Source organism: Tachypleus tridentatus, chromosome 4, assembly GCF_004210375.1.
Source record: "Tachypleus tridentatus isolate NWPU-2018 chromosome 4, ASM421037v1, whole genome shotgun sequence".
Taxonomy (NCBI): Eukaryota; Metazoa; Arthropoda; class Merostomata; order Xiphosura; family Limulidae; genus Tachypleus; species Tachypleus tridentatus.
Window position 1 is genome coordinate 13,905,363 of NC_134828.1, and position 52,862 is coordinate 13,958,224.

Consider the following 52,862-nt stretch of genomic DNA (forward strand, 5'->3'; position numbering starts at 1 on the left):
CAAACATTTATATTTAAACAACAAGCAATTGCTAATTTATAAATTATGAACACTTAAAAAAAGATTTTGTGGTAGTAACTTGTGGTTAAAAACAAGACAAGTGTATCAAGTGTATTTATCAACTCAAGAATTATTTCTCACAAGTAAAGAAAATATAAATATGAAATTTTTTAAATGCCAAACACTTGTTTTCATTCTTTCAACTAATATGTTAATGTTATCCTCTTCTTTTCAAATCTGACACTTTATTGGAATTGTAAAAGAAGTAAAAACTCACTGCCTATTCAGTATACACCTTAACTTATAATTAAAGTAGATGCTGGAATTGCAATGATAATGGGATAATATTACATCAAACTCTGATACTCACCCTAGGAAAATTGCATTGTAATTTAAACCTAGGCTTGGCATAGATGATCTAATACAGATAATGGAAAAGATGCCCTCCTCATAGCATGGATTTAAGTGCTACACAAAATTTGAGGTAGCATCTGGTTCATCAATGACCTTATTTTTTCAGGTAGTGCAGAAAGTATATCTTTTCAACATAGAACACTTGTAGTCTCTAAAACCTAATGATATAATTCTGAGTCATACCAGGTCCTGCAGTAACTTTTTTGTTAGCTTGTTGAATTAATAGTACGTTAACAACGAACACATACACTACATATACAGTCAACAAATGTTGAGAAATCACACAAGGAGAAATGTGTTCAGTTCATACTGCATAGCTACTTACAGACATGTACACACAGGCTAGCCAATGACATTTGATAGTAACATCTGACATTTATTGGTGCAAGGTTCCCACATCTTGCACAGAATGGCGAGGTCCATGATGTGTGAAAAAAGCAATCCATTATTACCATTGATTTCTGTGATACACAAAAGCACTAGAATGTACTTTCAGTGTCTACTGGATGGGCATCTGGGCAAGTCTTGTGCAGTACTTTAAATGATGATGGTAAGCTGCTGAGTTCTGGACTATAACTTTGTTCATCTTTAACTTTGGTAACCCTTACAATGAGATTGTAAGAGTCTGCTGGAACATGTTTAAAGACTTGTGTGTACTTTGGAGATTATGCCAACACTGCATGGCATGTCCATACTGATCATTTGGAAAGGTTGGTTGTGGGAAAATACAGCAATGCACTTTTTCTAGTTGGATTGTCAATAAGTCATTGAAGTTGTAAATTGTAATGGGTAGGTTTTAAAGTAACGTTGCAAGCCATTTTGTCCACGTTCCATATTGCATGACTTGAGTCTATAACTGTCTAATAATGAACACATTATCATGTAATTAGTACAAAAGTCAGCAGGTTCATTCAAATAATACATACATGTATTGTGTAAAATAGTAGCAAATTCAATGAAGTAGCAATACAGGAAATACTGTAAGTATTTATAGATAAGTGTTAGCAAATCAATGAGAATAATAGATTCATACATCGTTATTATTTAGTAAAAGTCAGCAGGTTAATTCTAATTATACTTGTTAAACATGTGTCAACTATTTAATAAAGGAAGATAGTAAAAAAAAACAAAAAATCAACTATTTAATAAAGGAAGATAGTATGGGTAAAACAAAACATGTGTCAACTATTTAATAAAGGAAGATTGTATGGGTAAAACAGAACATGTGTCAACTATTTAATAAAGGAAGATAGTATGGGTAAAACAAAACATGTGTCAACTATTTAATAAAGGAAGATAGTATGGGTAAAACAGAACATGTGTCAACTATTTAATAAAGGAAGATAATATAGGTAAAACAAAACATGTGTCAACTATTTAATAAAGGAAGATAATATGGGTAAAACAAAACATGTGTCAACTATTTAATAAAGGAAGATAGTATGGTAAAACAGAACATGTGTCAACTATTTAATAAAGGAAGATAGTATGGGTAAAACAAAACATGTGTCAACTATTTAATAAAGGAAGATAATATGGGTAAAACAAAACATGTGTCAACTATTTAATAAAAGGAAGATAGTATGGGTAAAACAAAACATGTGTCAACTATTTAATAAAGGAAGATAGTATGGGTAAAACAAAACATGTGTCAACTATTTAATAAAGGAAGATAGTATGGGTAAAACAAAACATGTGTCAACTATTTAATAAAGGAAGATAGTATGGGTAAAAACAGAACATGTGTCAACTATTTAATAAAGGAAGATAGTATGGGTAAAACAAAACATGTGTCAACTATTTAATAAAGGAAGATAGTATGGGTAAAACAGAACATGTGTCAACTATTTAATAAAGGAAGATAGTATGGGTAAAACAAAACATGTGTCAACTATTTAATAAAGGAAGATAGTATGGGTAAAACAGAACATGTGTCAACCTATTTAATAAAGGAAGATAGTAGTATGGTAAAACAAAACATGTGTCAACTATTTAATAAAGGAAGATAGTATATGGTAAAACAAAACATGTGTCAACTATTTAATAAAGGAAGATAGTATGGGTAAAACAAAACATGTGTCAACTACTTAATAAAGGAAGATAGTATGGGTAAAACAAAACATGTGTCAACTATTTAATAAAGGAAGATAGTATGGGTAAAACAAAACATGTGTCAACTCATTTAATAAAGGAAGATAGTATGGGTAAAACAAAACATGTGTCAACTACTTAATAAAGGGAAGATAGTATGGGTAAAACAAAAAACATGTGTCAACTATTTAATAAAGGAAGATAGTATGGGTAAAACAAAACATGTGTCAACTACTTTATAAAGGAAGATAGTATGGGTAAAACAAAACATGTGTCAACTATTTAATAAAGGAAGATAGTATGGGTAAAACAAAACATGTGTCAACTATTTAATAAAGGAAGATAGTATAAGTAAAACAAAACATGTGTCAACTATTTAATAAAGGAAGATAGTATGGGTAAAACAGAACATGTGTCAACTATTTAATAAAGGAAGATAGTATGGGTAAAACAAAACATGTGTCAACTATTTAATAAAGGAAGATAGTATGGGTAAAACAGAACATGTGTCAACTATTTAATAAAGGAAGATAGTATGGGTAAAACAGAACATGTGTCAACTACTTAATAAAGGAAGATAGTATGGGTAAAACAAAACATGTGTCAACTATTTAATAAAGGAAGATAGTATGGGTAAAACAAAACATGTGTCAACTATTTAATAAAGGAAGATAGTATGGGTAAAACAAAACATGTGTCAACTACTTAATAAAGGAAGATAGTATGGGTAAAACAAAACATGTGTCAACTATTTAATAAAGGAAGATAGTATGGGTAAAACAAAACATGTGTCAACTATTTAAATGGGAAGATAGTATGGGTAAAACAAAACATGTGTCAACTATTTAATAAAGGAAGATAGTATGGGTAAAACAGAACATGTGTCAACTATTTAATAAAGGAAGATAGTATGGGTAAAACAAAACATGTGTCAACTATTTAATAAAGGAAGATAGTATGGGTAAAACAGAACATGTGTCAACTATTTAATAAAGGAAGATAGTATGGGTAAAACAGAACATGTGTCAACTACTTAATAAAGGAAGATAGTATGGGTAAAACAAAACATGTGTCAACTATTTAATAAAGGAAGATAGTATGGGTAAAACAAAACATGTGTCAACTATTTAATAAAGGAAGATAGTATGGGTAAAACAAAACATGTGTCAACTATTTAATAAAGGAAGATAATATGGGTAAAACAAAACATGTGTCAACTATTTAATAAAGGAAGATAGTATGGGTAAAACAGAACATGTGTCAACTATTTAATAAAGGAAGATAGTATGGGTAAAACAAAACATGTGTCAACTATTTAATAAAAGGAAGATAGTATGGGTAAAACAGAACATGTGTCAACTATTTAATAAAGGAAGATAATATGGGTAAAACAAAACATGTGTCAACTATTTAATAAAGGAAGATAGTATGGTAAAAACAGAATATGTGTCAACTATTTAATAAAGGAAGATAGTATGGGTAAAACAGAACATGTGTCAACTATTTAATAAAGGAAGATAGTATGGGTAAAACAGAACATGTGTCAACTATTTAATAAAGGAAGATAGTATGGGTAAAACAGAACATGTGTCAACTATTTAATAAAGGAAGATAGTATGGGTAAAACAGAACATGTGTCAACTATTTAATAAAGGAAGATAGTATGGGTAAAACAAAAAAACATAGTATGTCAAAACACTATTTAATAAAGGAAGATAGTATGGGTAAAACAGAACATGTGTCAACTATTTAATAAAGGAAGATAGTATGGGTAAAACAGAACATGTGTCAACTATTTAATAAAGGAAGATAATATGGGTAAAACAAAACATGTGTCAACTATTTAATAAAGGAAGATAGTATGGGTAAAACAGAACATGTGTCAACTATTTAATAAAGGAAGATAGTATGGGTAAAACAAAACATGTGTCAACTATTTAATAAAGGAAGATAGTATGGGTAAAACAGAACATGTGTCAACTATTTAATAAAGGAAGATAATATGGGTAAAACAAAAACATGTGTCAACTATTTAATAAAGGAAGATAGTATGGGTAAAACAGAAGAAACTAACTTATCTGTCATCACCATGTCACAAAATTTTTAACTTTCAAGAATACATTTAAAGTTACATTTTTAGCTTTTCCAACATCACAATGGCTTACAACAAATACAATATGACACACTCAATATTATGTATTATTTCAATATATAAAACATTTCTGCCTTTCATTATTTGTATAGTATAGGATGTTGGATAAGTTCAGGAGCATTGTGAAATTTATCGACATGTAAATAACTGCTTGTGTTCAACAAGCAGAAAGAAGAGTATTACAGAAAGAAAGCAGTATTACAGAGCAGAACATATTTGTAGATGTTATTAAAACATTAGAATCAACAGAAAGCTAACTACTTAGATAAGAACTAAGTAGTTAGCTTAAAATAAATATTTAAATTGACAAACTGATTAAAAATATTTACTGTTACAATACATTACATGCCAGAAACATATAACAAGTAATGAATATGTGGGCCTTAAATCATTAGTTTAGGGTCATCACATTTAACACTGTTTACTATGCACAAAAACAACACTGCAAAATTACTCTTACATATTTAAAACTAAGAGGGTTGGGTAAAGGTTTACACATATAATCAACGAGAGAATACTACCCTCACCTTTAATTCATAATATTTCAACACTAGATCCCACAAATGCATCATTCTGGATACTGCTGTTCCTGATCGTATAGGAAAACAGCCGACTGGAACAAGACTAGTGCTCTGTCCTATCTGAAATTGTATAATCCACAAGATCAGCTACGAATTAACAGTACATTTATTTTCTTATGATCAAAATACATAAACGACTGTTTATTGTATCTTTGTTATTATACCAGAGTCAGTCAGTTTGACAAATTGTTTAGGTACTTAAGACTTCAAGAACTAAATGTGATCATTAGCAGTTGCTTTCTATTACCATTGGAGCCAAACCAAACTTTACAGAATCAAAAAACAAAGACAGAAAATTATATTAACATAAATCAATGACACTGCCATCCACTCCAATAAAGAACTTGTAAATAAACAAAACCATTTAAAAGTCACGCAAAACTGTTTCACCAACTACACAATAAACACGTATAATCTAGATTTCTCCTTCACAAAGTGTACTGCTTGGACTGATTCTTCAACATTTTATTTTGTACATTACATACAAGAAAATTCAAATGATTCTCACTTACAGGCATTAACCCATGTTGTAATAAATCCCTTATGGCACAGGCCAGATCTTTTCTTACAGCTGCTGTTAACTTTTCATTACAGAAAATTGCTGGAGTCTAAATGAAAGAGAATACTAAACTTGTATGATAAAAACCTGTGACCACCAGTACTCAGAGTTTAATTAATGTGATAAAAACTTGTGACCACCAGTACTCGGAGTTTAATTAATGTGATAAAAACTTGTGACCACCAGTACTCAGAGTTTAATTAATGTGATAAAAACTTGTGACCACCAGTACTCAGAGTTTAATTAATGTGATAAAAACTTGTGACCACCAGTACTAAGAGTTTAATTAATGTGATAAAAACCTGTGACCACCAGTACTCAGAGTTTAATTAATGTGATAAAAACTTGTGACCACCAGTACTCAGAGTTTAATTAATGTGATAAAAACTTGTGACCACCAGTACTCAGAGTTTAATTAATGTGATAAAAACTTGTGACCACCAGTACTCGGAGTTTAATTAATGTGATAAAAACATGTGACCACCAGTACTCAGAGTTTAATTAATGTGATAAAAACTTGTGACCACCAGTACTCAGAGTTTAATTAATGAATGAGCGATTACTATAGATAGAACAATGATACCTACATCTTCAGAATCACTCGTGTAATCACTATCAATGTTCTGTGGTTCTTGCTGAGCTGCTAAATCAGCAACTTTGGTGATAGCAACTTCTAAGTTCGCTCGCAGGTCTCTGTTGAAAAGAAATTTATGTAATCAAGCATTAATAGGTACATACTTAATATTTTCTTTTGTATTATAGTAAGTACGTCAAACTATTTAATGATGTGGTATGTGATGGTGGATATAGAAAAAAATTATATGCATTGAAAAACAAAGGGGGGGGGGTAAAAGGCCCTTTTACACAAAAATTTAAAATTAGCATATGATTAATCTGATACAAAAATATTAAGTGATAAAGGTGTTGTATTGACACATCATGATATGATATTAATAGTAAAATTCTGCCTGCAAGCTTAACCCTATAGACTCTACATCCATTTTTAAACTTCTTCCTCCATGGTACTGCATTATATTCGAAATGTAATTGAACCACTTGAGAATCAATGTATTTTAACAAAATTACATCAAAACCAGAAATTAAAACTGCAGTTTTTGCTGTCCCATGATCTGCTCGTGGTTATAATTCTCAGCTTTCAAGAGCTCATGTCCAAGAAATTGAGTATCTAATATAGACTACTGTTTGAAGAAGACTGAAATCCAACATACAGTGGTATTTTAATACCATACGGGAATCCTTCAAGAGTTTTACCTAGAGGTAACAATTGTAAGTTTTCATGCAAAGTTGAAGCTATGTTGCTAAGTGAGTTTGAACTTCAATAGCATGCTTATAATCAACACAAAGAGAAGATTTTCTGCTAATTTTCTACTTAGGTAAAGAGACATTACCAGTGTATGGTCTTGTATGTATGAAATACTAAAGCTTAGTCCATTGTCAAGAATGGGTTCCCCTAGCATTTGGCCATACTTTATTGTTTTATACATATTAGACTGACAAGAAGTTAAACTGTATTTAGGTTTCACTTTTACATTTTTATTAGTTATGTATTATTTGAAATTTAGAATGCATATTTGAATTTTTTTTTATTTATTTAAAGTTTGACTTCTTGTCTCTTGGATCGTGAAAGCTCATGAACACAATATGTATATAAACACAATTTTGTTTTTCAATGAGTCTGTGAATGAAGTCTATCTGTTTTGAATTTTGCACAAAGCTACTCGAGAGCTATCTGTGCTAGCAGTCCCTAATTTAGCAGTGTAAGACTAGAGGGAAGGCAGCTAGTCATCACCACCCATTGCCAAGTCTTGGGCTGCTCTTTTACCAATGAATAGCAGGATTGACCATCACATTATAATGTCCCCACGGCTAAGAGGACGAGCACGTTTGCGCGACGGGCATTCAAAGCTGCGACTCTCAGATTATGAGTCGAATGCCTTAACCCGCCCGGCCATGTCAGGTGAGGAATGAAGTCTGCCAAAATAAGTTCGTAAAGCCTTGAAGGCATCAGATGATGTACTGTTAGAAACAGTGAAAGATGAAGAATATGAAAGGCAAATTAAAAACAGACTATAAGTGAAAAAAAATAAAACAAGATTAGCACATAACAAGACAGTGTTTAAAAATCCTTTTACAAAGAATTGAAAGGTATGTATATATTTGTTTGCTACTTTTAAACATTTTATTACATAGTAAGTTGTTGATAACAGAGTTAGTGATATAGTAGAGAAAATATAAACATTTACTTTAAAACGTTTAATAATAATTCTACGAGGTTCTAAATATTATATAAATGAAATGTGAAAACTATAAAATAAAAAACAGTACTTTTATACTTTATATAAAAATCACCTTGCAGGTGAACTATTGAGAGTGCAGGGAAAAAACTAGGTTAATAAAATAAAGTTTAATATTGTATTTTTCTAAAACTACACTTTTAAAGATGTTCTTGGGAAACTTCAAATACATTTCACCCACTAGTTTTATTTTTGAAACGAAATATAAAGATAGCAATGTTAGGTGCTATTGGTCACGTCACTTAGTGCATGCATAGTTAATTCATGTTGTTTATCAGTTAGTTTATGTGTTTACTTGTGTGATGGAAGTAACATGCAGCAAATTTTATCATGTACAGCACACAAACAGTCTTTAGTTAACGTCAGTTTATAAAATATTGTTTTAGGGTTATTTTAATTTAGATCTTTGTTTGCCAGAGCGCCTGTTATGATGTGATGATGGTGACAATATTTCAAGATTTTATATAAAGAACCAAGTACATAATAAAAAAGACTAAACAGAGTTAACCCGTTTAGTGTTGGTTACTGTATCTGTTTGTCAATAATCAATTTAATCAGTATGTTTGTTATCTATCAATTAGAGATGAAATTTTGTAAGTTTATAAATAAGTTAGGCATAAGGTAGTTTCAGGTTTTCTGTTGTTTGTGAAGTTAGGCCTACCAGTGAATGTAGCAACTGTTTATGAAGTAGTAAATTTAACTTGTTACATGGATTTTGTGTTTTTCTGAAGCATTATCAAACTTAACATTTTTTAAAAAGGATCCAGTTCCTGGGACCAACATCATAACCATTTTGTATTTGTTACAGTTTTCACGCTACAGTTTTTTAAATTAATATGCTCACAAAGTTTGACAGATTATCAGTAAATATTAAAAAGTTTTCATATGCACTATATCAGAATTTTTTTTATTAAGTCTTAAGGTTTGTTAAACAACGTTTTTCTTGTGCTTTTTATATTTTTGCTCATTGCCCATTCAACACGTAAAATAAGTTTCATTTTAATATTAAAAATAGTTTTATGCATAAGCAAATTTTCAAATTTCATTTGCAAAATCCTTATAATGTCCAGGTAGTTTTATCAAATGTTTCTTAAGAAAAAAAACTTCATTTCAATTATTACAAATTGTATACATTTACAGATTATTACTGTTCACAAACAAGTTCTAAAACTTGTTTTTCTGACAACATAGAATAGTAAATATAGAAACAAAACAGACAATTATCTCTTCTAGTAGTTACAATCTTTGTACTTGATTGTAAGCCACTTGTAGCTTGCTAGGCCTAAAGACATTTTGCATATGAAGGATGCAAAACAAGATTTGTTAAGGTTTTAAACATGCATTTGAATAACTGAAAATTCAAAAATTACTTCATTGATACCACAGAATTTCATTTGTAATTTATCATGTTCAATAGCTAAGCTGAATTGTTATCTAAAGAAATATTAAATATTGACCACACACTATAGAATCAACTTACTAACAAAAAGTCTGTCTGAAAAGAGAGAACACTGTTGCATTTAAAAATAGCTGAGAAAAGTTAGAGCATCTGACTGGTTATTCATGTCATATATTAAAGTGCATGTATATAAAGGACTGTTTCCAAAAAATGGAAAGAAATGAGTGGGGCCACTGCACTTCATTCATTATGTAAGCCGTATCTCAGCAAATTGAAAATATACATTTATTTCCTATTCTAGCATTGTATATTATACAGGGTGTTCAAAAAGTCACTGTGCAGTTTTGTAATCATATGTCTATTCAGTCTATTTCAAGCCAGCAACTGATTGCGGTGTTTAGAAACAAAATAAGAAGGATCCAAGCCTGTATTGATGCCAACGGGAGTAACTTTCAACATTGTTTATAATTGTCATTCATATTTACCTCCTGTATTCTATATTGAAACATGTCTGTTAATAAATATGTAAGTGTACAGTGACTTTCCAAAAACCTTGTAGCTTGTCAATATTTGTTATTTGAGTTCCTAATTCACAAAAAACTACAGACTTTGTATTCTGAAACTGGACATATTTAAATTTAACCAGTACTGAATTCGACATATCATGTAACACATAAAAATCAATGTTTGTGTATTTGTTCATTTAATATTTACTTTTAAATTAATAAATTAAATGATGTATAATAAGAAAATCTGAAGTACAATCTGTAGTTTGATACCAAAAGTAAGGATATAATTTCATAAAATAACAGTTCAATAAAATTTTGAATGCAAGTCAACAAACATAATAACACGGCCTCTGACTCATGACTCATTGAGACAGGTTTAATACAACAGTATATTTTATAAATTTATAATTTAAAGATATATTGAGAATGATAATTTAACATTTCATGGGTTACCTAATAATGTTAATAATTTCTCTGCCTATGACAGTACACTGATTAACAAAATGATTTCCTAAACATGTAGACACAATGACATACCCCAATGGTTTCCTTCTCTGTCTTTTTTTCAGCATGTTCTTATGGAAATTCTTATCTCCACAACCAAACTGAGCTAATGTGAACATGTGCAACAACATCAAGGCTCTCCTAATGATTTTTACACCTCTGTTATTCATATCCTAGAAACAAAATTCCTCTTTGAATTGAACGAACATGTTTGGTACACAATTTGATCTTCAAGTATTATAATGCAAAACCATTAGGCATGTTACTTATAATATGAGCAGATAATATGATTTTAGTATTAACAATCATAAAACAGAGATGTCAGTATAAGCTATCACAGTATCAGAATATTCCAGATTTAAACATCATGGTACAAAGAGATTTTAGTTTTAACTATCACGTTACGGTGATATATCACTTTTGACTTAATGGCACAAAAGACACAAGTGTCAACTGTCATGGTATAAAAATAATTAAATACTAACTCTTTCGATAAAGATTTCGACAATGTGACCAACCTTTTAACCATAAAGTAACCATCATAATTTTCATACAATAACTTTTAATATAGTAAATGTATCTTCATAAAAGTTGGTAACCTTTCAAACAAACGTAAAATCTTTTAAACACAAAAAATCAAATTCTTTAAGTATTTTTATTAAAGATTTGTCTGTGAATATACAGAGTCAATTTATTTGTCATATGTCAGTTTATGACATAACACACATACCACTATGTGTAGCTAGTGTAACCATATTTAATGACATAACACACATACCACTATGTGTAGCTAGTGTAACCATATTTAATGACATAACACACATACCACTATGTGTAGCTAGTGTAACTATATTTAATGACATAACACACATACCACTATATGTCGCTAGTGTAACTATATTTAATGACATAACACACATACCACTATGTGTAGCTAGTGTAACTATATTTAATGACATAACACACATACCACAATGTGTAGCTAGTTTAACCATATTTAATGACATAACACACATACCACTATGTGTAGCTAGTGTAACTGTATTTAATGAAATAACACACATACCACAATGTGTAGCTAGTGTAACTATATTTAATGACATAACACACATACCACTATGTGTAGCTAGTGTAACTATATTTAATGACACAACACACATACCACTATATGTAGCTAGTGTATCTGTATTTAATGACACAACACACATACCACTATGTGTAGCTAGTGTAACCATATTTAATGACATAAACACACATACCACTATGTGTAGCTAGTGTAACCATATTTAATGACATAACACACATACCACTATGTGTAGCTAGTGTAACTGTATTTAATGACATAACACACATACCACTATGTGTAGCTAGTGTAACTGTATTTAATGACATAACACACATACCACAATGTGTAGCTAGTGTAACTATATTTAATGACACAACACACATACCACTATGTGTAGCTAGTGTAACTATATTTAATGACATAAACACACATACCACAATGTGTAGCTAGTGTAACTATATTTAATGACACAACACACATACCACAATGTAGCTAGTGTAACTATATTTAATGACATAACACACATACCACAATGTGTAGCTAGTGTAACTATATTTAATGACATAACACACATACCACAATGTGTAGCTAGTGTAACTATATTTAATGACATAACACACATACCACAATGTGTAGCTAGTGTAACTATATTTAATGACATAACACACATACCACTATATGTAGCTAGTGTAACCATATTTAATGACATAACACACATACCACTATGTGTAGCTAGTGTAACCATATTTAATGACATAACACACATACCACTATGTGTAGCTAGTGTAACCATATTTAATGACATAACACACATACCACTATGTGTAGCTAGTGTAACCATATTTAATGACATAACACACATACCACTATGTGTAGCTAGTGTAACTGTATTTAATGACATAACACACATACCACTATGTGTAGCTAGTGTAACTGTATTTAATGACATAACACACATACCACAATGTGTAGCTAGTGTAACTATATTTAATGACACAACACACATACCACTATGTGTAGCTAGTGTAACTGTATTTAATGACATAACACACATACCACAATGTGTAGCTAGTGTAACTATATTTAATGACACAACACACATACCACAATGTGTAGCTAGTGTAACTACATTTAATGACATAACACACATACCACAATGTGTAGCTAGTGTAACTACATTTAATGACATAACACACATACCACAATGTGTAGCTAGTGTAACTATATTTAATGACATAACACACATACCACAATGTGTAGCTAGTGTAACTATATTTAATGACATAACACACATACCACAATGTGTAGCTAGTGTAACTATATTTAATGACATAACACACATACCACTATATGTGTAGCCAGTGTAACTGTATTTAATGACATAACACACATACCACTATATGTAGCCAGTGTAACTGTATTTAATGACATAACACACATACCACTATGTGTAGCCAGTGTAACTGTATTTAATGACATAACACACATACCACTATGTGTAGCTAGTGTAACCATATTTAATGACATAACACACATACCACAATGTGTAGCTAGTGTAACTATATTTAATGACATAACACACATACCACAATGTGTAGCTAGTGTAACTATATTTAATGACATAACACACATACCACTATGTGTAGCCAGTGTAACTGTATTTAATGACATAACACACATACCACTATGTGTAGCCAATGTAACTGTATTTAATGACATAACACACATACCACTATGTGTAGCTAGTGTAACCATATTTAATGACATAACACACATACCACTATGTGTAGCTAGTGTAACCATATTTAATGACACAACACATACCACTATGTGTAGCTAGTGTAACCATATTTAATGACATAACATACATACCACTATGTGTAGCTAGTGTAACCATATTTAATGACATAACACACATACCACTATGTGTAGCTAGTGTAACCATATTTAATGACATAACACACATACCACAATGTGTAGCTAGTGTAACTGTATTTAATGACATAACACACATACCACTATGTGTAGCTAGTGTAACTGTATTTAATGACATAACACACATACCACAATGTGTAGCTAGTGTAACTATATTTAATGACAAAAACACATACCACTATATGTAGCTAGTGTATCTGTATTTAATGACAACACACATACCACAATGTGTAGCTAGTGTAACTACATTTAATGACATAACACACATACCACAATGTGTAGCTAGTGTAACTATATTTAATGACATAACACACATACCACAATGTGTAGCTAGTGTAACTATATTTAATGACATAACACACATACCACAATGTGTAGCTAGTGTAACTATATTTAATGACATAACACACATACCACTATATGTAGCTAGTGTAACCATATTTAATGACATAACACACATACCACTATGTGTAGCTAGTGTAACCATATTTAATGACATAACACACATACCACTAATGTGTAGCCAGTGTAACTGTATTTAATGACATAACACACACCACTATGTGTAGCTAGTGTAACCATATTTAATGACACAACACACATACCACTATGTGTAGCTAGTGTAACCATATTTAATGACATAACACACATACCACTATGTGTAGCTAGTGTAACCATATTTAATGACACAATACACATACCACTATGTGTAGCTAGTGTAACCATATTTAATGACATAACATACATACCACTATGTGTAGCTAGTGTAACCATATTTAATGACATAACACACATACCACTATGTGTAGCTAGTGTAACCATATTTAATGACATAACACACATACCACTATGTGTAGCTAGTGTAACTATATTTAATGACATAACACACACATACCACAATGTGTAGCTAGTGTAACTATATTTAATGACATAATACACATACCACAATGTGTAGCTAGTGTAACTGTATTTAATGACATAACATAACACACACCACTATGTGTAACCAGTGTAACTGTATTTAATGACATAACACACATACCACTATATGTAGCCAGTGTAACTGTATTTAATGACATAACACACATACCACTATGTGTAGCTAGTGTAATCATATTTAATGACATACCACACATACCACTATGTGTAGCTAGTGTAACTGTATTTAATGACATAACACACACACCACTATGTGTAGCTAGTGTAACCATATTTAATGACACAACATACATACCACAATGTGTAGCTAGTGTAACCATATTTAATGACATAACACACATACCACTATGTGTAGCTAGTGTAACTATATTTAATGACATAACACACATACCACTATGTGTAGCTAGTGTAACCATATTTAATGACACAACACACATACCACTATGTGTAGCTAGTGTAACCATATTTAATGACACAACATACATACCACAATGTGTAGCTAGTGTAACCATATTTAATGACATAACACACATACCACTATGTGTAGCTAGTGTAACTGTATTTAATGACATAACACACACATACCTATGTGTAGCTAGTGTAACCATATTTAATGACACAACACACATACCACTATGTGTAGCTAGTGTAACCATATTTAATGACATAACACACATACCACTATGTGTAGCTAGTGTAACCATATTTAATGACACAACACACATACCACTATGTGTAGCTAGTGTAACTATATTTAATGACATAACACACATACCACTATGTGTAGCCAGTGTAACTGTATTTAATGACATAACACACATACCACAATGTGTAGCTAGTGTAACTATATTTAATGACATAACACACATACCACTATGTGTAGCTAGTGTAACCATATTTAATGACATAACACACATACCACTATGTGTAGCTAGTGTAACTATATTTAATGACATAACACACATACCACTATGTGTAGCTAGTGTAACTGTATTTAATGACATAACACACATACCACAATGTGTAGCTAGTGTAACTATATTTAATGACATAACACACATACCACTATGTGTAGCTAGTGTAACCATATTTAATGACATAACACACATACCACTATATGTGTAGCTAGTGTAACTATATTTAATGACATAACACACATACCACTATGTGTAGCTAGTGTAACCATATTTAATGACACAACACACATACCACTATGTGTAGCTAGTGTAACCATATTTAATGACACAACATACATACCACAATGTGTAGCTAGTGTAACCATATTTAATGACATAACACACATACCACTATGTGTAGCTAGTGTAACTGTATTTAATGACATAACACACATACCACTATGTGTAGCTAGTGTAACCATATTTAATGACACAACACACATACCACTATGTGTAGCTAGTGTAACTATATTTAATGACATAACACACATACCACTATGTGTAGCTAGTGTAACCATATTTAATGACATAACACTTAAGACTATAACACAAGAATACTTTCATCAACATTTTATCTTTCCCAAGTTAACCTGATGCTTTCCTAATTTTCACATTTCAGTTACTTTTATAACAATAAATAAAGTGAGACATGAAAAACAAGAAGTCTACTGTCATTTGTCAGTCTACTATCTTTGCCATCGTTTGTCACAGAAATTTAAACACAGTTTTTCTGTACTAATGGCACCAGTGGACTAAACTAATTCATTCAAATTATGCAATTATGAACACAAAACAACAAAAACATCCTATAATTATTGATGGTTTTCTAAGTAAGACAAAATAAGTTTAAAATAACTTCCTTAGCTACTCCATCTGTAGTACATGAGAACCTTCAAAACTGAAGACAAATGTGACAATACTATATACTGAAAACAATGAACCATTATATGCCTCAAAACCTTGCCTTTTTATTTATGATAAATAATAATATAAAATGTCCAAGTAAATTGTTGGCAATTGTGTAAGAAAGGATGCAATGGGTAAAAGCAGCTGTGACAGACGTAATCAGTAGATGTTGAATTTCACAATGTGACTTAAGAATCAAGTTTCTTGAACATAATTTAAGGATGAATATCTTCTGTAACAAATATTGGTCTAAAACATCATATATAGCTGTATAATTGAAAATTCATGTGTGTGAATATTTATTTTCTTTAAATATTCTTCGTATAATGGACATAGCAAGTATATCGGTACCTGTGTATGTTTGTTTTGATTTCGTGCAGAGCTACAAGCTTCTCTACATTAGCCGCCTATAACTTAGTAGTGTAAAATTAGAGGGAAGGCAGCTAGTCATCACCACCCACCGCCATCTCTTGGGCTATTCTTTTACCAAAAAATAGTGGGATTTACTGTAACATTATAACACCCCCACGGCTGAAAGGATGAACACGTTTGGTGCAACAGGGATTCGAACCCGTACCCCTTGGATTACGAAGTCGAGTGCCTTAACCATCTGGCCATGCTGTGACCATCTGTGTATGTAACCAAAAATTTTACACCATCTACTGAATAATAGTACAAACAGAAATCCATAAACAATTTCACACTTTGGGTATTCACGATTCAGACAATGAAAAAAACAAAACAACCTTGGTGTGTGAAACAACCATTTCTTTATAATATAACACAATTTTAAATGAAAGTATCCTCCTGACAAGAAGAATACGACTTGCACTAGGACTGTACGTGAGTATTTGGTTTTCATCTTTATTAATGTAATATTTTATGCAGTACTGAGAAACTGAAGTTCTTAAACAATTTTTTTTTCAATAAATGGTAGAACTTTTAATACATAAAAATATTATGGTTTATATCAGCAGAATTTACAAAAAGTTTGAGATCTTTATATTGAATCGTATTCATGAAATGAATTGCACGTGTTCAAAGAACACAATACTTTACCTATGCAGTACCTCCTAGAAAAAACAAAACAATTAGAAAATGCTCACTTTTTTCCAAAATTATTCTCAAAGAAGTATGAATAATATGATTGGTAATTACAAGCACAAATAGCCACCCACATGGCACCATATTTGTAAGTAAAATTGAATGTTCTGACTTGAATAAAAAATATGTTATGACCCTACCTTGGGGAAACTCTGCTGATTTCTCAGATTATGTCTGTACTGCTGGGTTGGTGAACAACAACCACTACCTATGTCAGAAGTATCAATGGAGATGGTCTGCCAGAAATATAAAATTTTAAGAAATGAAAACTGTCTACTTATAACAATAACTTAGAAGTTTTTGAAACTGTAGCCACCTAGACAAAACATTTACTAATAGCAATCTTCCATTTCATAGACAACTACTGTGGTACTTGTCTCTTATCCTGAATTAAACATTAAAATTAAAAAATGTCACAAAATACAGCCTTATCACAACTTTAATATCACTTGGGAATTTTTTACCAAGTGAACAATTCAGCAACTGTTTTCTTTGAAACATTTTTTGTTTGCACTTTGTACTGAATACCTAATAATACAAAGATAGTTAAATATGTCTATCTATGGTACATCCTGTTCCTTTCATAGTTTGTAATGATTAGAATAATGTCACCATTAACAAAACATTAGCTTATGGACAGTAAATTGATAAATCTTACAAAAGATTTGATGAGACAGTATTCATATTGTATGATAATTGGACTTATTGGGACTTAAGCTATATAATGTCATCTTAGCTGAAAACTTTTCAGCCAACTTCTATGTGGATTCTTCAAGCCCAGAAGAAGACTTATAAAAGAATACCAAGATATGTGACAAGGTACGTTGTCTTCACAAATGTTCATTCACTAACCTAAATACCGACAGGTAAAAATCTATAATCAAAGGAATGATGGTAAGACCACTTAAATAATAATAATTACTTTCATATGTGCAGTTTTAGAAGAATACTGAACATACTCCATGATTAAACACCAAGGTTAATCACTATTTGTTTTTCACTAGCACACTATCAATCAAAACCATTTTGAGCTTGCTTCTGTTATGTTACCATTTTTTAAAAAAGTTTTTCACATTTGTTGTCAAACACACTATGGTCTAAGGCAATATGCATTAATGTTAAGTTTCACCAGAATTACCGTCTCACGAACCACAAGTTTCTAATAAAATATACATTTCTGACTAGTTACTGGTAACAAGCTTTTGGTCAGCAATCAACTTCTACTTTTAACTTGTTGTAAGGTGGCTGAAAGAACAAAGAAAATCATGTGTAACATTTAAATACTATTATGTAATCTGTCACAAATGTTTCCAATTGAAGATACGATAATTATATCGCTCGCATTATGTGTGAACTTATTTCATTCATTGTTTGTACTACTTCGTTGATTCACCAAGACAAACTTGTATGATGTATCTCAAGACAGCTGTATGGTATTAAAACGTTTATTAAAATAAAGTAGAGAACAACGTTTAAAGTATTTAATAAAAGTTTTAATACCATACCAACTGTCTGTAGATACATTTTATTTCAAGTCAGTTTCTCGTCATCATGAAAAACTTATATGATAGTAATTAAATGCAGTTTGTATGATGAAGAAGAAAGGCTGACAAAAAAGCATCCTGCTACTACATTAGAGATACTTTAGAGCAAACTTTTAAGCTAGCAAGCACCAGTTAACTCTTCTGCTAGGAGGTCAGTCAAATAAACCAAGTTCTTAACACTTTGTACTTTAATACTGTTCTCACTATAACTTGTAATACAGTTTGAGTATCTTCACAAAATTAAGCAGGCTTTCAGTAAACATTATCTGTCAGATTTTTTTTAAATGAAGTATTTTTACTAAAGATTTGTCTATGAATATGTACATTAGTATTTCTATATACTATTACAAGTGCAAATTGATTTCCATGTTAAGAGTAAAAATACTTTTCTTTGTCTCAAAAAACTCAAATGTTATTTTTTATTTTCTTATCTCTTAAACCACTGAGATAATTTTCAAACTTTTTTTTCAGTAAAACTTTGTTTTATGTCACTGTCTGAACTACAGCTTTATACAACATTGGTCATTTAACTTAATTTTATGTCACTGTCCGAACTATAGCTTTATAAAACATTGGTCATTTAACTTTGTTTTATGTTACTGTCTGAACTACAGCTTTATACAACATTGGTCATTTAACTTAATTTTATGTCACTGTCCAAACTATAGCTTTATAAAACATTGGTCATTTAACTTCAATTTATGTCACTGTCCTGAACTATAGCTTTATAAAACATTGGTCATTTGTCGTTTTATGTCACTGTCCAACTATAGCTTTATAAAACATTGGTCATTTAACTTCGTTTTATGTCACTGTCCGAACTATAGCTTTATAAAACATTGGTAATTTAACTGACCTTGCAACCACCCCAAAAAAAATCAAAATAGCCCCTATTTTTTCTTTATAGAATAACTTCAAATCATGACATGAAACTATACATGTTTATCTTAAATAATATAAATTTCATAACACTATACATTTATTTAAATTCTTTTGCCCTTTGAACTCTGTCTAACCAGTATTTGCATCTTTATCAACTGTAAATCACTTGGAGAAAATGCAGCTCACGTTCCACTATCATGTTAAGTTATACACGATATAACTGCAGGTAAATTTTCTGAAAAATTTTATTACTTATATTATTTTTTCACTTAATATAATCTTAATTAACACATTACATTTTGTTACTTTTATAATAATAAATACAGAATATACATGAATATAAGAAATAAAGTTCTTATGTGGGTCTTTTCTTTTGCTCTTCATGACATTTAACCCTACCTTCTTTTATACTAAACAATTTCTCACTTAAGTAAATAATGCACCAAAGAATACAGAATAATAGCATGTAAGGTGCAGACAATGTCCCATAACTACTACAATTTCTCTGGTTTTCTAACTTAGCAACAAGATCCATTAAAACTTCACATTAGGTCAATGTTTTTCCCTTGGGAATCATGTTTGAAGAGAAAGTGAAAACCAAAATTCTCTTTATAATAAACAATGTAATACAATGCATATCTTAATAGATGAAAACCTTTGTTTTCTATTGGCAACTTGTGATAAAGAATGTCATAGGTGGGTGTGGCAAGAGAAGTCTGTTTTTTTATGGCTCTGTAATGAAATAAAATTGAAGGCTATAAAGATTTCGCTCTGCCTAAGTGATAACAATATTATTGAGTAATTTTTGTCAAATTTTGTTCTTTTTGGAAGGATGGTAAATAGATTAGAGAAGAGGGGATGTCTAGAGAGCAAATGTCACAATTTTTATAGTAGGAAAAATTCTATATTTTTTAATATTGTTTCATAAATATAAAAATTTAAAACTTGTATACTCGTAAAATACCAATAATTATCAATATGTTTATGCTGTATTTATTGGCATATAATGATAATAAAAGTAATTTAATTAGGTTTTGACTATAACTCACTAAAACTCATGACATGCACAGGTAAAGGAAGTGGCAGTTAGTAATTAAAAGCACATTATATATAATAACTGGACTAAGGATCTAGATTAGAGACCAAAAATACAAGACAAAGAGAGAGGGTAACACACTTAGTAAGCTTATTATAACACCTCTATACGGCTTGAGTCTTGGACCATCCAATTCAGAGCCCAGTATGCATGGAGTTTGTAGTACGAGAGAGAGAGAGAAAACATGTCACTTTTTTTTTTTTTTCATAACTTGTAAGATTACTTCATGGTCAAAGTATAAAGAATACTTTATATTAATGTCTGAATAACATACCCGGCCATGAATAGGACAGTTACAAGTGCATCTTGGCATTCTCTCCCCTGTGGTTTCTCCTAAAAGACAAATATAGAAAGAAAAGAACATTGAGAATTATAATCCATGCTAGATGACTTGTGAAGATGATGTCTGCCTTCTTAATTTTAATTGTTATCCAATTAAGAAAAACTTAATATAGTTTAAGTTTAGAAGATGGAGGGAAGACAAAATTATCGGACAATGGGGCAGCATGAAACTTTTAGGGACAGCATCATATGAAATTATGAATTCAGAAAAATGTAAGAAACCTGAGAAAACTTATCCATACATGCTAAGGTAGGTTTAGCAGATTTCATGAAGAGATATAGACATTGAAATAAAAAGGCTGTCAAAATTATCCTAATTATTAACAAATACTACAGGTACAGTAGAATCATATACAATGTTGGAAAAAGAGAGAAGTGTAACTTAAACTCTCTAGAGAGGATGGCCAAAAAAATCCCCAGCCAAGATCCCCTCCCACACCTGAAACCTACTGACTTTGTATAACCAAAGTAGTGCTAACTGTAGCTGTAGTCACGACAGGAACTTAAGTTTGTAATCACTGTGAAAAAAGCAAGAAAAATAGCAAACTAATGGTAAGTTTTCTTGATAAACTATAGTGAAGAAACTGTAGAAAAAATTATTAACAACTTAAGAGTACTACATTGAAAAGATATTACAATTCATGACAAATGAAATGTCTGCACATAACCACTGCCTAACAAGAAATGATGGTTAGATAGAATCAAATAGAGGGAGTCACATACATCAGAGGGTGTGTTACACTCTGTTGGCTAAGGGTTTTCACATGAATACCAAGTGAACCACATTGATTGTAGGGTAGGTGGGAATTCCAAAGCTTGTTGTATGCAAAACATTTTGCAACATTGCAGCAAGAATAGTCATTATGTGAGTGAAGATAAGGTACCATATTGAAATATATCCGTTTTTCCCTCTTAACGTTATGTCTCATATTGTTTCTAGAACAAACTTTTAAGATTAAAGTAAATGTTAGTTGAGTACATCAGATGTTTACCCCATCTACACATAATTGCTAAATATTCTAGGTTACTTTAACCATGTAAAAATGTAAGGTGAAGTGGAAAAAATTACCTTGAACAAATTCAATAAACCTTTCCAGATCAGAAATCTGAGTTTTCAGTTGGTTAACTAGTTGTTCTTTTATCTTGACAGGGTAAACAAGCTGCATGAAAAGATTAAAACACAGGACTTAGAAACTCATTATATTGAAATAGTTGATCAGCATAATGTTTCAATAAAAATGTTCCATGTTACTATACACACACAATCTGAAAAACAAACACTTATATACTATTAGTACATGTAAACACTGTGGAAAACCACACATTGTAATATGTTCCAAGAAAATTATTTTATTAACCATGGGTATTAAAAATGAATGCTAATTCAATTTTGTGTGTGTGTGAATGCACATAAAATATGTGAAGATCCAACATTTGTGTTTGCTTTTTTTTTTTGTTATTTATGTTATGAAGGACATGTAGGTAGGTCGGTAGGTATTCAATGTTTATTGGCACAAAGCTACAAGGCTATCTGTGCCAGACAAGATGTGGTACAGTATAGGTATAGGGAAATTAAGGTAAAAAGTAAAATATGTAAAATTAGGAACTGCCAGGAAGACTGAAGCAAGAAGTGCAACCTTACTGACAGTCACCTGAAGGTAGCCTTTTCAGTACTGGGTTCAGTTCAAAATAAAAATAAAAACTAAAATGTGTAAAATTAAGACTTGCCAGGAAGACTGAAGCATCAAGATCAAATTTGCAGTCAGTCACCTGAGGTTGGCCTTTCCAGTAACAAGACATGTAACTAACAAAGTTACAAACACATGAGCAATTTGGTAGATACATAATTTAGAAAGGTTTGTTTAAAATGCCAAAGGAGTTCCTACAAGTACAAATATTAATTCTATGGTTAATAAGTATGAATAACTTTTGGATCCCCCAAAAAAAAAAAAAGTCTAAAACTAAAATTACTTAAGGGAAAAAAAATGATGGATTAGTAATTAACAATAATTATAAAATTATTTATATAGTACAAGTTTAAAAATGAACCATTAGTGTAAAACCAAATGGAATTGTAATCACACATTTAATTCTTTTAAAATCCAGTTGGTGTGTTTATAATCCATTGTAATTATATAATACTATTTCATCCATTTAATATTCTAAATTATTAAAAGCTGTTTGTTTCACCATAGTAAGAAATCTTAACCAGTCTAAATAATCTCAAAGAATCTTGCAAATAAACCTTTCATTTCTTGGTACATACACATTATTCATCAAGATTTTGTTTAATGTAAAAATAGTATTACTGTTAGTTCTCTGAACCATTTGAAAAACAGCCGAGTGTCTAATGTTGAGAAATATCAAAATTATCATTCATATCAACCATTTCTTTGTTGGTAAACAAAGTTACCTCTCGAATGGCTTTATCTACATGACTTCGGAGTTCTTCTGGACTAAGATTATCCAACTTCTCCAAATCTAATGGGAGTTTCCCTTTTAGTTGTTCTATAATCACAGACTGCCTTTCCATGATCATACTCTGTGGCATACCAGCCTCGCCTGTCTATAATACGGGACATAGGTAAGTAATAAATCTCTTAAAACATACAAATCAGCTTATGTAGATAACACATCTAATCAAATGCTATATAATTTAAGAATGAAACTGTTTGAAAAATAGATGTATACCTACATTATCATGGTTAAAAGTTTTATAAACCTTAACCCGTATGATCGTTTTCTTGAATTTGTTGTGTAGCTTCAAACACGAGAGGGATATTTCATTTTGTTAAAACATTAAAGACTAAATCTGCTTAGTTCACCTCGTAGGCATATTTCTCTAGATCTTCAAGTTGTTCCTTCAGTTGATCAATGAGTTCTTTCTGCTTTTTCCTCTGTTGAGCTAACTTCTCTTCACATTCTTGTTCTGTCTGCACAAATGAAGAAAAAATAAATAAATGTGACTGAGAATACCCCACATAACACTACACTTTAAACAGTAGCATCATATATTTAACAAGCTATCAAAATAAACATTCTTCAGAAGAAAGTTCTACCTAATTCTGAACCCTAAGTTTGTTTATATCACTAAGCCTACTTCAGAATAGTGTTTTTTACCTAATAAAGTTTAAAAACTTTAAGCTAAGTCTAATTTAAATTTAAGTTGACTTAAGTAAAATTAAATAAAACATCTATACATGTGAGTAATATTTTCAACTGCAAGTTTGTTTTTATCATTTCATATAAAATAACAGCAACTTCATATAAAATACCAGCCACTCTTGCAGAGTTTTAACATAAAAATAACTGTATTTTGCACTTGTTATTACTTCTGCAAGAAACACTAGTGTGGAGAGAACATACAGTGCATTAACTCATTAAAGTATGGAAAACGAAGACCCCATAAAGCAGTGATATTTAAGATAAAAAAAAACCCACTAAAAACAAACAAAAATATAACACTCTCACCCAAAAATACAGCAAACCTAACTACAATCCTTTTAGAAGTTTATTTCTCACAATATTCTGCAGTAAATACAACTTGGTTTTAGGTTTTATAATGATACCAACCTGCAAAACAAGCTCAGATCCTGATTTGTAATCCCTTATGTCAGGAACTCCCCTAAAAGCAAATTCTTCCAGCTCTTTCAAAAGTACCTATTGTTTGGTAAATTAAGTTTCATCAATATGTTGGAATGATAATCTGTGTTATTTAAGACCAAATGAGCCTAGTTACAGAAAAGCTACATCGTAAACTTACAAATGTTTGTTTAAACAAGTTTTTAAAAATATTAATTGTGAAGTAATAGTAAATACTTCTTGTACATAATCTAACTTAGAAATCTGCAACACTGAACAATTGTTTTTCTGAATTTCAAGCTTCTGTTTTCAGTTGTTTTAGTCTCTAATAAAGGGTACGAAATTAAAACAAATAACTTCTGTTCTCACTTCTTTTTCTTCAGTAGAGGCATCAACAATTTGCTTCAACCTGAACTGAACTTGAGCAAAGTGCGTCGTCAGGGCGATCAGAGAAGAATTGAGCTGTTCTTGTTCCTCTTCCAGATGATGGAGACGTTCTGCTTCACTCAATCCCCTGAAGAGACGAACACGTGAAACATAGTTTTATCTTTAACTAATGACTGTAATTACCATGACTGGGCTCTTCTGTAGACTGTGCTGAGATTATGAAGTCACAAGACGAAACACCAAGTACTAAAGCTAATATTTCCTGAGTTATAAGGTCCACTGAACTGTTGTCTACATAAATATATAATTAATTTTGTTTTTCTTAATTAAAACTAATATTTCTCGAGTTATAAGGTCCACTGAACTGTTGTCTACATAAATATATAATTAATTTTGTTTTTCTTTATTAAAGCTAATATTTCCCGAGTTATAAGGCCCACTAAACTGTTGTCTACATTATATGTTACAAAGCTTTACAAAATATAAATATATAATTAATTGTGTTTTCCTTTATTGTTATAAATAGAGCATGTTTTTCATTTAATGCCAAATGAACCTTGTAATAGTGATTAACAAAAACAAAGTTTATAGTTTAATGTTATTGTAAGTTTAATACAAATGTAATTACTGAAGAAACTTTAGCTTTGCCACAGATATTTTTGAAATTTATATTATGAAAATAAAGTTACTTTGTAATACTCCCAATCAACAGACAAAAACAAACTTGGGAGTCATTAGTAAGTTGACAATTATATTAATCCTTCTTTGGCAATTGTTATGCACATTTAAATTACAAATTCCTGCACTTACCGATGTTTCCTATTTATTCAAATGTCCTTAAAAAAAATTAATTATTAAATTAATTATTTTCTTAAAAAATACTAGTCACTATTCAGTCTCTTGAGGCAAATACTAGTCACTATTCAGTCTCTTTAGGTAAATACTAGTCACTATTCAGTCTCTTTAGGTAAATACTAGTCACTATTCAGTCTCTTCAGGGCACTAAATCTCTCAGGCCACTATTCAGTCTCTTGAGGCAAATACTAGTCACTATTCAGTCTCTTTAGGTAAATACTAGTCACTATTCAGTAAATACTCACTATTCAGTCTCTTTAGGTAAATACTAGTCACTATTCAGTCTCTTCAGGTAAATACTGTCACTATTCAGTCTCTTCAGGCAAATACTAGTCACTATTCAGTCTCTTCAGGCAAATAGGTAATTCAGTCTCAGGCACTATTCAGTCTCTTCAGGTAAATAGTCTCTTTAGTCACTATTCAGTCTCTTTAGGTAAATACTAGTCACTATTCAGTCTCTTCAGGCAAATACTGCGTCACTATTCAGTCTCTTTGAGGTAAATACTAGTCACTATTCAGTCTCTTTAGGCAAATACTGTCACTATTCAGTCTCTTGAGGCAAATACTATTCAGTCTCTTCACTATTCAGTCTCTTTGAGGCAAATACTAGTCACTATTCAGTCTCTTGAGGTAAATACTAGTCACTATTCAGTCTCTTTAGGCAAATACTCTTTCACTATTCAGTCTCTTGAGGCAAATACTAGTCACTATTCAGTCTCTTGAGGTAAATACTCGTCACTATTCAGTCTCTTGAGGTAAATACTCATCACTATTCAGTCTCTTGAGGCAAATACTAGTCACTATTCAGTCTCTTGAGGTAAATACTAGTCACTATTCAGTCTCTTTAGGTAAATACTAGTCACTATTCAGTCTCTTGAGGCAAATACTCATCACTATTCAGTCTCTTGAGGCAAATACTCGTCACTATTCAGTCTCTTGAGGCAAATACTCGTCACTATTCAGTCTCTTGAGGCAAATACTTGTCACTATTCAGTCTGTTTAGGTAAATACTAGTCACTATTCAGTCTCTTGAGGCAAATACTCATCACTATTCAGTCTCTTGAGGCAAATACTCATCACTATTCAGTCTCTTGAGGCAAATACTAGTCACTATTCAGTCTCTTGAGGCAAATACTAGTTACTATTCAGTCTCTTGAGGCAAATACTCGTCACTATTCAGTCTCTTGAGGCAAATACTCAGTCTCGCTCACTATTCAGTCTCTTGAGGCAAATACTCATCACTATTCAGTCTCTTGAGGTAAATACTAGTCACTATTCAGTCTCTTGAGGTAAATACTTGTCACTATTCAGTCTCTTGAGGTAAATACTAGTCACTATTCAGTCTCTTCAGGCAAATACTGGTCACTATTCAGTCTCTTGAGGCAAATACTAGTCACTATTCAGTCTCTTCAGGTAAATACTGTCACTATTCAGTCTCTTTTAGGTAAATCACTATTCAGTCTCTTGAGGCAAATACTAGTCACTATTCAGTCTCTTTAGGCAAATACTAGTCACTATTCAGTCTCTTTAGGTAAATACTGTCACTATTCAGTCTCTTGAGGCAAATACTGTCACTATACACTATTCAGTCTCTCTTCAGGCAAATACTCGTCACTATTCAGTCTCTTCAGGCAAATACTAGTCACTATTCAGTCTCTTCAGGCAAATACTAGTCACTATTCAGTCTCTTCAGGCAAATACTAGTCACTATTCAGTCTCTTTAGGTAAATACTAGTCACTATTCAGTCTCTTTAGGCAAATACTGTCACTATTCAGTCTCTTGAGGCAAATACTCTTCAATACTACTAGTCACTATTCAGTCTCTTTCAGGTAAAATACTAGTCACTATTCAGTCTCTTTAGGTAAATACTAGTCACTATTCAGTCTCTTCAGGCAAATACTCGTCACTATTCAGTCTCTTTAGGTAAATACTAGTCACTATTCAGTCTCTTGAGGCAAATACTCATCACTATTCAGTCTCTTGAGGCAAATACTGCCACTATTCAGTCTCTTGAGGCAAATCTCTTGAGGGTCACTATTCAGTCTCTTTAGGTAAATAAGCATACTAGTCACTATTCAGTCTCTTTAGGTAAATACTAGTCACTATTCAGTCTCTTGAGGCAAATACTTGCCACTATTCACTCTTTCAGTCTCTTAGGCAAATACTCATCACTATTCAGTCTCTTGAGGCAATTCATACTAGTCACTATTCAGTCTCTTCAGTCACTATTCAGTCTCTTTAGGTAAATACTAGTCACTATTCAGTTCACTATTCAGTCTCTTTAGGTAAATACTAGTCACTATTCAGTCTCTTTAGGTAAATACTAGTCACTATTCAGTCTCTCATCACTATTCAGTCTCTTGAGGCAAATACTTGTCACTATTCAGTCTCTTTAGGTAAATACTAGTCACTATTCAGTCTCTTCAGGCAAATACTCGTCACTATTCAGTCTCTTCAGGTAAATACTAGTCACTATTCAGTCTCTTCAGGCAAATACTAGTCACTATTCAGTCTCTTGAGGCAAAAATACTCAGTCACTATTCAGTCTCTTTGGGTAAATACTAGTCACTATTCAGTCTCTTCAGGTAAATACTAGTCACTATTCAGTCTCTTCAGGTAAATACTGTCACTATTCAGTCTCTTTAGGTAAATACTAGTCACTATTCAGTCTCTTCTAGGTAAATACTAGTCACTATTCAGTCTCTTTAGGCAAATACTAGTCACTATTCAGTCTCTTTCAGGTAAATACTAGTCACTAGGTCTCTTCAGGCAAATTAGGTCACTATTCAGTCTCTTGAGGCAAATACTAGTCACTATTCAGTCTCTTGAGGCAAATACTAGTCACTATTCAGTCTCTTTAGGTAAATACTAGTAACTATTCAGTCTCTTCAGGCAAATACTCGTCACTATTCAGTCTCTTCAGGTAAATACTCGTCACTATTCAGTCTCTTGAGGCAAATACTAGTCACTATTCAGTCTCTTGAGGCAAATACTAGTCACTATTCAGTCTCTTTAGGTAAATACTAGTCACTATTCAGTCTCTTCAGGCAAATACTCGTCACTATTCAGTCTCTTCAGGTAAATACTCATCACTATTCAGTCTCTTTAGGTAAATACTCATCACTATTCAGTCTCTTGAGGCAAATACTAGTCACTATTCAGTCTCTTGAGGCAAATACTAGTCACTATTCAGTCTCTTTAGGTAAATACTAGTAACTATTCAGTCTCTTCAGGCAAATACTCGTCACTATTCAGTCTCTTCAGGTAAATACTCGTCACTATTCAGTCTCTTTAGGTAAATACTAGTCACTATTCAGTCTCTTGAGGCAAATACTAGTCACTATTCAGTCTCTTTAGGTAAATACTAGTCACTATTCAGTCTCTTTAGGTAAATACTAGTCACTATTCAGTCTCTTTAGGTAAATACTAGTCACTATTCAGTCTCTTGAGGCAAATACTAGTCACTATTCAGTCTCTTGAGGCAAATACTAGTCACTATTCAGTCTCTTTAGGTAAATACTAGTCACTATTCAGTCTCTTTAGGTAAATACTAGTCACTATTCAGTCTCTTGAGGCAAATACTAGTCACTATTCAGTCTCTTTAGGTAAATACTAGTCACTATTCAGTCTCTTTAGGCAAATACTAGCACTATTCAGTCTCTTTAGGCAAATACTAGTCACTATTCAGTCTCTTTAGGTAAATACTAGTCACTATTCAGTCTCTTTAGGTAAATACTAGTCACTATTCAGTCTCTTTAGGTAAATACTAGTCACTATTCAGTCTCTTTAGGCAAATACTCGTCACTATTCAGTCTCTTTAGGTAAATACTAGTCACTATTCAGTCTCTTCAGGCAAATACTAGTTACTATTCAGTCTCTTTAGGTAAATACTCGTCACTATTCAGTCTCTTTAGGTAAATACTAGTCACTATTCAGTCTCTTCAGGCAAATACTAGTCACTATTCAGTCTCTTTAGGTAAATACTAGTTACTATTCAGTCTCTTCAGGCAAATACTAGTTACTATTCAGTCTCTTTAGGTAAATACTAGTTACTATTCAGTCTCTTCAGGCAAATACTAGTTACTATTCAGTCTCTTTAGGTAAATACTAGTCACTATTCAGTCTCTTTAGGCAAATACTCGTCACTATTCAGTCTCTTTAGGTAAATACTAGTCACTATTCAGTCTCTTCAGGCAAATACTCGTCACTATTCAGTCTCTTTAGGCAAATACTAGTCACTATTCAGTCTCTTCAGGCAAATACTAGTTACTATTCAGTCTCTTTAGGTAAATACTAGTCACTATTCAGTCTCTTTAGGTAAATACTAGTTACTATTCAGTCTCTTTAGGCAAATACTAGTCACTATTCAGTCTCTTGAGGCAAATACTGTCACTATTCAGTCTCTTCAGGCAAATACTAGTTACTATTCAGTCTCTTTAGGCAAATACTAGTCACTATTCAGTCTCTTTAGGCAAATACCAGTCACTATTCAGTCTCTTTAGGCAAATACTAGTTACTATTCAGTCTCTTTAGGTAAATACTCGTCACTATTCAGTCTCTTTAGGTAAATACCAGCACCATTCAGTCTCTTCAGGTAAATAGTAGTCACTATTCAGTCTCTTTAGGCAAATACTCGTCACTATTCAGTCTCTTTAGGCAAATACTAGTCACTATTCAGTCTCTTTAGGCAAATACTAGTTACTATTCAGTCTCTTGAGGCAAATACTAGTTACTATTCAGTCTCTTGAGGCAAATACTCGTCACTATTCAGTCTCTTGAGGCAAATACTAGTTACTATTCAGTCTCTTTAGGCAAATACTAGTTCACTATTCAGTCTCTTTAGGTAAATACTAGTTACTATTCAGTCTCTTCAGGTAAATACTAGTCACTATTCAGTCTCTTTAGGTAAATACCAGCACTATTCAGTCCCTTTAGGTAAATACTAGTCACTATTCAGTCTCTTTAGGTAAATACCAGCACTATTCAGTCTCTTTAGGTAAATACCAGCACTATTCAGTCTTTTTAGGTAAATACTAGCACTATTCAGTCTCTTTAGGCAAATACTAGTTACTATTCAGTCTCTTTAGGTAAATACAGTCAGTCTCTTTAGGTAAATACCAGTTGCTATTCAGTCTCTTTAGGTAAATAATGAAATTAAATAGTGTTGATGGGGTAGTCTTATGAATATTTCAGTCATTTTAAAAAATGCCAGACTTAAGATAATTCTGTAAAAATAAACTAAAAAAAAGATTTTTTTCTAGAATTGGATACAAATAATTTAACTAAATTTTTCTTTGTTCTCTTCAATAAAACCATATGAACTCGTGTCACTATGACAATGATTTTGTCGTGTTTACAACAGCAAACACTGAAACTATAAGGCCAAAAATGATGCATTTTGTTCACATTATCATGTGACACATAATAACATTTTAGCTAAAAATGAAAAAGTGCCTGCTTTTAAAACTTCTAACACATGTTTATAGGTAAGCTTGTAAAGCTACATTGAAAGAAAACAAACTGCTGTTGTAAACATGTGTGGCAAGTCTGGTCTAGGATCAAATGTTGATCTCTCTTTCAAGGGGTGAATTACTAACAGAAGGTTTTGAATTGTTTGGAAAACCTACTGCAAAGTACATGTGAGCCAATAAGACTTAAAATTTTCAAAAATCAGAGATAAAATCATGAAACTAGAAGAAACACATTGTAACTAAGTGTATTGCAGACAGTAAGCAATATGTGATTCAATTTGTATCTTCAAATAATTTTTATAGAACTTATGAAACTTAGTTTTTGTATATACAGTTTTCATTCACCTGTTCAAATCTGCAGATACTTCCCTTTTGAATTTCATGTCAAATAATGTTATGACGAGAGAAACAAGTACTGTGAAAAACAATTTTGTGAAGTCAATAAAACACACACACAAACATAAGTTGCAGTGTGACTTATTGTGTAAACATTTGTATCACCATTTAGTATCCACATATTTCAAGACTGACCTCAAATAACATTACAATCACAGAAGCAAGTACTATGAAAAGAAAAACTGTGCAATCAATAAACACGTATCCAAGTTGTAATGTAACTTGTATAAATGTGTATTACATGTCAGGCTGGCAGGCATTTATGGAGTTACATATACACACATTAAGACCATGGACCCTGGGGCTGAGCCTCTCTAGCCCCTACCAAAATATGTCATTGACTATGGCACTGTATTTTAAAATTGTAGGAAGAAAATAATTAATATAATATCTTCAATATTATGTGAAATGATGATTATAAAAGCTTGACAATGAACACAAACCAGCTAATATCTAAGTTCAAACATGTGCTGTATGTCAAAAACAGTGACAAAACTGAAATTGTACTTGCCAAGAGAAGCAATAAAAAAATGAAAAAAACAAAACACTTGTGAAACTGATATAACAAATATTATTCATATAAACTCATTTGCTGAGGTAAAATTACTTTTAAATTCTGTTTATAGCCTGTAGATACAAAAAAATATAAGAAAAATTACTTGAAGTTTAGGTACATTTTTAGGTACATGACACAAAATATAGAAAAATCCTAAACTCACAAGAGAGCTAGAAAAAATTATTGTTATCAGGAATGTATATTCAGTACTTTTATTTTCATTAAAAAGTTGAATTTATATTCATAAAAACATGAATTTGGGACTGTTACTAAAACACAGTGTAATTGAATGGAGTGCTGACCCTTCATGCCTCAGAACCACTAACATTTCACTTATAAGACCACACCTACTATATTCCATACCTACACAAATCTGCACCCCAAAAATGAACTGGAATAAAAATAAGTAGAATCCACTGTAGTGCTGCCAAAATAATATGTGACTTACGACACAGTTGTCTGAATATTAGAGCTGAATTTGAAAGAGACCTCCTTGCACTAAAATTACCAGGATAGCTTCAAGCTGAATTTGAAGGAGAACTCCTTCCACTAAAATTACCAGGACAGCTTCAAGCTGAATTTGAAGGAGACCTCCTTCCACTAAAATTACCAGGACAGCTTCAAGCTGAATTTGAAGGAGAACTCCTTCCACTAAAATTATCAGGACAGCTTCAAGCTGAATTTGAAGGAGAAACTACCAGGTCAGCTTCAAGCACAAATATATCAGTTTGTAATAAAATAAAAAAGTAAAAGAATAAATAAATTATAAATAAATAAAAATTGTTGTGTTAATTAGATCATTTTAATTAGTGCAGCAGTTTTTCAGTTTTTTTCAAATTCCTTCACACATGAATAAAACTGATACCCTAGCAAAACAAAGCAGCTGTGAATCAAGATCCCAGAAATAAAAAACAAATGCACAACATCTACTGAAACAGAGGAATGGTATACATATTGAAAAAAACAAAATCACAGCTGGTACCAAGGAAGTAAAAGCCTGACACCACAGTTGCAAGCAGTTTAAATAGATGAGTTGAATCTTATTGCAAGACTTAAATAGAGACACCTCAAGCATACAATGTTTCGATATGGAATAAAAAGCCACCCTACTTGTACAAAATTCAATAGTGAAAAAACAAGGGCTTATTTTTTATGTAGTTAGAAACTAAATCTGATGAATTACTTAATACCCTTGAGAAGACAGTTTAGTGAATGTTCTAATGATCTGGGGATCAGAAATTACATCTAGCTTTTGGAATGTAACCTAGCAAAAGAAAATGATGAATTTGGCATTTGTATTACACTACTGAAAAACCTTTTTTCCACAACAAGAAACTGACTGCCCTGCAAATTTGTTGTTGTTTTTTGTCAATTAATAAAACACAAAATGAACTGCAAGCTGTTAGCAAAGTGTGACCTACAAGGGTACCTGACAGTGTAATTTCACATACATCACAGGTTATCATGAAAGGTGTCTGTTTTTTGATAATCAGAATTTCAACTCAAGCTTGGAATTTTATCACTTCTGTCATGTTATCTCATGCTTGATAGAGATTTAAATGTTACACCAAATCTATGCTTCAGATAACACTTATTTTAGGAATATTTTATCAATTGCATAAACATTTAAAATCACTTTCAAAGTAAAAAACAACAAAAAAACTAAACCTTGAATGTGTTATGAAACGCATAGAGAGTAGAAAAAATGATTAAAAGCTCCAATATCATAATACATAATGAAAGTGTAAAATCTAATCAACATTATCAACTGAACAAACAAAGAATTCTTAGGTGACTTCATTCCCCCACTTCTGAATACAATCCTATGAAAATACCTGAATGTGAACTTTTGCACATTATATTGAAAATTGTGACTAACAAAACATAATGATTAATTAAAATGAACAACTTGCAGTACACTAAATTATGCACCCTTTATGACATGCTAAAGTACGTGTATTTTGCTCCTCTTGGAAGAATATGTTTCCCACTTAATAAAACTGTAAAGTTTGTTTGTTTATTTTGAATTTTGTGCAAAGTTGCATGATAGCTATCTGTGCTAGCCACTCCTAATTTAACAGTGTGAGACTAGAGAAAAGGCAGCTAGTCATCACCACCAACCACCAACTCTTGGGCTACTCTTTAACCAATGCATAATGGGATTGACCATCATATTATAATGCCCCCACAGCTCAAAGGATGAGCATGTTTGGTGCAATGAGGATTCAAACCTGTGACCCTCAAATTACAAGTCGAACGCCTTAACCCACCTGGCCATGCCAGGCCAAAACTGTGAAGTATAACAAAAAAAAACAATTATTAGAATGAAAAGATATTTCATTCATTGAAAAGTGTTATTCTATAGTAATATTACTCTGTTGCATTTCTTAGCTAAGAATACATTAGAAAATGTTCTTTTGATAAGTAAATAATTATTAAGAATTAAAAACTTTAAAATTGAAGTGTTGGAATGATTCAATTGAAATATCCAAAATTATTAAAAGATGTGATGAGATTGGAGGCCAATTATTTTGTGTGTGCTGAACTCTGACAGCAGTTGGACAGAAGATTTTAAATTGAGAAGTTGGAAAAATGGGACATCTCCAGATGAGTTAGTTTTATTTTGTCAATGGAGTAACAAATATGTGGAACACATTGTTATGTAGAGAGGAAGAAAATGAAGCCTTAGAAAATTAAAATGGTTCTAAGTATCTGGATTACTGGTAGGACATTTAGTGAGTGATCTTTTCTCTTTGAGGTTAAGAGTCATCCTTGAGAGGCTAAGGGTCAAAGGACTCCTATAACATACACTTTATAAAAGATTGAACAGGCTTATCTTGAATGCTACTAATGATGTACAGAAATTTCTTTTTTGTGCTACTTATTGTATCACAATCTGATGTCAATCATTTTCAATACACGAGGTTTTATCAAATACCGTTCTTGCTTTGGATGACAAAAACATGTAACTTAATGAATAAAAAGCAATAGGCAGAAAAAAACCTAAAATTTAAATAAGTTAATAATTTTTCAAAAAATCCAAAACAGAGTCTACTTATATTTTATACACAATATGTATCAAAACTACGAGGACAAGGATATAAATATCTTGTCACAGACACAGCTTTGTTTTTATTTATAATTACCACAGCAAACAAAAGGGGTGCAGACTTTAGACCCAGTATTGCTCATGGCTTAATAGCAAAGAAAATGTTAACTTGAATAATTCAGCAATTTCAACTGGAGGTTTGCAGAACATGAAAAATGGATTACTTGGGTTAAGGAAATATAAGGGCTTAGATATTCTATATGGCTAACGTATGGAATCATATTAAGATAACTGTAAAATATGGATATAACTAATTTTTTAGTTTCAGTTAAATTATATGATGTTTAATAATCAATACGGATCACTGTTAAATACTGTCATAAAATATCCCATTGTCTTAGCCTGTGCCACATGGTTAGGGTTTTCTCCTTGTTTCAGCATGAATATTAAAGGAGGTAAGTACATTTCATATTTCCTCTTAAATATTCAGTTCACGTGATCACGAACAAAGGAGATCTCAGACATCTCATCAGCAGCCACGTTTAATTAGTCAAGCATATTAGTGAACTATTACACTTCTATATTACACATTTAATGTTTAACACATTAACTCACTGTTCAACTAACTGAATTAGAGGACAAAACAGTTGAACAGCTCGATCTCTGACTGGTAATGAACTGATTCATTTATTACACTACAGTGAGAAAATGAAATTACAAATTATAGTAACTTTTCCAAAGTAATCATTGGATTAGTTATACTTAACTGTACCTTAAACACAATAATCAAGTGAAAAGTTATAATGTCTCACCCAAAATAATCATAGGAACAAGATGGCATATCAAGTTCACTTGCTCCAACTGGAGCCCACCGTTCTGGAGGCCTCTCATCCTGGCTGTCGTAACCATTCAGTTCCATGGGTAAACTAGGTTCTTCTGTCATCATTTTGTTGTGTTTTTGCTAGTTCATGAAATACCGTGTTCAGTTTCTGACTGTTTAATGAAGTTAAGTAAGATACAATGGATTATTATTAATCTTAAAACATCTGTAAAACTGTTATACAAATTAATGAAAAATAACCGATTTTTACACATGAAACTGGACTTTAATCATACCAACCTCATAATCTGTTATAATTTCAACACCATGACATGCATGGTTTGACAAAACATTCTTATGATTTAACATTAAAATAAATGGTCTTTTCACACAAAAATAAAACATTCTAATTTGGTGTTATTGACATAAAATGTGTTCTGTTGACAAGTAATTTATCTTGCTGTACCACATACATCATTTTTCTCCATACTATCAAAATATTTAATCTAACAACTTGGTGTACTTGCCCAGGGTCCCTCAAAGTGTTCCATTTCAAAAGTCATTAAAATGCAAATTAACCATAACAAAAAGTTTTATTTGTTGCCTCTCAAATTCATATGTCATGCTGTGTTGTTGCCTATAGAGTGCATAATTCTTTCTGTGATTCACAGCATGTGCATATTTTATTAACATCATGACAGTACAGATTGCAACATTAAGCATCCCCCATGTGACATCATTTTAATGTCTACATATTGACTGACAGTCAACACACTACTGTATAGTGGGTATAAATTGTTAAAATAGGTGACCCTAAAAGACCCTTTTGGAAAAAATGTATTTTTTAAAATTATTTTTTGAGTTACCCCAAGATATTGAGAAAGATTACTATTTCCCTTACCCCACCCCAAGAGTATGAAAAAAATAATAACACAGAGAACATTTAAAAAAGACATCCATATGTCAGATACAGTAATAACTACTTTAGAAACCAGTGTGCAGAATTAACATTAACAGATGGAATGCAAGAAGAGAAACAGACCAAAGAAAAAGTTATGACATTCTAAACTGGACAGAATTAAAAGAATAAGGAAAGCTCTTCAGAAATAGAAGGTGAGCAAAACATTTCCTTAAGCCACAGAAATATGAAGCAATGGATGTGGAAGTTCACTTGTACCAGTAAACTGTTGTAGAGGTCAGTAAGGTAAGATAATACTGGATTATTTAAGCATGCTAACACAGTGCATCCAACAATATTGAAATCACTTTTGACTACTCCTGACTCATCTATTGAAACTAATCTCACCTACTACTAACTCATCTGTAAGATATTTGTCACTGTTAATGTTAAAACTAGAATAATCACTCAATATTTGTTACCAATCAGACATGTGTCCTAATTACTACAAGTTTGTTGTGATCACATGGATACTAAAATGATCTGTTTGATTGGTCTTATATTTTTGTTATTATTCAAATTTTTAGTAACATTAATAATTTTCTTAAACTACAATTGTAGAAGTTAAATTAACTGTGTTTTGGGTGTGTACATCTTTTAAAGAATTTATAATTTTTGGGATATTATAAATTGAATTATACGAGATATTTATGAATGTTGAGAAACATCCATTAACAAATGTCATTATTGATAATTTTGTAATTGTATATCAATACCCAACACATTTAGCAGACACTTTTATTTAAAATATTGAACAAATAATATTTATATTAATTATTTTCATATTATACATAACCACATATGCCTATTCTCCAGAAATACATTATAAAAATTACAATTAAAGATTTTATCACAAGCCCATATTACATCGCATATCAATAGCACCACACACCTTGTGCGATCACATTCTGTGTATCACGTTTAGTAACTGTAATTACAATTATATTACAGTATTATAAAACTAATTTAGTATTACAATTACTGCTGTCAGTGATTGTAGTTCTTACTACTAATGAATAGTCTTGTTGTAATTGTATTTCAGTTTATACTAGTTTGTATTTTACAATTTGCCATATGATGAGTTAAGGGCTAAGTTACAAAGCACTTAAAGAGTAAGTCACATATAAAAATTAAGTACATATGTAATCAATGCATAATAACAATATTCCTTTCGTTCTAAGTGATATACCTTGTATTATCTCTAGGTTATTTACTTCAAACCCAAGTGCCATTTCTTCTGCAGTCACTCAAAACTCAACGTATGTTGCACAACCCAGTAACGTGTATACGCCTGTGAAACGATTGCTGCTATTTACAACTTTCGATTTATGCCCAGAGTGTACCTCAGGGCGACTCTTGTTACTTGCGGACCAGGATTCACAACATTCACGAAACTTTGGTTTTATCAAATTTCTCAAACACAGAGCGCTACACTTTAAAAAAATAAATTTAATAAAATCAAATATTAACAAGAAACTTTAATATGTCAATCTATGAACTATATAAGTCGCTGCTAACAACATTGTGCAGATTATTCAGAAACACTGACAATATTATAATTACATTAATTACAAGAACAAAATCCTCCATGCATTTGTAGTGCAGGATATTACATTTTTCTGATTATTGTGTTTTTCAGAGTTTTAATTCTGAATGCATAAATACATTCAAATATCAATTTAAATTTCGCTGTTTAGAGAGCATAACAGATGAGTTCGCTAGTTGTCAATTACTTTATGCAGGGAAAATAAAATGCGACGTACATAAATAGAAAATATCTCCTGTCTGTGCGTTTTTCTTTTAGCAAAGCCACAAAGGCTATCTGCTCAGCCCCAGGGGAATCGAACCCCTGATTTGAGCGTTGTAAATCCGGAGACATACCGCTGTACTAGCGGGTGGCATCTCCTGTCAGCCAATCGGATAGGATAGAAACCATGAGAGATATCCAAAAAGGTATCAAACATAGAATGCCCTTGCAAAGCAGTTGAGGTGAATGTTAATTAGCTCACATTATAAGAGATTCTAGAGTTTGCTGCCTTTTTTGAATTTTGCGCAAAGCTACATGAGGGCTATCTGCGCTAGCCATTCTTAATTTACCAGTGTTAGACTAGAGGGAAGGCCACTAGTCATCACCACCCACCGCCAACTCTTGGGCTACTCTTTTACCAACGAATAGTGGGATTGATTTTAACATTATAATACCCCCACGTCTGAAAGGGCGAGTATATTTGGTGTGACAGGGATTCGAACCCTCGAATTACAAGCCGAACGCCTTAACCACCTGGCCATGCCAGGCCTCTTTCGTGAGAGAGATCAACTAGCTATAAGCTATTGCCCAAGTTTTAAGACTTTTTTTTTTTTATGCTACAGGATTTGTTGGTGTTCTTCTTTCTGTTAACTTTGTTAGAATGTCATCTCTGAAAGTAGACAGGCTATGTCTAGATTCTCTTGTACTTAGTTTTACTTTACTTGTTACTCAGGTACGTTTACACATGCACAATGTTTTTTGTGGGTTACAGGGTATTAATATGTTCACCTTTAAAGGGCTATTTCTAGATTTTGTAATGTATTATTTTGGGTTTTAAAATATGTTTGAAGAGTTTTCTTTTTAACAGTTTTTTATCATATAGCATTGTATTTTACATGACATAGTTAAGAAGACTTATTTTCATTCGGTCATTATGCATTATTGGTTGTGTATGTGTATTTTCGTATAACAAAACCACATCGGGTTATATGCTGAGTCCATCGAGGGGAATAGAACTCCTGATTTTAGCGTTGTGTGTGTGTTTTCTGATAGCAAAGTTACATAGGGCTATCCGTTGAGCCCACCGAGGGGAATCAAACCCATGATTTTAGCGTTGTAAATCCGTAGACATACTGCTGTACTAGCGGGTACTGTGCATTATTGTAAATGGTTACAAACCACAAATAACGTTGTTGTTTTTTTATTACTTTACCTCTTTTTTTGTATCGGCCCAGCATGGCCAGGTGGTTAGGGTGCTCGGCTTGTAATCTGAGGGTCGGGGATTCTAATTCCTCTCATACCAATCATGCTCGCCCTTTCAACCGTGGAGGCGTTGTAATGTGACGTTCAATCCCACTATTCGCTGGTAAAAGAGTAGCCTAGAACTGGCGGTGGGTGGTGATGACTAGCTACCTTCCCTTTAGTCTTACACTGCTAATTTACGGTCGGTTAGCGGACATAGTCCCCGTATAACTTTGTGCTAAATTTAAATCAAACAAACTTCTTTTGTGTTATTTCAATTTAATTCATTATTAAAGGATTCTATTTTTTATCATGCATTAGTATAGTTCTTTGTTGAATGGTTTCTGTCATTCATGTTACGTGTACCTCTTTTTAGGAATAAAATTTAATTACGAGTTTAAAAGTGATTAGTTTTAAAGTTAAATTTAAGTATATACGTGTGACAAGTGTGAAAAAAAGAAAGAGGGGTAAAATTGCGATTGCAAATATTTGACACATTTTATGACACTGCTTTAATGATATAGAGATTTTTTTTTTTTAATTTCCACACTGTAATTGAAGCAATATGTGCTCCAGAAGGTGATTAAGGTTACACTGTTGTAATTGTTCTCTGTATGTGATGTTTCTTTCGCTTAAAAGGATATTGCATCAATATAAACTGCTCAAAAAGTAAAGGAACAAGTACGTTTTTTATATAATTTATCTCAGTGTTCCAAATGTGATGATATTTTTATCTTTTTAGGTAATTTGCTTCATTTCAGTTCCATCTGTATCCATGTTTTAATGTGTGATGAACGGTAAAACATGGAGAACTAATATTTTTAAAAAAATGACCAATATTACCAAAACTGATATCCCATATGAGACGATACTTTAAACAGTTTTATGCGTTTATTCAAGAAATGTTTGAAACATTCAATATTTAGTGTCACCTCCATGGGCTGTAACACACTTCTGACACTGATTTGGCACACTTTGAATCAGTCTATCCACGTTATCTTGGGGTATGGCAGCCCACTCGTCTACCAGGGCTTGTCGGAGTTCCTGTATATTCGCTAACTCAACTCGACAACATATCCCAATAATGTTCAATAGGACTTAAATCTGGAGATCTAGCAGACCACTCAAAAGTCTCTATTCCTTCCTCGTCAAGGAAGCCCATAGACAGTCTGTCGACGAGGGCTCGCGCGTAAACTTGCATGAGAATGAACCCATCTCCGACAGCATCGATAAAAGACCTCACAATGGGTTTCTGAATCTCGTCTCTATATCGTCGTGCGTTTAGAGCACCCCTGTTGAGGATGAGTGAGTCCGTGCGGCCACCCAAGCATATGCCTGCCCAGACCGTTACAGAACCTTCTTCATAAGCGTCGACTTGCTCAATGTTATAGGTGGAAAATCGTTCTCTCTGGCGTCTCCACACTCTCACACGTCCATCTTCACGAGACACAGTGAATATGCTCTCGTCTGTTCACAGCACGGTAGCCCATTGACGAAGTTCCCAGTCCAAATGCTGAAAAGCAAACTCCAACCTCGCTGCACGGTAACGCGCTGTCAGAATAACGCCTCTTGCAGGCCACCTGGCTCTAAGGCGTCCTTCGTGCAGACGATTGCGAACTGTTTGGGCCGACACACAGGTTCCAGTGGAATACTGAAGATCATTTCGCAGTGGCCGAGCCGTTGCTAACCAATCCCTCAGAGCAGTAGTCACGATGTAGTGGTCTTCTCTGGCTCTTGTGCAGCGATGACGGTCTTGACCTGGTCTCCTGCCATAAGAGTTCGTCTCTTAGTACCGTCGCAAAATTTGACTGATGACGCTTGGTGACACGCCGACGCGCTGTGCCACCCTCATTTGAGTCTGGCCATCCTCCAGCATCTGGACCGCTCTGGCCACCTTGTTCTCTGTCAGATGGCACCTAACTGCTTGGGTACACAAGATGAAGGTACACACTGACAAAACGAGCCGCAAAAGATCCATGTTGATGTTTATTTCGAGAATTAATGAGGAATGCATAGTTTCACGTTACAGTCTTATAGATGGTACCTTCAGTTGTATTCTCCTTGAGTTTCGTTTAAGTTGCTTCAAGCTTCACTTGCAAGCTTAAAAAATACACTTCTAGACGAATGGATATGTTTTTCATTCTTAAATTTAGTTATGACAGAAATGTAGTGAAATATGTACTTGTTCCTTTAACTTTTTTGAGCAGTATATAACATCTGGGTTAAAAACGTCGATACTGTAATGTCCTTTGCTGGTTGGTTGCGATATCGATTAAGTACTTAACCAGTGCTGTGAAGAGACATAGGTCACGATATAATGCTTTCAGTTGGACAAAGACACAAAGTTATCTGTTTAATTAATATGCGCTATCATCAGCCACTGTTCTTATAGAAGACAGTCGATTGAAGACATGGATTCACAGCATTGGACTTTGTGTTATGATTCAACCCAGCCAGAATGATAAAAGCCATACGATAAAGTTTAAAGTTAATGATATTTCTTATTCTTTTATCAAGCTGTAAACTTTAAAATACTACTCATAATCACATGATTTTAATATATACACAGACTTATTTTGTATTTTATGTCGTATTTACATAACAAATAATGGGAAAATGTATATTATTTGTGCCTATTTTTACACTTATTATTCGAAAACAAAAATGTTTTAAAGATGTCGTTTAAACTAGTGGATTACTTTACGGCTTTGATTTGTTTCGAATATTTTCTGGCTTGTGTAGTAAAAGAAAGTGAATCATACTGTATATGATTGTTACGTATGTTACTACGCTGTGTTTCTAAACTAAATTTTTGAATGAGTCATTTATTTGTGTCGTTAATGGATTGTGATGCACAATAATCTGTGACACAGTGATGGCTTTTGATTTAAGAAAAGAAGAAGATGTAAAGGAATTCTTGGAGAACCTTGGTATCGAATATCGTTTTCAGTGTTATCGAGAAAAGGAACCAGACGGTATGTTTTAAATTTACGTATTTAAATTGTAGATGCATCTAATTTAGGTAGTTCCTGCGATTAAGATTATAATTTTCTACATATACCGATCTTACAAAGAACTATTATTATTAAACTTATTCGAGAATGTACGTCCTGCACAATCAGTGTTATCGAGTTATTTAGATCATATTAAAAATTCTAATGTTGAATTAATCACTCATGTAAGTTAAATATGAAAGACCGTGTAAGTGTTGATATTATTAGTACCAAAACAATATTACAAATAAGAAACAATTACGTTAACGAAATGACTTGTATCTGAATGCTATACTAACACTGATAGTAACAGATGAACGTGGTTAGCGAAAATATTTTAAAATATGGACAAATGTAACTGGATTATGAAAAACAAAAATCTGCAGCTAGCATAATTTTTGTCACAAATCTTAGGCTAATGTTTTAAACAATATCTTTCAATATAAGTGTCCCTTATTTAAGTGGAGGGTGTGTAATAAACACCAACATATTGGGAATAGGTAAAAAACTAAAATGCCAGAAGAATGTATTAATATAACTGTCTGGGCAGTATGCTTAAATCATTCTAAATGACACACGTATTTCATTCAGTACTTGAACTTTGTCATATGGTAATCGTATTTTTAAATGTATCATAGTTGTTCTGTGTAATATAAAAATAACATGCTTTTCTCTGGATAAAGCACTTAAATAGTACTAAATGCTGCAAATTGTATGTCATTCATTTACTAAGATTATCCTCTTCAAAAATAAATAACCTCTAAATCTAAATTGGTTTTTGTGTAAATCATAAATAATTTCTGACTAGTATATATTTGCCTGGATGAAGCAGTTAATTAATAATGAATTATCCATTTCATATGTAACTCAATTACTCCAGTCTTCTCCAACAATAATCTTAAGAATTATCTTCAAGTGTATTAGTCTTTCTCTAATATCAACAACCTCTGTGGACTAGTATATATATTTACCTGGATGTTACTGTTGTTGTTTTGAATTAAGCTCATCAATTTTTCCAATTTATTATTATTTGTTTCGGAGTGACACAGTATTATGTCTGTAGACTCACACCATTATAACCTGGGCTTCAATACCTGTGGTGGGCAGAGCATAGATAACCTACAGTGTATCTTTGCACTTAACTACAAACCAAACTGATTATTAAGGTGTTATGTCTAGCAGAGGTTTTCTGTTCATGAAGATTTATACTCCATTATAGATATGAAAACCCAAACACTGTAAGTGAATGTAGAGTATTTGATTTCCTTACAACACAAAAATGGTAAATAAACTGTTTGTTTTACTGATACATAAAGTAATGGATAACATAATTTAAAAATCTTATTGTAACCCTTTTGTCAAATATGTAGAAAACTGAATTATAATCTATTATTAATATTTTATTTTTTTTCCAGTAAGCTGAAATAATGACATTCCAGATTGGTTGTTTTCATTTCAAATTTTTCTATCTTTGTCTTTTACTATCAAGGATACATTTAGAGCAAAGACACATTTAAAGAAATTCATGATGTAAACTTTGTACACAGATATCTCATTAAAATCGTTACTTATTCAGTGAATCATGATTTCAAAGCTTGTCTTAATTTTGTTTTTGAAAGAAAACATTCTGAGATTTGTTTCAAGCCTCTAACACAAGGCCAGCGTGACAGTTAACCAATATCTGTTTTAATTATATCCAGTGCTCAAAGTGGAGTGTGTCACTTTTTGTGTACTTTCATTAAGAATTCCAAACAATTAAAACTATTTCCGTTTTATGCACAAGTGTAGCCCTAATTACATCTGATTTACTATATAAACATGGTTTTCTTGCAACTAGATTGAGAACCAAGTATGTAACAAAAATATCCCTGAAAAGTAGTATTGTAGTTGGTTATATTTGATTATGGAAAATCTAATTAAACTAGTTTGAAGTTAATGACAAATTCTTGATTATTTTGATTAATTAACATGCTACAACCTTTCTGTGATATTTACAATTGTACATTTTCTAGTCTCCAGGGCATTGTAAAACTTGGGTCTGTGCACTCAAGAGATATTCTAAAGGACAGTGAGATTTTAATCACATCTACAAAGGTTTAGTAAAATTTCTCTGAGATTGGTTTTCTGTAAAACATTTAAAACTTTACCTTCCAGACAAATCATTTGAGTGAATGAAAAAGTTTCAGAATCTTCTAAAGAGAAATTAAGCAAATGACACCATTTAGGCTAGTAGTAATTTCTATTTATTCTCAGTATGTATTTGAAAGTTCAAATCTTTCAACTTATAAGTTGATAATTGTAAAATATCAAAAGAGCAATGCTGTAAGTTACGTTTTTCAAATTTAAGTTGTAAAATATCTTGCCTTATCTGTACCAGGTAAAGAAAAATGTGTAATTTCCATAAATTCATATGGGAAAATTAAGTCAAATTTATAACACATGAACAATTATATTTTCGGTGTAGGATGCCATAGGTTAGGAGATTTTTTGGAAGCTGTCAAGAAAGATTACCATAAAGCCTGTAAAATTTACAAGTTCAACTGTGATGACTATAAATACGGGAAGAGCTGTTTTAAATATGGAAATTATAGTTTTCTTGGAAAAGGTAATGTTGCAAGTTATTTTAGTATTCAAGTTCCATTTTATAATAAGTCAAACGTAAACAGCCGTAAAGCTTTAACTAAAAACTTGTTTGAAGCTCTTGGTTTTAATCAGTTTCTTTTCTTTTTTTTAGTAGTAAATTACCTTGGTAGAAAGTCACTTGTGACATTTAAGTGATTCTAGAAACATCTTATTTAATGGTAACATTAGAATTATTTACTAGAAATACATCCATTTTATCAACTGGTCATATTGAAGCTGCAGTTCACCATGTTTAACTATGTTAAGCCTACACCACTATACAATTTTATTGAATCTTTAAGGCTCAAGTTAGTAGTCTAGAGAGCTCTGATATCTGGCATACGTATTAAACACTTGGCCGTAATCTTATTTTGGTAATTAATTACAGACTGTGCAATATTCATCTATCATGACAATGTATAGTTTTTGATCAGAAATTGGTGTATACTATTTGAAGTTAAACAACATTTAAAGTCTTTTTATTTAATAAATAGATATTTTTTGTTGGAGAATTTTTTTTCTTTTGGCAGAACCAAATATGATCAGTTTTTGTCTGCTACATTTATCTCTGAAAACATAAGGGTTTTTATAACAGCCCTCAAGCAGTAGTAAACATTTATAAAGATTTGCTAATCAATAATATTGATTTTTACTTATTACCCCTACTTGATATATCATAATGCATTATTTTTACCAATAACTCCAAGACTGTCACAGGCTTTAAACTATTCATGTTTAATGTAGCTTTTGACATAACATTGGAAACATATTTCTGCATATTAAAAGACAACAGGAAGGGTAACGAATTTCAAGCCACTATTTTCATGAAATGTGAGAAATACTTACAGTTTACTTTAATGAACACCCAATACCACATGTATGTACACAGTGTTAAGATTTTTGTTTTCAAATTATAATTAGTTCCAAAGTGTTTCTAATTCATGGATAATTTAATGGTGAGCTTTTGGATAACCATTCTTCTCATTTTGTATAGATTTAAATAAACACTCAAAGAAAAGCTGAGATAATTTCTATAGAGTTTCAAAGGGTTGGAAAAACATTAAGTAAAATATTTTCATATTTATTTCAAAGTTTAAGTAGGTTACACAGGCTCTAAAATGAAACGATTGTTTTATGCTTAATGTAATTGTAATTTTTTTTTAACAGGTTGCAAAGCAGACCTCGACAGAGCTTTGAATACTATAGTATAGGTTTGAGAATGCTTCCCCAGAATCGTGCCTGCACGCTGGGTTGATGCTTACATCTACAAACAGAGATGAAAAAATCCCTTGGCGGAAAGACTATGTGAAGGGTGTAGAATTTCTGGATAAAGGCTGTCAAGGAAATAATGGTATGAGCTGCTATTTTGCCAGTGGAATTTATATTACTGGTGCACCAAATGTTCTTAAGAACATGGAAAAGGCTTTGAATACACTCGGAAAGCTTGCGAGCTGGACAACATCCATGCTTGTGCAAACCTCAGCCAGATGTATCGAAAAGGTGATGGTGTCAAAAAAGATACATCATTAGCTCAGAAATACAAGGATAAAGCTCTAGAGATGCAAGAACAGATTACGAAGGGATTTCGACAAATAGATTTCGAACAGGGAACATAACCAGTAGGCTACAATTTGTCACGATTCCTCCCTGTTCTAGAGTAAGGTTTGGTGTTACTTTTACAGAACTTTATGGTGAATACTTGATTTGATTAATTACACTGTATCTATGTTTCATAGATATTAAATAACTGAGTCACTTTGAACTGTTAATAATTAAAAGAATGTGAGAATGAATATTTCATGTATAAAAATGTATGATGCTGCTCAAGTAATACTGAATGTAAATGCATTACAGAAAAAATTAAAGAGCAGTTTCTACCAAACTGAATGAGAACTGATGATTTCAGTAAAGATATTACATTTTTTAAGGAGAAGGAAAGCTAAACTATGTTGCAGGTTGTTGTAATAAAAATAACAGTGTAGGATGTCTTTCTGAACACAGTGATATGTAACTTTTTAATATTACACTTCATCAGCTAATTGCTCTTATACAGCTGAATATTACACAAAACTGGTGATTTCTTTTTCAAAGATACATTTCTCTGAAGTTTAAGAACACAATTTATTCTTTTGAAGAGTGAATGTCAGTCAACAATCCACAATGAAGAAAAAAACCTGTTAATGACCGAAGAAGGTCGAAAGGTTGTTCGCTCCTCTACATAAAAATGTTCTCAACCCATACCAGCTGTTTTTAAATGTATATTTGTCAGTCAACAAACATACGTAAATCTTACTTTTAAACAGAAGGTGATGGCCAGGACTACAAATCAGGAATTCTAAGATCACAATATTACACTGAGCATGCTGTGAGCAAGTCATAAATATAAAAGCCAGTTCTACAGTTAAGAATAGATGTAGAGATCAGGTGTTGTCTGTTGGTTGGCATTTTTATACTTAGCATTTCGAAATTGGTGGTTTCCAAGTGGGATGTTTGGCTCATGTGTTGCTGGTTGTAAAACCAAGTACTGTAAACTTGACATACAAGAATGTTATTCTGTATATAAAATCAAATAATCTAAGAAAAGATGAATTGAATACAAATCATTTGTGAATTTTAATGTTTAATAACATAATAAAATATTAAGTAACTAATTATATTTTGTGGTAAGTTATATTTCCCAGTTCACATAACTAACAAGTACCAATGACTTAACTGTACTAAAACACAGAGTAATAAAATTCATTTTTACCCAATACCAAGGTATAGCTAGAAAAAACTGACACCATCCAAATATTAATTTCATAAGTTTTATTTCTTTTTTACAGAGATTCATTTAACATGAAAAACCAAAGGCACAGTACACACTCCAGGAAATTAAGTACAGGCGCTGAAATTTTGAACACGCCATTTCTAACTGAAGAGCATGGGCTAATAGTGAGCTTTTTAGGAAACAAAAATCAATACATCTGTGGTTTACTAATATTTATAATATTAACAAAAGAGAATTTTCCTTTTTAACTTGAAAATGGATCTTTAAATACGAAACTTCTAGGTTTTCTATTTTTTGATGCTAGATTAATAGCACTTTTATATTAAAAGCAAGCATTATGTTATTTATTTTTTGCTTTAAGGGAAAGTTTATTAATTCAGCAAGTATACAGCTTTAGAAGAAAACAATCAAGTTTTTCTATTGCCCACTACAACAGTGGTTTTTATTTCATCTTCTCTCGAGTTTAAATGAATATTATGATGACAGTGCATACACTTCTTTTCAGTTATTTTCCTAAGGTAGCCATAACAATGCTGCAATCTTTAGATTTTCTGAAACAGATGACACCACAATGTTTTCTGTCAATCATCGAAGTTTTGAGACAAGAGAAAATTGGCTGCTAGATTTTCGTTCTTGTCACAAGCAAAGTAGGCTTGAATTACTAGATACTCTGGAAATCCTAAGGCTTTTAGCTGTGGGAAAAAAAGTAAATATTGAATGTAAAACTATAAACAGAGGGTTAACTTTGAAACTTCTCTCCTAAAGCTTAAGAGACAGAGGTTAAAGTGGCTTTGACAATACATCATTGTAACTATCTATCTATTATGTGGCAGTAAGTATAAAAAATGCTCTTAAGAACGATGGTTTTTTAAATTATCTTGTTGTGAAGATTACTGAACTATCACTTAATAGTATGTGGGTAAAGAGGAAAAAAAGGACAATTCATTTGGTTAAGTAGGTCACAATGTAATATTACTAAATGTCCTTACTCTTTCAAGAACAATTCATTTGGTTAAGGAGGTCACAATGTAATATTACTAAATGTCCTTTCTCTTTCAAGAACAATTAATTTGGTTAAGGAAGCCACAATGTAATATTACTAAATGTCCTTACACTTTCAAGAACAATTGATTTGGTTAAGAAGGGCACAATGTAATATTACTAAATGTCCTTACTCTTTAGAGTACAACTTATTTGGTTAAGGAAGCCACAATGTAATATTACTAAATGTCCTTACTCTTTCAAGATCAATTCATTTTGTAAGAAGGTCACAATGTAATATTACTAAATGTCCTTACTCTTTCAAGAACAATTCATTTGGTTAAGGAGGTCACAATGTAATATTACTAAATGTCCTTACACTTTCAAGAACAATTCATTTGGTTAAGGAGGTCACAATGTAATATTACTAAATGTTCTTACTCTTTCAAGAACAATTCATTTGGTTAAGAAGGGCACAATGTAATATTACTAAATGTCCTTACTCTTTCAAGAACAATTATTTGGTTAAGGAAGCCACAATGTAATATTACTAAATGTCCTTACTCTTTCAAGAACAATTCATTTGGTTAAGAAGGTCACAATGTAATATTACTAAATGTCCTTACTCTTTCAAGAACAATTCATTTGGTTAAGGAGGTCACAATGTAATATTACTAAATGTCCTTACTCTTTCAAGAACAATTCATTTGGTTAAAAAGGTCACAATGTAATATTACTAAATGTCCTTACTCTTTCAAGAACAATTCATTTGGTTAAGGAAGCCACAATGTTATATTACTAAATGTTCTTACTCTTTCAAGAACAATTCATTTGGTTAAGGAAGCCACAATGTTATATTACTAAATGTCCTTACTCTTTCAAGAACAATTCATTTGGTTAAGGAAGGCCACAATGTAATATTACTAAATGTCCTTACTCTTTCAAGAACAATTCATTTGGTTAAGGAAGCCACAATGTTATATTACTAAATGTCCTTTCTCTTTCAAGAACAATTAATTTGGTTAAGGAGGCCACAATGTAATATTACTAAATGTCCTTACTCTTTCAAGAACAATTCATTTGGTTAAGGAAGCCACAATGTAATATTATTAAATATCCTTACATTTTCAAGAACAATTGATTTGGTTAAGAAAGCCACAATGTTATATTACTAAATGTCCTTACTCTTTCAAGAACAATTCATTTGGTGAAGAAAGCCACAATGTTATATTACTAAATGTCCTTACTCTTTCAAGAACAATTCATTTGGTTAAAGGAAGCCACAATGTTATATTACTAAATGTCCTTACTCTTTCAAGAACAATTAATTTGGTTAAGGAGGCCACAATGTAATATTACTAAATGTCCTTACTCTTTCAAGAACAATTCATTTGGTTAAGGAGGCCACAATGTAATATTACTAAATGTCCTTTCTCTTTCAAGAACAATTAATTTGGTTAAGGAGGCCACGATGTAATATTACTAAATGTCCTTACTCTTTCAAGAACAATTCATTTGGTTAAGGAAGCCACAATATAATATCATTACTAAATGTCCTTACTCTTTCAAGAACAATTAATTTGGTTAAGGAAGCCACAATGTAATATTACTAAATTTCCGTACTGTTTCAAGAACAATTCATTTGGTTAATGAGGTCACAATGTTATATTACTAAATGTCCTTACTCTTTCAAGTATAATTCATTTGGTTAAAAATGTCACAATGTAATATTACTAAATGTCCTTACTCTTTCAAGAACAATTCATTTGGTTAAGGAGGCCACAATGTAATATTACTAAATGTCCTTACTCTTTCAAGAACAATTCATTTGGTTAAGGATGCCACAATGTAATATTACCAAATGTCCTTAATCTTGCAAGAACAATTCATTTGGTTAAGGAGGCCACAATGTAATATTACTAAATGTCCTTACTCTTTCAAGAACAATTCATTTGGTTAAGGAGGCCACAATGTAATATTACTAAATGTCCTTTCTCTTTCAAGAACAATTCATTTGGTTAAGGAGATCATAATGTAATATTACTAAATGTCCTTACTCTATGAAGAACAATTCATTTGGTTAAGGATGCCACAATGTAATATTACTAAATGTCCTTACTCTTTCAAGAACAATTCATTTGGTTAAAAAGGTCACAATGTAATATTACTAAATGTCCTTACTGTTTCAAGAACAATTCATTTGGTTAAGGAGATCACAATGTAATATTACTAAATGTCCGTACTGTTTCAAGAACAATTCATTTGGTTAATGAGGTCACAATGTAATATTACTAAATGTCCTTAATCTTTCAAGAACAATTCATTTGGTTAAGGAGGCCACAATATAATATCATTACTAAATGTCCTTACTTTTTCAAGAACAATTAATTTGGTTAAGAAAGCCACAATGTTATATTACTAAATGTCCTTACTCTTTCAAGAACAATTAATTTGGTTAAGGAGGCCACAATGTAATATTACTAAATGTCCTTACTCTTTCAAGAACAATTCATTTGGTTAAAGAAGCCACAATGTTATATTACTAAATGTCCTTTCTCTTTCAAGAACAATTCATTTGGTTATGGAGGCCACAATGTAATATTACTAAATGTCCTTACTCTTTCAAGAACAATTCATTTGGTTAAGGAAGCCACAATGTAATATTACTAAATGTCCTTACTCTTTCAAGAACAATTCATTTGGTTAAGGAAGCCACAATGTTATATTACTAAATGTCCTTACTCTTTCAAGAACAATTTATTTGGTTAAAAAGGTCACAATGTATTATTACTAAATGTCCTTACTCTTTCAAGAACAATTCATTTGGGTTAGGAAGGCCACAATGTTATATTACTAAATGTCTTTCTCTTTCAAGAACAATTAATTTGGTTAAGGAAGCCACAATGTTATATTACTAAATGTCCTTACTCTTTCAAGAACAATTCATTTGGTTAAGGAGGCCACAATGTAATATTACTAAATGTCCTTACTCTTTCAAGAACAATTCATTTGGTTAAGAGAAGCCACAATGTAATATTACTAAATGTCCTTACTATTTCAAGAACAATTCATTTGGTTAAAAGCCACAATGTTATATTACTAAATGTCCTTACTCTTTCAAGAACAATTCATTTGGTT

The 52,862-nt window shown here is 31.8% G+C and overlaps 4 protein-coding genes across 5 annotated transcripts in view; 1 reads left to right on the forward strand and 3 right to left on the reverse strand.

Moving 5' to 3' along the window:
- Positions 1–1,038: 1,038 nt before the first annotated feature.
- Positions 1,039–38,664, reverse strand: LOC143250027 (RUN domain-containing protein 1-like). Its single transcript, XM_076500663.1, has 14 exons — positions 38,559–38,664; positions 36,404–36,584; positions 25,246–25,390; positions 24,868–24,954; positions 24,120–24,227; positions 23,708–23,860; positions 22,364–22,454; positions 21,227–21,285; positions 17,571–17,666; positions 10,558–10,697; positions 6,385–6,490; positions 5,751–5,846; positions 5,185–5,298; positions 1,039–1,274 (listed from the first exon to the last, which is right to left on the reverse strand). Exons 2-14 carry the CDS (start codon positions 36,535–36,537, stop codon positions 1,179–1,181), a joined length of 1,425 nt encoding a protein of 474 aa, XP_076356778.1. The 5' UTR covers positions 36,538–36,584; positions 38,559–38,664; the 3' UTR covers positions 1,039–1,178.
- A 2,754-nt stretch (positions 38,665–41,418) lies between these two features.
- Positions 41,419–42,020, reverse strand: LOC143250028 (uncharacterized). Its single transcript, XM_076500665.1, has 2 exons — positions 41,939–42,020; positions 41,419–41,795 (listed from the first exon to the last, which is right to left on the reverse strand). Exons 1-2 carry the CDS (start codon positions 42,018–42,020, stop codon positions 41,419–41,421), a joined length of 459 nt encoding a protein of 152 aa, XP_076356780.1.
- Positions 42,021–43,013: 993 nt separating this feature from the next.
- On the forward strand, positions 43,014–47,860 carry LOC143250029 (cytochrome c oxidase assembly factor 7 homolog). The gene is given in 5 exon segments (XM_076500666.1): positions 43,014–43,333; positions 45,816–45,956; positions 47,141–47,160; positions 47,192–47,396; positions 47,399–47,860. Coding segments are annotated over 5 exon segments (657 nt in total). The 5' UTR covers positions 43,014–43,233; the 3' UTR covers positions 47,590–47,860.
- A 906-nt stretch (positions 47,861–48,766) lies between these two features.
- The window catches only part of LOC143248601 (UV excision repair protein RAD23 homolog A-like), a 103,601-nt gene continuing 99,505 nt past the window's right edge, over positions 48,767–52,862 (reverse strand). For both annotated transcript variants that reach the window (XM_076497095.1, XM_076497096.1), the window contains exon 7: positions 48,767–49,435. In XM_076497095.1, the coding sequence (XP_076353210.1) occupies positions 49,380–49,435 (56 nt within the window). In that variant the 3' untranslated portion in view covers positions 48,767–49,379. The remainder of the gene's footprint in view (positions 49,436–52,862) is intronic.

Excerpts from the sequence above, each read along its gene's own strand:
- LOC143250027 (XM_076500663.1), bottom strand. The coding sequence starts at position 36,537 with ATGATGACAGAAGAACCTAGTTTACCCATGGAACTGAATGGTTACGAC. Across the intron at positions 17,667-21,226 it reads ACTGTCCTATTCATGGCCGG|ACCATCTCCATTGATACTTC; the intron begins GTATGTTATTCA and ends TATTTCTGGCAG. Across the intron at positions 6,491-10,557 it reads CAGAGAAGGAAACCATTGGG|AGACCTGCGAGCGAACTTAG; the intron begins GTATGTCATTGT and ends TCTTTTCAACAG.
- LOC143250028 (XM_076500665.1), bottom strand. The coding sequence starts at position 42,020 with ATGATCTTCAGTATTCCACTGGAACCTGTGTGTCGGCCCAAACAGTTC. Across the intron at positions 41,796-41,938 it reads GAAGGACGCCTTAGAGCCAG|ATGGACGTGTGAGAGTGTGG; the intron begins GTGGCCTGCAAG and ends TGTCTCGTGAAG.